This window comes from Bufo bufo, chromosome 9, assembly GCF_905171765.1.
Source record: "Bufo bufo chromosome 9, aBufBuf1.1, whole genome shotgun sequence".
NCBI lineage: Eukaryota > Metazoa > Chordata > Amphibia > Anura > Bufonidae > Bufo > Bufo bufo.
In genome coordinates, this window is record NC_053397.1 from 153004069 (window position 1) to 153076157 (window position 72089).

The 72089-nt window shown below is 45.0% G+C and overlaps 1 protein-coding gene across 1 annotated transcript; it reads left to right on the top strand.

The window, feature by feature from the left end:
- The first annotated feature begins 18162 nt into the window (after window positions 1-18162).
- On the top strand, window positions 18163-50337 carry WBP2NL (WBP2 N-terminal like). Its single transcript, XM_040407273.1, has 8 exons — window positions 18163-18288; window positions 22984-23092; window positions 26304-26439; window positions 36152-36244; window positions 36430-36636; window positions 45077-45211; window positions 45870-45946; window positions 49911-50337. Exons 1-8 carry the CDS (start codon window positions 18230-18232, stop codon window positions 49956-49958), a joined length of 864 nt encoding a protein of 287 aa, XP_040263207.1. The 5' UTR covers window positions 18163-18229; the 3' UTR covers window positions 49959-50337.
- Window positions 50338-72089: the final 21752 nt, after the last annotated feature.

The following is a 72089-nucleotide window of genomic DNA, read 5'->3' on the forward strand; positions in this document are numbered from 1 at the left end:
GAAGAGGAGAAATCTGTACTGCCCGGATCCGGGATAACCGGCCGGTAAACCTGCAACCGAATTCCCAGATCATTCTGTGGTGCCGTGTTGTACTAGGGATCCAGGGCCAAGACTATCAAGCCCTGGTGGAGCCTATCCAAATTGAAAATCATCCCTTCGTGTGAGCAGCCAAGAGCCTGGTGACTGTATCTCAAAGTGCCTGTCCGTTTGATTAATTTCAGTGATCACCCGGTTGCTCTCTCTAAGCACTGCCCTGTTGCTCAGCTTTTCCAGGTATCCTTCCAGGATGTTATTCATCTGCCTGCCACGGAGACATCTCAAACCGCACAGAGCAGCAGCGTCTCTGCCAGCGCCTCTTCAGTATCCTGGTGGGAGGAACTTCATGTGGGGAACAAATCCACCCCGAAGGATCAAATGGAGGGAGTCCTGAATCTGGTGAAAGAGAACCACCAGGCCTTTAGCAAGCACTCCACGGACTATGGAGAGGTCAGTGTAATCAAACACACCATACCCACTGGCTGTCATCCTCCTATCAAGGAGAGATACAGACCCATACCACCTACTACCTACCAGTCTGTAAAAGAGATGATACAGGAAATGAAGGACTCTAATATAATCCGGGACAGTCATAGTCCCTAGGCTGCACCCCTAGTTCTTGTTCGTAAAAAAGATGGCAGCATTAGGTTCTGTGTGGACTATAGAAAAATCAATCAAATCACCCACAAAGACGCTTATCCGTTGCCATGCATTGAAGAGTCTTTAACTGCCCTAGGGTCATCAGCCTGCTTCTCAACTCTTGACTTAACCAGTGGATACTGGCAGGTACCTATGGCCCCGGAAGACCGGGAAAAGACCGCTTTCACCACGCCTATGGGCCTGTTCGAATTCAACTACATGCCTTTCGGACTGTGTAATGCTCCAGGGACGTTCCAGCGGTTGATGGAGCGTTGTTTAGGCCATAAGAACTTTGAGACTGTACTGCTATACTTGGATGACGTCGTTATCTACTTCAAGACATATGAGGATCATTTAAAGCATCTGGCTGAAGTGTTTCAAGTCCTCATTAAATATGGCCTCAAAGTCAAGCCGTCCAAGTGCCATCTGCTGAAACCAGCGGTAAAGTACCTGGGCCATGTTGTTAGCGCAGAAGGAGTCCAGCCTGATCCCGATAAACTTGCCGCTGTCCATAATTGGCCTACTCCTACCACCATGAAGGAGGTGAGAAGTTTCCTCAGTTTTGCAGGATATTACAGACGCTTCATCCCGCATTTTGCACAGATTGCGGATCCGATCCAGGAACTCCTAAGGGGGCATCCCAAAAAGAGTCCAAAGACTCCTATCCCTGTTGAATGGAATGAAGAACGGGAGAGTGCCTTCCAGCTCCTGAAGAAGAAGCTGACAGAACTCCCTGTCCTGGGTTACCCGGATTATCAGAAGCCGTTCCACTTTTATACGGATGCCAGTAAAAGAGGCCTGGGAGCCATGTTGGCTCAGGTGCAAGACAACAAAGAGAGGGTAATTGCCTACGCCAGCAGATCCCTGAGGGGAGCTGAGAAAAACTATCAGAATTATAGTTCCTTCAAGCTGGAATTCCTTGCTTTAGTGTGGGCTGTGACTGAAAAATTCAAGGACTACCTTGCTGCCACTCCGTTTGTCGCCTTCACTGACAACAATCCCCTGGCGCATCTGAATACAGCCAAGCTAGGGGCTCTGGAGCAAAGATGGGCCTCCCGCCTTGCCAACTATGACTTTACTATAAAATACCGGGCAGGCCGCTCAAATGAGAATGCTGATGCCCTGTCTCGGCTTCCCACTACAGAAGCACTAGAGGAACCAAAGGATGCCTGGGAAGAAGTGGAAATGCCGGCGTTTTACAACAAGTTTGCTCAGCAAGATAATGTTCACACTAAAAATAACTCAGCTGCTTATCCCTCTCCACCGAACAATCCTGAGTCCAGAGGGGAACAAGACAGGTGGATTAAGCTCCAGTCAGAAAGTAGAGTCCTCGGTGAACTGCTCGACTTCCTTACTAGTGGAAGAACTCCTGAAAGAGTCCGCAGGAAGAGTGCAGACCCAGAACTATTGAAATTGTGGAGACATCGCCACCAACTCTTCCTTCAAAAGGGCCTGTTGCTAAGAAGGAGCCTGGATCCAGTGTCCTGTGATAGGGTGTACCCAGGGCTGGGACAAGGTCCACCACCAACAGAGGCTGAGCTGCCCAAGTGCGCCCCCCCCCCCCCTTGCCTGTGCCCAGGGCCGGTGCAAGGTTTTTTACCAACACAAGCGAACCTACATTTTGGCGCCCCCGAACCCCCCTCCCCCTTCAGCTCACCTGGGGGAAGGGGGGGGGGGTGCGACAAAATGTAGGTTCGTACCATAAGACGCACCTAGGTTTTAGAGGAGGACAATAGGAAACAATATTTTTCATTCCACCTCAGGTCAGACCAGCCATCTGACCCCAGCTCACAAGCACAGCCCCAATGCCTCAGATCAGACCCCCATGTCAGCCATCAGCCCTCCATGTCATATTTCTCCCCGTCCATGGCACAGACAGACTACAGACATTGTCTCCGGCCCATCATGTAACCCCCATCCTCACCCATGTCACATTTCTCCCCCTCCATTTGATTGCTCTAACACCTAAAGAAATTTTTTATTTTTTTTTAAAACCTGATGTTTCTCCAGATGATCTTATGCTAAAAGTAGTGGTAATAGAGTCTCAAAGGTCTATAGAAGCAGGTACACTATTTTTACAAACCTTTGAGACTCTATTAACACTACTATCAACATCAGGTCATTTAGAGAAACAGCATGTTTTTTTAATTATGTTTTTCCTTTAGGTGTTAAAACATAACTTTCATTTGATTGCTGTAACACCTAAAGGAAAAATATTTTTAAAAACCTGCTGTGTCTCTAGATGACCTTATGTTGACAGTAGTGTTAATAGAGCCTCAAAGGTCTGTAAAAATAGGGTAACTGCTTCTATAGACCTTTCAGACTCTATTACCACTGCTGTCAACATAAGGTCATCTTGAGAAACAGCAGGTTTTTAATTTGATTTCCTTTAGGTGTTCAAGCAATCAAATAAGTTATGTTTTAACACCTAAAGGAAAAAGATAATTTAAAAAACTTGCTCTTTCTCTAGGTGACCTTATGTTTATAGTAGTGGTAATAGAGTCTCAAGGATCTATAAAAGCAGTTACCCTATTTTTACAGACCTTTGAGACTCTATTAACACTACTATCAACAGAAGGTCATCTAAAGAAACAGCAGGCTTTAAAAAAAAATCCCTTTAGGTGTTAGAGTAAATTGCAATCAAATGAACGTTATGTGTTAAGATTAGGGTCAGAAGCAGACAAGCACTCTTGGGTATTAGTTTTTACATTCATAAAGCTCCACATTGAGCTTCCAGCAGCAGACAGATGCCAGGGCACTTCTGTGGTCACCTCACCTGGGCACATGGTCTTTGCTCAGCAGAGTCCTGCCATACATGCTGGGTAGATGCTAGAATGGATTTGTTAGAAGGAGGTCTGTGACGTCACTGGTCACATGCTCCTTCATGGTCACATGATCCACTGTGAGAACGCAGGCTTCACAACCTCCTGCTGTGTTCAGCTCCAGAGAGAAGGGGGTGTGAAAGGATGGACCAATGGCAGGGCAGCTAGCTGATACTGGCCAATCAGCAGCCTCCTGCTCCTATCTACAAGCGCAGCTTAGAGTGAACACTGGCTGGGGAGGGGATGGGAGGGGAGGGCGCCCGGCAGCAAGTAAGTGATAAAAAAAAAAAAAGAGGTTTGTTTTTCCGCCCACCCCAGGCTGCGCCCTGAGGCTGGAGCCTCCCCAGCCTCTGTGTCGGCCCGGCCCTGGGTGTACCAGATCCTTATACCCCGCCGAGACGCCGGTCTTGTATTAGAGATGTATCATAACCGGTCCGGACACTTCGGCGTGCAGAAGACTGAGGCCACCATTCGCAGAAGGTTCTATTGGATTGGGATGAGGGAAGACATTGAAAAATGGTGCCGGGAATGTACTGCCTGTGCCGTCGGGAGAAGTGAGCGCCATGACCAGAGAGCGCCTCTCCATCCTATTGTGAGTAAAGCTCCCCTGGAGCTTGTTGCCATTGATCATGTGAAGTTGGAGCCAAGTCGCTCAGGTTATACTTATGCTATGACCATTATTGATCACTTCACTAAGTTTGTTGTGGCAGTGCCCGTGAAGGACCTGACAGCCAAGACTGCGGTGGAAGCGTTCTGGAAGCATTTCCTCCTGCCCTACGGCTGCCCAGAAAGAATCCTCACCGACCAGCGGTCTGCGTTTGAATCACAGTTGTTCCAGGAGTTGTGCCTGCTACACAATTGCCAGAAGGTACGGACCACAGCCTATCATCCACAAGGTAATGGGCTCTGTGAAAAAATGAATCAAACTCTCATCGAAATGTTGAGAGCAGTACCCCCTGAGATAAGGCGTAATTGGCCTACTCTGCTGCCACATCTTATGTACACGTACAACAATACAATTCACTGCTCCACCGGGTACACGCCTTTCTATTTGATGTTCGGCCGTCAGGGGAGGCTGCCTGCCGACCACTCCCTGGACGTGCAAGTACTCGATGTCATCAACCCACTACCAAAAACTGATTGAGTGGTGGAGCATCAAAGACGTCTTCTTAATGCCAAAGAGTTTGTTCAGGAGCGCATGGAAAGTGCCCGAGAGCGGCAGCAGAGAGACTATGACCTGGCTGCTCATGCGGAACCTCTTGCCATAGGAGACGTGGTGTGGTTGAGGAATAACCACCGAACCAGCAAGCTGGACAGTAAGTGGGAGAGGACTCCCTACGTCATAACTGCTATTCCTAATGCTGAGACCCACGTTTACCAAATTTCCAGGGAAGGTAAAGGCTCCCAGATCGTACACAGGAATCGTTTAAAGCCCTGCATAGAAGGAGAAACTGCAGCAGGGGACATTGAGCCAGAGTCTCCTGAGCCATAGTCGTCGGACCAACCTGTTGATCCTATGCGGGCTGTTGAGAAGTCAACCTGTTACATGACAAGGAGCCACTTCATTGGTTCCTCACACCCTGGTTGAACTTAGTGGTACCGGCTCCAGTTCCTGCTAGTCCTCGACCCCAGGATGACCTGTCTCAGGGTGTACCAGAAAGGGCTCCAGAGCCTGTGGATCCCTCCGGCCCCCTTGAGCCAAGGCAAGAAGAGTCTCTGCCAGTAAGGAGGTCCACGCGGCCTACTAAGGGGCACCCACCTGTGAGATTCGGAGACTACGTTATTGACCACAGTAACCCTCCCCGGGAAACTCCTGTTTAACTGTCTACAAGACCCGGGTACGGACTCATGTTTTTCTTTTGAGCCTCCAGGAACTTTTGTTACTATGGCATTCTTGTCATTATGGACTATCCTGGTTACTCCTGATACGCTGTACCAGGTCAGCGCCCCCGTTCCATGTACCAACTTATGAAGAGAACGACGCCCCTTTTCACCGCACTTGTCCTTTGCCAGCAGAGCTGCCTGCCAATCTCATTGCAAATGTAGTGATTGTTGTATATGTCTGCTTTGCATTTTTGTCTTTCAGGTCACAGTTTCCAGCTGGGCGGGCCCCCTGTGTTGCGCCGAGGTCGGGCAACCTCAAAGCAGCGGGGTATGTAGTGTCCCACTACGTAAAGGTGGGCACTACTCAAGGGTCAATTGGGTCATGTTGTTCTCCACCTCCTGTGGAACATGGTCATGGTGTTTGGTATTGCATTGTAATGCATATTTTCATGTTATTTCCTGTGTACCAGGCCTGCTAGGGGTGTAGTTTCTCCTCCTAAGCTGTAGAGAGAGCTAGGGAACCCCCTAGTATATATAGTTAGGCCCAGACAGGAAAGAGTTAGTTCAGTCTAGCCCACTGGAAGTGCTGAGCAAGTGAGGCTCAGAGGTTAGTCCAGGAGAAGAAGGTTCCTCCTAAAGTTATCCTGCATCTAGCAAAGTACAGAGCAGTGCTAATCGTATCCAGCCAAGTAGAAAGCTGAAAGACAGAAGTTTATTTACAGCAATAGGATTTATACCAGAGGAAGGTTTCCCTACCCAAGGATAAAGCCAGCTATTAGGCATTCGCGCCTTGGAGAAAGTCAGACAGGATTCTGCAAAGAAAGTAAAGCCTGATCTGTGAGTTTATTCCCTCTGAGCTATCTTGCTAGGATTCTACCTGCCATTTATGTAAAGCCTGCCTGTTACCAAATCTACTTCCTATGAAACAGTTTGAAGCTTGTATATAGTTGAACTATTCAGTAAAGAGGAATTCTAGTTCACTACAATCGTGTGTACCTCCATTATTCCTCCTAACAAATCGGTGTGCCACCGTTACCCACACTGGCGTCACGAACTTTAAGGGATCTTGCCACAGGCACGCTAAACTTTCAACACCCAGGGCACCTCACCAATCACCCGGCCTGGTCCCTATATCTAGAGAGTGCCCCAGAGGATCTACGTGCCAGCCTCTTCATCACTGCTGTACGCCTGCCCAGGGTATACTACAAACTGTGAGTACTAAGAGCAACCCTCGGTCTGTTAACTGACCCCCGTTACCTCACATTCGCTCATCCTGAAGGACTGGCGTACTGCACTGACTCACTGAGTAAGACAACAGGTAAGGGCTCATGCACACGACCGTATGGCTTTTTCAGTGCTTTGCGGTCCATTTTTTACAGATCCGTTGTACCGTTTTTTGTTTCCGTTCCCTTTCCATTTTTCTGTTCCATTTTTCCATATGCCATATACATTATACAGTAATTACATAGAAAAAATTGGGCTGGGCATAACATTTTCAAAAAATGGTTCCGCACAAACGGAACGGATACGGAAGACATACGGATGCATTTCCGTATGTGTTCCGTTTTTTTTGTGGACCCATTGACTTGAATAGAGCCAAGTACCGTGATTTGCGGACAAGAATAGGACATGTTTCATCTTTTCACAGTACGGAAATACGGAAACGGAATGCACACAGAGACACTTCAGTTTTTTTTGCTGAACCATTGAAATGAATGGTTCAGTATATGTACCGCATACTGAACTAAAAAACGGCCAGTATAATGAACGCAAAATACTGTCGTGTGCATGAGCCCTAACGCTCAAGTGGCAGTAAGAATCGCAGTTAGTGTGAACTGAGTCCAATAGCAGACATGGTGGTGAGAAGTGGTATTGCAGAGAAGAGTGGAGTACAGGCAGCAGCTGATGATGATGATGATTGTCAGAGGCAGAAGCGTGGTCAGAGACAAGCCAGGGGTCAGAAGCCGGTATCAGATATGCAATGAGCAGGACACTGGGTCAGTGGGAATGCTATGCAGTGGATCAGTTTGTATGAGTAATAGTTTGTGACGCCAATTGCAGCTTGCGCAGGTACTGTAGTAGGGCCCTTTAAGATGTTATAGCTCATGTACTAGGTGAGGAATGCCAGAGGGGGATAATGTCTCTGTGTAGCAGATATGGTAGTGTCAACGGTGTCTTCTACCTTGGTACGGCTGGACTCCTGTATCCTGGCTCACATGCAATAAATTGAGTGTTGTTAATAGGAGTAATTGAGGAATGATGGAAATCCACACCGATAATAGGGTCCAACTTGACTTTACTTGGTGGTATGCAGCTTTGATCCATACAGGTACAGCAATAGTCTAGGATCCCAGCAGTAATGGCAATATGTGGCAGGAATTTATATGTATTCTGCTTCTTATACATACGCCTAGTAGAATCTGGCAGGTATCTATCTTCTGCTCTGTCTTTAGTCTGCTTGGTTTGGGCCTGACTAGCTGATGAGGTACTTAGCTTCTCCTTGTCTTTGGATCTGTACTTACAGGACTGCTCGCAGGGTATGGTGTTGTCTTCTTGGAGATCTATAGTGCTGTATATGGCTGCTTTCTTTGTCCACAGCTGAGGTAGATGACTCAAGCTGGGAAGGTTGATCTTGGGCCTCAGCCGAGGCTTGGATCCTAGGTTGGGATCCCTGTTTCTGGGAGCTCTTACTAACACAGCCTACCGCAGCAGGGGGGTGGCTCACACTAGAACTTTCCTTCCTCCCCTTGAAGTAGGATGTGGGAACATTCCACTCCTCCTCAGAAAGGGGGGGGGCTAGCCTGGAATGGTCTTTTCCAGCCTAAATATACTTAACTAGCTATGACCTGCTGCATACTGCTGCCACCTGCTGGTGTACATTGGGAATTACAGCATAAATACAAAACAGGCATAAAAAATATACATTTTGGCAAATACACAGTTAAATCACACAAGATGGTAATACACATTTACACTTAACATTATGAAGCAGGGTGGAAGACGTTTAGTGACATTCTTCAGGATGTTACAGATAGTAGCGTGGTACAGAGGATCAGGCAGGCTCAGGGTCAGAGAGGTCCAGTAGTCGATGCAGGCGGCAGGCTAACAGGCTGGGTCAAACACAGGAGATCAGAACAGAACACCTTTGCTATTACTGATAACTGTAACTCAAAGCTCAGGCAACTTCCTGGAAGAGGAAGCTGCTATTTAACCTTGTAACCCCGCCAAGCGGCCATGCTGAAAGGTAAGACGCATGCGCCCCTGGAGGCATAAATGACAGGAAACGCCCTATGGGACACCAGCATGGGATGGAGAAAGGAGGCAGCGTGGCTGGAAGCCTCGTCTGAAAGGTACGCATCTGCCATATCTGGCAGAGACAGAATCGGGCAGTAAGGCAGGAGATGCTGGGGATATGACAGGTGAGATAGCAGGAGGTATGGTAGAAGGCCTAGGCCTAACATATATACACTACTCACAAAAGGTTAGGAATATTTGGCTTTTGGGCGAAATTTATAGAAAACGTAAAAAGTTCATGCTACAGTGATATTATATTATGAAAGTAGGGCATTTAAGTAGAAGCATGGAATGTTGATTTCCTCATCTCAAACTATTTATTGAAACAAAAGCCAACAGTGGTGGGTATACCCCCACAAAAATGTCAATGTCTCAATAATGGCCTTGAGCATCAATTACAGCTTGACAATGACATCGATGAGCTGGCGCATTGTCGTCCATGAAGATGAAATTAGGCCTGCCCTGTGTTGTTCATGCGGAGGTACAATGACTGGATTATTGATGTTACCATTCACAGCCCACACTGTAACACCACTACCACCAAAGGCTCATCTGTGGCTGATGCATAGTGCTCTCCTTGACGTCTGCAACACTGTTGGCAGCCATCATTTCTGCTCATTGTGAATTGACTTTCATCAGTGAACAGTACTGAGGCCCACTGGTCCCTTGTCCAGCGTGGATGCTCCCTGGCCCATGCAAGATGATGATGCCTGTGCCCAGTGTCGGACAGGGGTACCTAGGGCCCACCAGTTAAATTTATTTTGGGGGCCCACCATATGGATACATTCAAAAATAATAAATAATTTAACAAGTTTTTTATATGAACATAGACTGGTTGAGGTGCTGTACATTGAATATATGTATGTAGTGCAGTAAGTCTACTGTGTTATGTGCCACTTATGTATAGGATGGGAGACTAGGGGCCCACCTTGCTCAAGGGCCCACCGGGGGATTCCCCTGTACCCCTGTGGGCCAGTCCGAGCCTGCCTGTGCCTGGTGGTGTGGTCAGGTACCCTTGCAGGTCGTCTAGCATGCTGACCATGCTGATATAAATGGTCTCGAATTGTCTGACGTGACACTTGGGTGCCTCTCACTTCTCTTAAATGTGCCTGGAATTGTGTGGCATTCATCATCCGCTTTCGCAGGGCATTGTTCACAATGAAGCGGTCATCAGTGTGGCCAAAGGACATCTACTTCTATGCCTTTCTGTGACTCTTCCAGTCTCTGTGGCAACCTGCAGGTGACACTCTGTGACACTCTAAGCTCAGGGCCACCTCTGTCTGAGAACATCCTGCTTGAAGCCTCGCAGTGGCAAGGTATTGTTGATCAATTGTTAGGTGTAGTCTTGGTCTCATGATGTCTAAATGGGAACAGCATGATGAGGAGGACTGTTTAAATACCAATTCTAATTGAACCAGGAAATTTATTGGGCGATTCATGGATCAAACACCTGTTGTGAATTTTGCTTCTTGATAGAGAACAGCAAAAAGTACTGAAACATTGAACAGTTGGAAAAGTTTAGAGAAGGTCACATTTCTTTTATTTAAGTATGCCCCCGTTTTCGTGTAATTTTTACTTTTATTATATGCAAATGGGCGTTGCACCTGCTCCTAGAGGCTCCGTTCGCCCACCTCATTTCAAGAGAGAAGGGCGTGGAAATGAGGTGGTTAAACTGAGCATCTAGGAGCAGGTGCAAGGCCCCCCTACTCCTAGAGGCTCATTTGCATATAATAAAAGTTAAAATTACATGAAAACGGGGGCATACTTAAATAAAAGAAATGCAGAGTTAAATTCAGGTGACATTTTCACATTTATAATGTCAGCCTGTTAAATAGCGAAAATTGGGGTGACAGAAACCCTTTAAGTTCACCTGTAAAGGTTAGAGTGCATTTTAGGTTTATCTTGAAATTTCACCCACAAGCCAAATATCCCTTTTTTTTTGAGTAGTGTATTTATTCCTGTCAGTGGCGTAGATAGAAAAGTTAGGGCCCCATAGCAAGGATCAAACCAGGCCCCCCACACAGGACAGAAGGGTTTCTGCCTAAACCCTTTCCAATGACCCTTGGGCCATTTTTCAACTGCCTTATTTGCAAAAAAATTTCCTTTAGTGGGTAGAGTCCTGACCAAGTTTTCACCTACAGAGGAGATAATCCCAACTAAGACTGGGCCCCCTCTTGCTCTGGGCCCCATAGCATTCGCATGGTCTGCTGCTATGGTAGTTACTCCCCTGATTCCTGTCTTAATTTTTCTTGTTTTGTTTATTGTTGTTTTCTCTTAAAATGACCACTAAAGCCTATTAAAAAAAAGTGTGGAAAAATCACAAAAAAACGCACGGAGCAGTTTTTTTTTCGTTTCCCATTCACTTCAAAGGGAGATGCGTGCAGATTGTGCCCCAAGATAGGGCATGCTGCTTCTTCATACCTCCCGACATTTGAAAAACACAAAGAGACAGTATGTACGGCGCAATGTTTTTCATACTAGACCACAACTTTAACTCCGCCCAAAACATAACTATACACACCCAGTTTCCTTAATGCCCCCACATAGTAATTATTCCCCCTTTGTGCCAGCAAACAGTAGTTATGCCCACATATGCCCCATAACAGTTTATATGCCCAGATATGTGCCCACTCACAGTAGTCATGCCAGATATGTGACCCCTCACAGACAGTAGTTAAGCCAGACCTCACAGTAGTTATGCCAGTTATGTGCCCCCTCACAGTAGTTATGGCCAGATATGTGCCCCCTCACAGTAGTTATGCCCAGTTATGTGCCCACTCACAGTATTTATGGACAGATATGTGCCCCCTCACTGTAGTTATGGCCAGATATGTGCCTCCTCAAGTAGTCATGGCCAGATATGTGCCCCTCCTCACAGTAGTTATGCCCAGATATGTGTCCCCTCACAGTAATTATGTGCTATAACAGATATGTGCCTCCTTCACAGGAAGGAAAAGTAACATAAATACTCACCTGGTTCCTCCGATGATTAGAGCTCAGCGGCTGGCACTCCCTAGTAGCATACGGTCACACATTGCACTGCTTTGTAGGAGCACAGCTTGATTCCACTGCTCCTCCTACATAGACCAGCAGTGCAATATGTGAGAACATCGTGCCCGGCCTCTTAATGATGAAGCAGGGAGTGGACGGTTGTCTTCTTCACCCAGGGGCGGACTGGGAACTTAAAATGACCCTGGAAAAAATACTAAAAGTGGCCCCGTTTTGTAGTTGGATCCAAATTGATGGAAGGCAAGGCCAACAATGCAATATTGTGGCACATTATCCCACCCCAACAGAGCCAAATACCACAGTCCATCACAAAATACTGCCAGCAGCACAAAATACATCCCAAAAGACTTCCACTGGCCAGCCTTCAGGAGGGCCCAGGTGGCCCAATGGGCTTCGGCCCACCAAGAAATCTCCCTGTAAGATCTATGGCCAATCCGACCCTGGCTTCACTATTACAATCAACTGTATCGGAGCCTGACCGCTGAGCGAGATGGAGGTCTGAGACAGAGCTCCTGCTGCCTAGACCCGTGCTTTCCTATAAAAAGACACCCATATCTGGACAAAAATGGTCAAGATCGGGAGATATAAGCCTAGAGACCATCAGGCAACCCCTAAACACAAAAAGGGACAGACGGAGATGGACCGTTTCATAAGAAAAAAGCTGGCGCTTTCACCAGCGTGCCTGAACAAAATGGCACCGCAGCCCTCGATACCGGACTCGGAGGAAGAGGACGGAGAGGAATATGCAGGAGCCAAGGGAGGGAGAGAGGAGGTTGACGATATACAACCTGATGATAACAACACTATCCTCACGAGATCCTTTCTTAACCCCTTAAGGACTTAGGACGTACCGGTACGGCATGGGTCCCGAATCCTTAAGGACCCATGACGTACCAGTGCGTCATGGCTTTAATTCGCGATTCCGGCGCCCCGGGGGTTAATGAGAACGGGATGCCGGCTGAAATCATTCAGCCGGCATCCCGTAACAACGCAGGGGGGGGGGGTCATTTGACCCCCCCGTATCGACGATCGCAGCAAACCGCAGGTCAATTCAGACCTGCGGTTTGCTGCGCTTTTAGCCGATTCTGACCCCCGCGGATTCTGATCAAACTTTAAAATGCCATAAATAAAATGCCATTAATAAAGCGGGTGGTGCAGGGGGGGTGTCGCAGGCAGTGCGGGAGGTGCGGGAGGCGGGCAGTGCGGCAGGCGGGATTGCGATCCCCCGCCCGCCTCCCCTTGAATAATCGTTGGTGGACAGTGGTATACCAGGGTGCCAGCACATTGCTGACACCCTGGTATAAACGGCTGACATCGGTGATGCGATGTCGGCCGTTTAACCCTTTCCATACAGCGGTCCGTGCGGACCGCTGTATGGAAAAGGTTAACAGCTCAGGGAGCTCCCTCCCTCTCCCATCAGGGGGCTGCTGTGCCTTTGCAGCCCCCCGATGGGAGAGGGAGAGAGCCCCCCGACAGCCCCGTCCTTACCCTTCCCCGCAGTTCTGACCAGTACTAAGCAGACGGGGAAGGTTCCCATGGCAACAGGACGCCGTCTCAGGCATCCTGCTGTCCATGGTGCTGAACAGATCTGTGCTAAAAGGCATAGATCTGTTCAGACAAAGTGTAAGTAAAATACAGTACAGTGCAATATATATTGTACTGTACTGTATTATACAGACATCAGACCCACTGGATCTTCAAGAACCAAGTGGGTTTGGGTAAAAAAAAAGTGAAAAAAGTTAAAAAAAAAAAAAAAAACATTTATCACTGAATAAAAAAAAATATAATAATACACTACACATATTAGGTATCGCCGCGTCCGTAACGACCTGATCTATAAAACGGTCATGTTACTTTCCCCGCACGGTGAACGCCATAAAAATCAAAGAATAAAAACTATGAGAAAATTGAAATTTTGCCCACCTTACTTCACAAAAAAGGTAATAAAAGTGATCAAAAAAGTCGCATGTACGCCAAAATAGTACCAATCAAACCGTCATCTCATCCCACAAAAATCATACCCTACCCAAGATAATCGCCCAAAAACTGAAAAAACTATGGCTCTTAGACTATGGAAACACTAAAACATGATTTTTTTTGTTTCAAAAATGAAATCATTGTGTAAAACTTAAATAAATAAAAACGAAGTATACATATTAGGTATCAACGCGTCCGTATTGACTGGCTCTATAAAAATATCACATGACCTAACCCCTCAGGTGACCACCGTAAAAAAATAAAAATAAAAACGGTGTAAAAAAAGCTATTTTTTGTCATCTTACGTCACAAAAAGTGTAATAGCAAGCGATCGAAAAGTCATATGCACCCCAAAATAGTGCCAATCAAACCGTCATCTCATCCCGCAAAAAATGAGACCCTACTTAAGATAATCGCCCAAAAACTGAAAAAACTATGGCTCTTAGACTATGGAGACACTAAAACATTTTTTTTGTTTTAAAAATGAAATCATTGTGTAAAACTTACATAAATAAAAAAAATTGTATACATATTAGGTATCACCGCGTCCGTGACAACCTGCAAAATTACCACATGATCTAACCTGTCAGATGAATGTGGTAAATAACAAAAAAAAAAAAAAACGTGCTAAAAAATCTATTTCTTGTTACCTTGCCGCACAAAAAAGTGTAATATAGAGCAACCAAAAATCATATGTACCCTAAACTAGTACCAACAAAACTGCCACCCTATCCCGTAGTTTCCAAAATGGGGTCACTTTTTTGGAGTTTCTACTCTAGGGGTGCATCAGGGGGGCTTCAAATGGGACATGGTGTCAAAAAACCAGTCCAGCAAAATCTGCCTTCCAAAAACAGTATGGCATTCCTTTCCTTCTGCGCCCTGTCGTGTGCCCGTACAGCAGTTTATGACCACATATGGGGTGTTTCTGTAAACTACAGAATCAGGGCCATAAATAATGAGTTTTGTTTGGCTGTTAACCCTTGCTTTGTAACTGGAAAAAAAATATTAAAATGGAAAATCTGCCAAAAAAGTGAAATTTTGAAATTGTATCTCTATTTTCCATTAAATCTTGTGCAACACCTAAAGGGTTAACAAAGTTTGTAAAATCAGTTTTGAATACCTTGAGGGGTGTAGTTTCTTAGATGGGGTCATTTTTTATGGAGTTTCTACTCTAGGGGTGCATCAGGGGGGCTTCAAATGGGACATGGTGTCAAAAAACCAGTCCAGCAAAATCTGGCTTCCAAAAACCATACGGCGCACCTTTCCCTCTACGCCCTGCCGTGTGCCCGTACAGCAGTTTACAGCCACATATGGGGTGTTTCTGTAAACTACAGAATCAGGGCCATAAATAATGAGTTCTGTTTGGCTGTTAACCCTTGCTTTCTAACTAGAAAAAAAATATTAAAATTGAAAATCTGCCAAAAAAGTGAAATTTTGAAATTGTATCTCTATTTTCCATTAAATCTTGTGCAACACCTAAAGGGTTAACAAAGTTTGTAAAATCCGTTTTAAATACCTTGAGGGGTGTAGTTTCTTAGATGGGTCACTTTTATGGAGTTACTACTCTAGGGGTGCATCAGGGGGGCTTCAAATGGGACATGGTGTCAAAAAACCAGTCCAGCAAAATCTGGCTTCCAAAAACCATACGGCGCACCTTTCCCTCTACTCCCTACTGTGTGCCCGTACAGTAGTTTACGGCCACATATGGGGTGTTTCTGTAAACAGCAGAGTCAGGGCAATAAAGATACAGTCTTGTTTGGCTGTTAACCCTTGCTTTGTTAGTGTAAAAAATGGGTTAAAATGGAAAATTAGGCAGAAAAATGAAATTCTCAAATTTCATCCCCAATTGCCAATAACTCTTGTGCAACATCTAAAGGGTTAACGAAGTTTGTAAAATCAGTTTTGAATACCTTGAGGGGTGTAGTTTATAGAATGGGGTCATTTTTGGTCGGTTTCTATTATGTAAGCCTCGCAAAGTGACTTCAGACCTGTAGTGGTCCCTAAAAATTGGGTTTTTGTAAATTTCTGAAAAATTTCAAGATTTGCTTCTAAACTTCTAAGCCTTGTAACATCCCCAAAAAATTAAATATCATTCCCAAAATGCTACATACATGAAGTAGACATATGGGGAATGTAAAGTCATCACAATTTTGGGGGGTATTACTATGTATTACAGAAGTAGAGAAACTGAAACTTTGAAATTTGCTATTTTTTCTAAATTTCTGGTAAATATGGTATTTTTTTATGTAAAAAAATTTACTTTTTTGACCCAATTTTAGCAGTGTCATGAAGTACAATATGTGACGAAAAAACAATCTCAGAACGGCCTGGATAAGTCAAAGCGTTTTAAAGTTATCAGCACTTAAAGTGACACTGGTCAGATTTGCAAAAAGTCCTTAAGGTGAAATAGGGCTGAGTCCTTAAGGGGTTAAAGACTCTCTTGCTCAAGCACTGGCGCCTTTATTACAAGAGGTGAGAGATATGAGGGAGGATGTGAAGTCCCTTGGCCACAGAGTGGAATCCTTGGAAGGGAACCAGAACCTACTAACTGATCGGGCGTCTGCAGTATCCAATCTCCTGGAAGTTCAAACGAACTCACTTAATAACGCTTTACTGCTGATAGAAGACCAGGAGAATCGGGGCAGAAGAAAAAACATCAGATTAAAAGGTTTACCAGAAACAGTAGAAGCAGCTGAATTACAAGCCGTTGCAGCACAGCTCTTCACAGACATACTTGGAGAAGATAAAGCGCAAGATATTACCATTGAAAGGATCCATAGATCCCTGCGCCCTGTTCCAAAGAAGGCGAGCCGCCGCGTGATGTAATATGCGGCTTACTTAGTTTTAGAAGCACTGCAGCCTTACTCCAAGCGATGAGAGAGAGAAAGGAGCTACGTTATGAAGGTACAAGAATTTTTATGTATCAAGACATCGCTCCATCCACGCTGAACAAAAGAAGAATTTTGAAGCCCTTAACAGACTATCTAAGAGACCAAAGAATACTATACAATCAGCTGTATCTGCATCCTATGGACACAGAGACTGCTGAGATCGGGACACACCTCAGCTGATCTGGGACCGTCCAACCGGATCTGGGACAGTTGGGAGGATTTAGTTTATTATTGCACATTTCATTTTCAGGTCAAAAATAGGGACAATTAAGGAGCAAAGCAGGACAGAGGAATTTGGGTCAAAAAGGTATGCCTCTCTTTACACCTGGAAAAAACTTCCAATTGAAATGAATGGGGACGTTTTTTTAGAGCAGACTAGCAGAAGGCCTCGGCTTCGCACGGGTATATTTCATTTAATGTTTGTGTGTGTCGTTAAAAGATATCGACGGTATCCCCGCCACTTTAAAATGGGACCTCCACAGCAGCCCAACCCCTTAACTTTGACCTTCACAGCAGCCCGCCCCTTTAACAGCGAGTTCCAGAGCACCCCACTCCCTTAACAGTGACCTCCTCAGGGGCCCGACCCCTTAACAGTGACCTCCACAGTACCCTGCTGCCTTAACAGTGACCTCCACAGCAGTTGCCCCCTTAACAGTGACCTCCACAGTGTCCGCCCCTTTAACAGTGACCTCCACAGCGCCCTGCCCCTTTAATGCTAGGGCTATACGACGACATGTGTCGCGCACCATTTTGTCTCAACAATTTTTATAATGATAGTCTATGGTGTCACACAGCGACATGTGACATGCTGTGACTGCGACACGACAGTGACCGTGTGTATGGCAGTTGGGATATGAAGAGAAAGACTTGCAGGCTTGTATTGGCTAATGCAGGTCATATTTGGGGAATATCTCAGGAGCGGTACGTCCTAGAGAGCCGAGACCCTACAAGATTTCTTTCCAGGTAGCAAGGGATGTGTATACCAGGTTTCATTGAAATCGATGGTTGCGTTTTGAGTGATCGCGGAACATACATACATACACACATATATACGACCTTCTTTATACAGTACAGACCAAAAGTTTGGACACACCTTCTCATTCAAAGAGTTTTCTTTATTTTCATGACTATGAAGGCATCAAAACTATGAATTAACACATGTGGAATTATATACATAACAAACAAGTGTGAAACAACTGAAAATATGTCATATTCTAGGTTCTTCAAAGTAGCCACCTTTTGCTTTGATTACTGCTTTGCACACTCTTGGCATTCTCTTGATGCCTTCATAGTCCTGAAAATAAAGAAAACTCTTTGAATGAGAAGGTGTGTCCAAACTTTTGGTCTGTACTGTATATATATATATAATTTTTTTTTTATTTTTTTAATGCAGAACCGCTCCAAAACACTTTGTGGGAACTGGCCCTTATTTACGGTACTTGCTGCAGCCAGGATGCACCAACAGCAAATCTGTTCTAGACACAATCACACCTTGTGTGTAGGCTCCGGGCAGTGCGCAGACCAAACCTGCGCAGTAACGTCCATACTGCAGGCAGCGCCCTCTGCTGGACATTGCCCTCCGCGCAGCTGACGCAAGATAATCAGATGCTGTCCGCCCCAGTCAGCTGACACGTGACTCACCACGTTACACAACATGTGGTGACGTCACGGCCCCGCCCCTCCACTGACTTCCTCGTTCGGCTCGGTAGTTCCGACTAGAGAAGCGGCCCCGGGAACATGGCGCTGAATAAGAACCACTCTGAGAACGGCGGCGTGATCGTCAACCATGGCGAGAGGTCAGTGGCCTCGGTTTACGTTTATAGAGTGCGACATCGCCTGTGTGAACGTCTGTGGAACTACAGTTCCCAGCAAGCCATCTGTCGGTTGTGGTACCCATCATTTGTGGCAGCAGTTGATGTGATGATGATAATGGTAGTGATGGTTGTCACTTCTGGTAATCTAGTGGGTAGGGGACATGTCCACTGGAAGTGCTTAGAATACAGGTCACTGAGGCCGTCTTCCCATCTGTCAGGAGCCATCGCTGCCCCGGACACTATAGTGCAGCACGTTGGGCGCCATAGGTGACCATCATGTGAGGGTCTATGGCCGGTATATGGTCACATACGTCTGGATCTCTCTCTGCATATTGCAGCGATACTTCGCCTTTAAAAGAGTTATCAACGATTTATTAAAATCCAAACCACACTACAAGGGTTTAAAGGGTTTCTATCACTTCGTATGACATATTTAGGTGTCAGACACTAGCGATCCGCTAGTGTCTGCTCTAACAAACCATCCTAATATGATAGGTTTTGGGGCAGCCGTTTTGCTAAAATAACAACTTATATCTATATGCTAATGAGCCTCTAGGTGCTATGGGGGCGTCATTAGCACCTAGAGGCTCCGTCTACCTTCATAAACTGCCGCCGCCCAGCGCGTCCCTCCAGCCCGCCCATCTCCTGCTGAATGCAATCCTCCCCGTGCGCGTCTCTGTTCTGCGCATGCGCAGTGAATGTCTGACCGCTTCCCTGCTCAGACATCTCCACTGCGCCTGCGCCGATGACATCATAGTGCTCCGAGGAACAGGCGCAGTGGAGATGTCTGAGCAGGGAAGCGGTCAGACATTCACTGCGCATGCGCAGAGCAGAGACGCGCACGGAGAGGATCGCATTCAGCAGGAGATGGGCGGGCTGGAGGGACGCGCTGGGCGGCGACAGTTTATGAAGGTAGACGGAGCCTCTAGGTGCTAATGACGCCCCCATAGCACCTAGAGGCTCATTAGCATATAGATATAAGTTGTTATTTTAGCAAAACGGCTGCCCCAAAACCTATCATATTAGGATGGTTTGTTAGAGCAGACACTAGCGGATCGCTAGTGTCTGACACCTAAATATGTCATACGAAGTTATAGAAACCCTTTAAATAAAAGAAGTGATATACTGTCTCCGGGGTGCTGGGATACAGCTGAGGGCAGTGACTGGCTGCAGTGGTCACGTGCCGGAACCAGGATCAGAGAGTGGCACCGGAGAAACGGGGGAGTATATTGTGTTGTTTATTTGAAGACATTGTCCACGGTTTTTAATTGTTTCAGATAACCCCGTTATTCCTGCAGTTGGGACAAAGCTTAGAAGGGTTAAGGTGCATTTAGACCCGCCGAGCAAACAGGCAATTATCAGGAAGAGACTGTTCCTTCCCGATGACTGCCTGCTCGTCAGAGATCAGCTCCACGGTTTGGGGACGAAGGTTTCCTAATGCCATCCTCATACAGATTAAGACTACTTTCACACCAGCGTTTGTACTGGATCTGGCAGGGTTCAACAAAAACGCTTCCGTTACTGATAATACAACCATCTGCATCCGTTCTGAACGGATCCGGTTGTATTATCTGTAACATACCCAAGACGGATCCGTCATGAACTCCATTGGAAGTCAATGGGTGACGGATCAGTTTTCTATTGTGTCAGAGAAAACGGATCCGTCCCCATTGACTTGCAAACGGAAAGCAAACTACAACATGAGCGAGTTGAGTGCGTGTGGCAGTGTGAGTTCCCGTTCTGACCTCTGCTCCTCTGACAGCATTATGTCGGTGTAATTCAATAGATTCCCGTTCTCCAAGGGACACACAGCATTATAACTGGGGATGAGCGAATCGACTTCGGTACCACTTGTAACCGAGCTCAAGTTCTGGAAATGTTTTTTTTTACAGTAGAAATCAATTTATGAGGTTATTGCGAGAAGTAATAACTTGGGCTCATAGCAGCCAATACATTCTAATACTGTACAGAGCACTCCCTCCGTACAGTATTGAAACTAAGTTTTATGCGAATCGACTTCGGATGTTTCATCCGAAGTTGATTCGCTCATCCCTAATTATAACACTGTGCGATCCCGAGCAGAGGTCAGAACAGGACTTCTCATTGACACACGCTGCAGGTTTCTCACATTGAACTCTCTCGTCTGTGTCTGGCCTTAGAGTCCTATTAATGGACCCAAAGCAGCGCCATAATGACTATATAGTAAGTCCATAATTTAAAGAACTTTCACAGTGCAAACTACCTGCGAGATGAACGCTCATTTGACCCCCATACAATTTGTACTCTGCACATTCGGATTACACAGGTAGATGTGGTGCAGCGGCATAAAAGATCCGATCTGCTGGCCAACGTTTGCTTGTTTGTTGGCTGATCAGTGGGGTGTTGAGAGGGGCTGATGGTTGAACAAATGTTCTTACAAACATAGAGGTATAAGGCTGGTTTCAGACGAGCGAGTGTCACGCTCTGGACTCGCAGGGCAGTACCCGTCCTGTCCTCTCAGCGCTGCCAGGGTCGCATAGCATTATATTGGTTTCTGATGCTATGTAACCCTTAGGCCCCTTTCACACGGGCGAGTATTCCGCGCGGATGCGATGCGTGAGGTGAACGCATTGCACCCGCACTGAATCCGGACCCATTCATTTCTATGGGGCTGTGCACATGAGCGGTGATTTTAACGCATCACTTGTGCATTGCGTGAAAATCGCAGCATGCTCTTCTTTGTGCGTTTTTCACGGAACGCAGGCCCCATAGAAATGAATGGGGTTGCGTGAAAATCGCAAGCATCCGCAAGCAAGTTCGGATGCGGTGCGATTTTCACGCACGGTTGCTAGGTGACGATCGGGATGGGGATCCGATCATTATAATTTCCCCTTATAACATGGTTATAAGGGAAAATAATAGCATTCTGAATACAGAATGCATAGTAAAATAGGGCTGGAGGGGTTAAAAAAAATAATAATTTAACTCACCTTAATCCACTTGTTCGCGCAGCCCGGCTTCTCTTCTGTCTTCATCTGTGAGCAATAGGACCATGGTGATGGATCATGTGATGAACACAGTGATGTCATCAAAGGTCCTATTGCTCACAGATGAAGACAGAAAAGATGTCGGCTGCGCGAACAAGTCGATTAAAGAGGACCTTTCACTAGAATAAAACATCTAAACTAAGTATACAGACATGGAGAGCGGCGCCCAGGGATCTCCCTGCACTTACTGTTATACCTGGGCGCCGCTCCGTTCGCCCGGTATAGCCTCCGGTATCTTCATAGTTAGGCTCCACCCAGGGGAACCTGTCGGCGTCTCCTTTTCCCAGGCTGTAGCGCTGGCCAATCGCAGCGCTCAGCTCATAGCCTGGGAGGCTTTTTTTTTCTCTCAGGCTATGAGCTGAGCGCTGCGATTGGCCAGCGCTACAGCATGGGAGAATGAGACGCCGGCAGGTTCCCCTGGGTGGAGCCGAACATATGAAGATACCGGAGCCTATACCGGGAGAACGGAGCGGCGCCCAGGGATAACAGTAAGTGCAGGGAGATCCCTGGGCGCCGCTCTACATGTCTGTATAGTTAGTTTAGATGTTTTATTCTAGTGAAAGGTCCTCTTTAAGGTGAGTTAAAAAAATGTTAATTTTTTTTTTAACCCCTCCAGCCCTATTGTACTATGCATTCTGTATTCAGAATGCTTTTATTTTCCCTTATAGCCATGTTATAAGGTAAAATAATACAATCTACACTACAACTAACCCAAACCTGAACTTCTGTAAAGAAGTTCGGGTCTGGGTACCACAGTCGGTTTTTTATCACGCACGTGCAAAACACATTGCACCCGCGCGATAAAAACTGAACATCGGAACGGCAATTGCGTTCCTACTCACGCGGGTTTGCCGCAATGCATCGGGACGCATCCGGACCTAATCCGGACACGCTCGTGTGAAAGAGGCCTTACAGGTCTGGAATGTATTGGATGACACTGACAGCATTATGTCAGTGTTATCCAATACATTCCAGAACCGTAAGGGTTACATAGCATCAGAAACCAATATAACGCTATGCGACCCCAGCAGTGCTGGAAGTTCAGGCCGGGTGCTGCTCTGCGAATCTGGAGTGTGACGCTCGCTAGTCTGAAAGGGGCCTGATATAGTGGAACCTGCATTCCCTGAATTGATTGGAGGCCAGCATGGCACCAGCGGAGGTAGTATTTCGTTTAGGTTCCTCTCCTGAAGAGATTGTCTTGACGCTGGTGGACAGGCGCATATAATTTAGTACAAAATGTATTTGCCAAGAATCTCCCATTTATAACGTAGCATTAGCGCTAGTACATTCTGTCCAGGGAGTGTGACACTACTGCATTTACTGTGTTACTTGTGTTTGCTGTTGCATGGTTTGTTTTTGCTTACATAGATTTCCTCATCGGGCATGTAAGTGGCTACAGAACAACAGAACCAGAGACCAAACATCCAGTTTGATGTATTTTTCTCCCAAATTCGGACATCTGTCAGCCCCATACATGTACAACCGACACTGGTGCGGTCTGCCGGCTGATCTGTTTGGATCTGGCCCCGGCTCAGTGTCACCTGACAGAAGGGAAATGAAGAATGTGATTATTAGGTCACTGAGAGATTAGGAGAAAATGTTCCAGCGCTTTCTTGACAAATCCTGTTTACTGATGTCCGCTTGCTTCTAGCATACTGAAGATGTGTAAAGATGTGGAGCTCTCCTTCAGTGACATGGCCCACAAGACCGAAGCCTTTAAAGGCACAAAGAAGGGGATCCTGTACCTCACCCCCTACAGGGTAAGTCTGGGGCCATAAATGGAGGTGATTGTAGCTCTAATTTCCAGGCAGTTTTACAGTTTTGAATTTGGCTACTTTCACATTAGCGTTTACGCTGTCCGGTTCTGAGATCCGGCAGAGGATCTCAAAGCAACAGCAATATTACAGCCGGCTGACCTTCCATTCAGAACGCATCCGGTTGTATTATATCGAAAATGAAGAAACCGCATCTGAAGAAACCATTTCCGGCATCATCGACTTAATAAACCGGAAGGGAATTCATTGTGGTGCACGCCGTTCAGGTTTGTTCAGAGTTTTGTCCTCTTTGACAATGAACGGGGATAAAACTGAAGCGTTTTCCTCCGGTTTTGAGATCCTCCGCCGGCTCTCAAAACCTGAAAGGAAATCACCTATGTGAAAGCCTTAAAGAGTTTACAAAATAATAAATGAACATATTACTCACCAGTTCAAGGGGTTGGACAGTTTATATTACTAGCTGGGCAGGCAGCATTATTACACTATGGGTACTGATGAAACTAGCGCATGCAACCCTCCGTCAGGTATTCATATCAGACATGAGAGTCAACAGGTCAATAATGCGTATTACTAGCTGCCTGCATGTTCTGTTACCAGCACACTGTTGTCCACGAGTCAAGGTATAATTGCAGGATTACTGCAACTGTGCCACAAGCTTCATATTTAACGTGGACAAATACTGGGCTTGTGACTTCTGCATCTCATGGGTGATGCAGTGGAGCCTCTTTTGGTCTGTATCAGCACTTTTGATTAATCATAGCTTTTATCAAATATACTTGGTGGTAAGTTCTCAAAAGTTCCTTAAAGGGATTTTCGGGGATTACTATGATTTGTAACAGATATGCTCATGTACATGTGTTAAAGGGGTTGTCTCACTTCAGCAAATGACATTCATCATGTAGAGAAAGTTAAAGGGGTTATCCCATGTAATGACGTTTCATACAACTTACCAAATACGTACATGTTGTAATCCATCCCTCCTCCTTTCCTCTCTATTTGCTTTTCTTCCTCTGAGTTGTGTACATGTGGTTGCCAATGGTCATGGCCACAGTAGTGATACTGCCGAGGTGGCCGCGCTTGCGCAGTGTCCTCCTCTGTCGTCTTGTAGGCTGGACGGCCAGTTTCATGGGATTGCGTATATCCGCGGATGCGCAGTCAAGCTCTTGCCTCCCTTCGTATGTTTATTCCTCTTGCATGACCGCACATGACAGGGTGAATGGGTTTGACTGCGCATTTCTCCAGCCGTAAAGTCAGGTCTCTCTGTATCGTGCGCCTCTGTCACTTGCGCCTCAGACGGGAGCGTGCACACACATAAAGGCGTCAGGGGATTATGTCAGCAGAGCGCTGATTCGGCTGTCAATAGGAAGGTCAACTGAGCAGTTATTTTCAAGACGAGAGAGCAGCCACGGCGCGTAAAACAGAAAGTGGGATAACCCCTTCAATACAAGGCACTTACAAGTGTATTGTGATTGTCCATATTGCCTCCTTTGCTGGCTGGATTAATTTTTCTATCACATTATACACTACTCATTTCCATGGTTACGACCAGCCTGCAATCCATCAGTGGTGGTCGTGCTTGCACATTATAGGAAAAAGCCCCAGCTTCTCTGGTGGCCGGGACCATGGGAGCTCACACAGACTGTGCTTTTTCCTATAGTGTGCAAGCATGGCCACCACCGATCAATTGCAGGGTGGTCGTAACCATGGAAACAAGTTGTGTATAATGTGATGGAAAAATGAATCAGGCCAGCAACGGAGGCAATATAAATAATAATGATACGTTAGTAAGTGACTTGTATTAACTTTCTCTTTATAATGTCATTTGCTAAAATGAGACCACCCCTTTAACACATGTACAGTACAGACCAAAAGTTTGGACACACCTTCTCATTCAAAGAGTTTTCTTTATTTTCATGACTATGAAGGCATCAAAACTATGAATTAACACATGTGGAATTATATACATAACAAACAAGTGTGAAACAACTGAAAATATGTCATATTCTAGGTTCTTCAAAGTAGCCACCTTTTGCTTTGATTACTGCTTTGCACACTCTTGGCATTCTCTTGATGAGCTTCAAGAGGTAGTCCCCTGAAATGGTCTTCCAACAGTCTTGAAGGAGTTCCCAGAGATGCTTAGCACTTGTTGGCCCTTTTGCCTATACTCTGCGGTCCAGCTCACCCCAAACCATCTCGATTGGGTTCAGGTCCGGTGACTGTGGAGGCCAGGTCATCTGGCGCAGCACCCCATCACTCTCCTTCATCGTCAAATAGCCCTTACTTTCAAAGTTTTCCCAATTTTTCGGCTGACTGACTGACCTTCATATCTTAAAGTAATGATGGCCACTCGTTTTTCTTTACTTAGCTGCTTTTTTCTTGCCATAATACAAATTCTAACAGTCTATTCAGTAGGACTATCAGCTGTGTATCCACCTGACTACTCCTCAACGCCACTGATGGTCCCAACCCCATTTAGAAGGCAAGAAATCCCACTTATTAAACCTGACAGGGCACACCTGTGAAGTGAAAACCATTTCAGGGGACTACCTCTTGAAGCTCATCAAGAGAATGCCAAGAGTGTGCAAAGCAGTAATCAAAGCAAAAGGTGGCTACTTTTGAAGAACCTAGAATATGACATATTTTCAGTTGTTTCACACTTGTTTGTTATGTATATAATTCCATATGTGTTAATTCATAGTTTTGATGCCTTCATAGTCATGAAAATAAAGAAAACTCTTTGAATGAGAAGGTGTGTCCAAACTTTTGGTCTGTACTGTACATCCTCCCCATGCTTTTTTTTCATTTGGACCCTCCTGACCATTTCCACCATGTAAGCATGTGTTGTTTCCATCCTGTATGTAGCACTTCCCATTGTTGTATCCAACCAAACCCATGACGCACTTCTCTTTTCTCTGCCTCAGTGCCAGTACCACCCTAACAATGCCCATCTAGCTTATAGCTCCTCCCACCCAAATAGTTACATAGACACTCCCCTATCATTGCCCCTGTTCCATGGACATAACATCACAGAAAAAGCGACATGGTCATGTGACCACAGCCCAAAAGAGATGCTATGAGCAATAAAGGTAAAATAAATACAAAATTACACCTACTTTCATAAATTATTATTTTGAAGGATAGAAAACCCCTGTAATGTCAGTTTTTTTGATCATGTCATTGCTTTTTTCTATTTTAGATGATCTTTCTAAGTAAGGGGAAGGATGCTATGATGTCCTTTATGATGCCTTTCTATCTGGTAAAAGGGTGCTCCATAGAACAACCTGTGTTCTCAGCAAACTACATAAAAGGCACTGTAACCTCTGAACCTAATGGTAGGTTATAGATGTTATGAGAATTATCTGTTCAATTCTGGTCCATGTTGCAAGTCTAGTCAAGAAGGCCCTTAGGCCACATTCACGCGACAATGAAAAATGCCCATGTGATGGACATTTTTGTAACGGCTGTCTGGCAGCCTTTTTCTGAGCCCATTAAAGTCAGTTGGACATGTTACTATCAGCCATCGATAAATAGGACAATTCCTATTTTGGCTGTTTTCACTGGTAGACAGACCCAATAAAAAATCAGTGGGCCCGTTTACCTGTCTAATGGCCATTAAAAACAGGTACACTGTGATAAAAAGTGTCTTTCAGGGTTAAGTAATGTCTTAATCACTTCCATATCATCATTACATTCGCACACAAAGTTTTATTCGATTCCAGCAACTAGTTCTCAGTGCGTTATTTTTCAATGTAATTCAAAACCTAGACCAGGCCCCGCATATATAGGGCTCTGTCAGCATGATCAACACTATTAAACGAGACATACTACCTGGTAGGGCTCATCATACTGATTAAAACAATCAATACCTTTCTTTTGTCTGCCATAAATCTGCAGATATCTGTGTTCTTATCCATATGCAATTGAGCAAGTTGGAGCACCAGGGAGTGGGGCTGAATCCTTTGAGCACTGCTCTGTAACACCCCCTGTGCTCTGCACACTCCCCCCTCCACTTGATTGACAGGGCAAGACATCAGCATGCTGAGGGCAGATCTGTGTCCTAGCATGTACATATCATGTAATCTATGTACTACAGCTTCATTACACTGAGATCTGATCATAAAGCTAATCTACATGTTACTGCTTTATTCTAAGCATAGAAAAACCAGCATTCTCTTTGTGGTAATCCTTTAGCTTAATGGTAAGTGCTTAGTTTTGCATGTAGCTAAGTTTGAATCTTGGGAGAGACTTTCTGATTCTTTTTCTTTAGATATTTTTTCTTTTCTTCCACATCTAACACATAATAAAAATCTACGGTATATACTTATCATATTGAGAATAATGTTTTTTATGCCTAAAAGGCAAAAAAATATTGCTGGTTTCTTTATAATCATATATTGTGCCTGTGAATAAACCAGTAATAGGTTTTAGGTTTGCAAACAAAGTGTAGCCTCTTACAGGTTAGGCTACTTTCACATTAGCGTTTTTCTTTTCCGGCATAGAGTTCCGTCACAGGGGCTCTATACCGGAAAAGAACTGATCAGGCATATCCCCTTGCATTCTGAATGGAGAGTAATCCGTTCAGGATGTCTTCAGTTCAGTCATTTTGACTGATCAGGCAATGCTACGGTTTTATCTCCGGCGAAAAAAACTGAAGACTTGCCTGAATGCCGGATCCGGCATTTTTTTCCATAGGAATGTATTAGTGCCGGATCCAGCATTCAAAATACCGGAATGCCGGATCCGTCCTACCGGCCTGCGCATGCACAGACCTTTAAAAATGAGAAGAAAAAAAAATACCGGATCCGTTTTGCCTGATGACACCGGAAAAACGGATCCGGTATTGCAATGCATTTTTCTGACTGATCAGGATCCTTAGGAGAGAGAAAAAAGTAACAAGAAGAAATTTATATAAATCTCTCATAGGGCTTGAACTTAGGATCTGTACATACGAGGGTGTGCACTTAGCACTACGCTATAGCCTTTTCACATAAGTAGGCTGTTTTTTCTGTTCTTAGAAGCTGATACATATATTAGTGGTGTCTATAATCATATATTGTGTTTATGAATAAAGTAGTAGTAGTATGTATATTAGTTTTCTGAGCAGATCTCTATATGGTGACGCTACAGTAAGCAGTGTAAATGATATGCACATGCTAGGAGACTGCTCTATGACACTGCTCTGCCCTCGGCATGCTGATGTAAGCCCTGTCAATCGAGGAGGAGAAGTGTGCAGAGCACGGAGGTGTCACCCCATGTGCTCTGGAGGAGGTAGGTATAAGAAGCCAGCGGTGATCAACCCTCCTCTGCCATGTAAGTGCTCAGTTCATGCTTAGTGTCGGGCAGCAGGTCACAGATTCTAAGCTCAAAAGTTATGGTGTCTGTCTTATCCCTCCCACTGGGATCACGATGTAAACTGTGTGTTCCATGGGGTATGCACAGTTTACTGCTGATACAGCTCAAGCATAGGGAATGGGGTCGGCTGTCTCTTACAAGCACTGTTCTCTCCTCACTGTTTACTTGCTTGCCATTGCAGTGTCGAGCAGGTGTAATTACAACTCCACCGTCCATATTCACTTCCATGGGACGGCTCTGTCCTGTTCACTTGAATCGTACAAAAATTTGCAACACCAAATCCGCAGCTATTCAGTCATGTGTGAACCAGGTCTAAGACTACATTGATACAACAGTGGAAAAAAAAAAAATGTTTTCCATGGTATTTTTAATCAGTGTGTGCATCCATTTTCTTGCAGTGTTTCTGTTTTTAATGGCCGTTTTTCATCCTTTTTTCACGGAAGTTAAAAACAACCATTAAAAACATGAATTTTATAAATTTAAATTAAATGTTATTTCCGCCCTTCAGTGCTGCTCCTGGTCCCTGCATAGCCACTGCTGATTTTCCCCGTGCGAGGATGAAAACATCCGGTATCGGGGGGAGCAGCCAATGGCAGGCGGGGACGAGCCTCCCTAACATCGTGGGTGATGCTAGAGAAGCTGGTCTGCTGTCTCTTCCTCATTTACGGCTTCCTCGCTTTTTTTATTTTTTTATTACAACAAAGCCTGGTACAAACCAGCTATTTTTTTTTGAGAGAGAGAACGCACTAGGACTGTATAGAGTCAATACAGACATTCCAGATGATGCATTTGTCTGATCATGTACTTTCAGGTATGTTAGTGTCAATTACTAACAAAGGCTTGACCTTTGTTCCTATGACCCGATTCAGTTGTTGTTACTGGATTAGAGGCTTTAACCTATTTGCCAGAAAATTGCAATGATGTAACCTATATGCACCTACTAAGAGTAGGAAATATTGAGAGTTGGGTTTTGAGCCTGAAGAGATGGACCTCGATGTCTTTTTAGTCTCGGGAAGGGAAACTGAGAGACAACCACATATGGGACTCATCACAGAGTCCAGATGAAGGTTCGCCGAAACGCGCGTCAGGGTTGGCGCCATCCTGAAGGAGGCACAGCATGGGTAATATACTCTGCCGTTATAATTGATTGTACTGACATGATTGCACTTGCACTTTATCTTCTTTGTCATAATGTGGAGCAGTGTCGTTTGTTGCCAGTGTGCTCTCCTCTGGTGATGTCGCCTTGTCCCTCTACTTGTTTTGTTTGTCTTATGATGTATTGTCTTTTCAATCATGTTTAATAAATTGGTATGGTATTTTCATGAGGTCTGGCAGCTTCTTTATAGGTTTGTAGTTGATTTGTGCCATAGGCATGTGTCTAGTTAGACATAACCATTGATTAATTTCTTCCTCAAGTCAGTCGTTAAAGAACTTTAAGAAATGTAGGAAGGTTATAGGCATCAACAGGGAAAAATGGATGCTGTGGTATATTAATATTTAGATAAAAACAGTAATTTGGTGGTCAAAGCCTCTGACTAGAGATGAGCGAATCGACTTCAGATGAAACATCCAAAGTCGATTCGCATAAAACTTCGTTCTAATACTGTACAGAGCAGGAGCTCCGTACAGTATTAGAATGTATTGGCTCCAATGAGCCGAAGTTATTGCTTCGCAAAGTCTCGCGAGACTTCGCACTATAACTTCATAAATTAATTTGTACTGTAATAAAACATTTCCCGAACTCTGGTTCGGTTCCAAATGGAACACACACAGATTGCAACTTTCTATGGATTTCCTAAGGTCATAAAGGTCTTGAACCAATGAAAAGTAGACTGATAGTATCAGGGGTGGACAATGTAACCCAGAATATTGGGATCTATGTATACATAGAATTTTGAGAGAATTTGTGTTCTCCCTCCCTTCATATACACTCAACACTAGTGACCTTTTGAGTAAATTGGATAACGTTTTTCTGGAAAAATATGTGGTTAGCAATTATAGATGTGGAAGCATTATATTCCGCTATTCTGCATCAGGTGGGCCTTTGGGAGGTTGACCACTTTCTTGCAAGTAGATCCGGTTTAATGAGGGGACACAATTTAGTTTAGGCTTATCTTTACGCATATTATTTTTTTTCTCTTTGACATCAAGTTCTTTCCACTTGCTCAGGGGTACTCGGTTGGGGAGCCTGTGTTCCCCCCCACGTATGCTAATCCTAACCCTGGGCTGGTGGTAGGACAAAGTGCTGTTCTGATACATAGATGACATTTTCATTATTTGGTCTGGGACCAGAGAAACCTATTGTTGACCTGTCACCTTGGACATGTTGGAGCATGTTATAGAGCAGTAGTAGCTTAAAAGATTGTATAGTTTTATAGGAAAAGATTCAGTAAAACTTGTAATTTATTAAAGGGGTTATGCTCTGGGGAGGGGGGGCCTGCTAACATGACTAGCAATACAGGCTAGCAGCACTGAGAAACAGTTTCCCTCCTCCTGAGCCTGTGCGTCCACGCTCCCAAGGCTGCTAATGAATCATTAGCAGCCTTGGTCAGCTCAGCGGACCGATAGCAACCTTTGCACAGCATTGTGGCAGATCCTTAGGACATACAGTCATGGCGGCAAATGTTGGCACCCCTGAAACCTTTCAAGAAAATGAAGTATTTCTCACAGAAAAGTATTGCAGTAACACATGTTTTGCTATACACATGTTTATTCCCTTTGTGTGTATTGGAAGAAAACCAAAAAAGGGAGGAATAAAAGCAAATTGGACATAATGTCACACCAAGCTCCAAAAATGGTCTGGACAAAATGATTGGCACCCTTAACTTAATATTTGGTTGCACACCCTTTGGAAAAAATAACTGAAATCAGTTGCTTCCTATAACCATCAATAAGCTTCTGACACCTCTCACCCGGAATTTTGGACCACTCTTCCTTAGCAAACTGCTCCAGGTCTCTTATTGGAAGGGCGCCTTTTCCCAGCAGCAATTTTAAGATCTCTCCACAGGGATTCAATGGGATTTAGATCTGGACTCATTGCTGGCCACTTCAGAACTCTCCAGCGCTTTGTTGCCATCCATTTCTGGGTGCTTTTTGACATATGTTTGGGGTCATTGTCCTGCTGGAAGACCCAAGATCTCGGGTGCAAACCCAGCTTTCTTCCACTGGGCTCCACAGTGCGACCCAAAATCCGTTGGTAATCCTCAGATTTCATAATGCTTTGCACACATTCAAGGCACCCAGTGCCAGAGGCAGCAAAACAACCCCAAAACATAAATGAACCTCCACCATATTTCACTGTAGGTACGTTGTTCTTTTCTTTGTAGGCCTCATTCTGTTTTCGGTAAACAGTAGAATGATGTGCTTCACCAAAAAGCTCTACCTTGGTCTCATCTGTCCACAAGACGTTTTCCCAGAAGGATTTTGGCTAATTACTAAAGTTAATTTTTGCAAAATGTAGTCTTGCTTTCTTATGTCTGTGTCAGCAGTGGGGTCCTCCTGGGTCTCCTGCCTTAGCGTTTCATTTCATTTAAAGGGACACTGACAGGCCCAAAAAGCATATTTAGGTATATATATGACAGTACAGGTCTTATAAAGTGTATTAGAATCATCTAAGTATCCCCCCTGTCCACCTTTATAAATACAGTAAAATGAAGTTTTATAACCTGCTTGAATCGTCTTCAATCTGCCCAAGGGGCGGCGTTTCACCTCCACTTGCGCCCAGCCAGCCTCCCCCAACTGCCGTTTGAAGCGCCGCCCAGCTCATCAATATTCACTTTGCTGGGCGGCTACTCTGAAGCGCTGCTCTGAACTGTGCCCGGCGCATGCGCATAAAGCAGAGGCTGCTTCGGCCTCTGAGATGCAGACTGTGCGCAGGCGCGATGCGATCCCGGCCAGTGAGGGTGCCGGGCGCATGCGCTGAAGATGAGCCGGAGGGTGATGCCCATAGGATTGTATTGGGCATGCACCGGATCTTGCGTCGGGGACACTAGTAGCCGCCCAGCGAAGTGAATATTGATGAGCTGGGCGGCGCTTCAAACGGCAGTTGGGGCGAGGCTGGCTGGGCGCAAGTTGAGATGAAACGCCGCCCCTTGGGCAGATTGAAGACGGTTCAAGCAGGTTATAAAACTTCATTTTACTGTATTTATAAGGTGGACAGGGGGGATACTTAGATGATTCTAATACACTTTATAAGACCTGTACTGTTATATATATATATATATATATATATATATACACCTAAATATGCTTTTTGGGCCTGTCAGTGTCCCTTTAATGTCGACGGATACTCCGCGCTGACACTGATGCTCCCTGAGCCTGCAGGACAGCTTGAATATCTTTGGAACTTGTTTGGGGCTGCTTATCCGGACTATCCTGTGTTGACACATTTCATCAATTTTTCTCTTCCGTCCACGCCCAGGGAGATTAGCTACAGTGCCATGGGTTGCAAACTTCTTGATAATGTTGCGCACTGTGGACAAAGGCAAGTCTAGATCTCTGGAGATGGACTTGTAACCTTAAGATTGTTGATATTTTTCCACAATTTTGGTTCTCAAGTCCTCAGACAGTTCTTTCTCCTCTTTCTGTTGTCCATGCTTAGTGTGGCGCACACAGACACACAATGCAAAGACTAAGTGAACTTCTCTCCTTTTTCTGTTTTCATGTGTGATTATTTTATATTGCCCACACCTGTTACTTGCCTCAGGTGAGTTTAAAGGAGCCTCACAAGCTTGAAACACTCTTATTTATCCACAATTTTGAAAGGGTGCCAATAATTTTGTCCAGCCCATTTTTGGAGTTTGGTGTGACATTATGTCCAATTAGCTTTTTTTCCTCCCCTTTTTGGTTTTGTTCCAATACAACCAAAGGGAGTAAACTTGTATAGCAAAACATGTGTTTCTGCAATACTTTTCTGTGAGAAATACTTCATTTTCTTGAATGATTTCAAGGGTGCCAACATTTACGGCCATGACTGTATCAGGTGGTGCTTCAGATACATGCAATGCAAGGTGACCGGGGCGGGAGCTAATGCACATGTGCAGGAGACTATGCGCACTTGCTCCGGCTATCCTGGCCACCAGAAGGGCTGTTTTTGTTTCCTTTCAGAGCGCAAGCACGGCTACTGCTGATGTATTGCAATGGTGGCCATAACCCCTAGAGATGAGCAGTGCATAAAAACAAGGATAATTCTGAGAAGTAAGAACAGGAGGCAATATTGTAACAGAATGTTGGTAAGTTACTTGTATTAGGTTATTACACAACATAAATGTCACTTCATGAGATGAGACAACCCCTTTAATTTAAATTTCTGCTTTTTCTGGGCTTTGACGTTAAGGAGGTGGCCCTATCGGTGATTGACGGCTATCTCTGTATCAGTCGTAGAGGGAAGGCTGCCAGTCACTGATAGGACCGACTCCTGGGCTTTAAAGCTGTTAGGGAAATATCCCTTCACCTATAATTGTTGGAATCCAAATGAAAAAGGATTCGAGTGCTCAGGAAACTGACGCGGACATTGGATGTGGTTGTATCAGATTTCTCTTTATTCAAAGGACAGGCTCACAATAATATAGGCTTGAAACAGAAAAAAAAACATGACATTTGCGGTTATAAGATATAAATCATAAGACCATACGTATGTTTCCATTCCTCTCTCCTCTTCCCCACACTTCCTGAGACTCGGACTGATGGCTCTGCTAGAGAGCAAACTGGGGGGGTGGATGCACACATGAGCTGACCTTTTCATGCCTTGTTTTAGATTAACCCTGTAAGCTCCATTTAGGACCTGACCTAAATCTCCCATATACACAAGATGGAGGATATGTTTATACAAAATGGATTCTCATCCCTCACAAAGCCCAGAATGAGCTAGAATTTTAATTAATAAATTACAAGTTGAACAGAATCTTTTCCTATTAAACTATATATCAATCTGCTCATCAATCTTCTGCTCTATAACCGTAGCTTCCGTTGCATTTTTGTGGTGATATGTTCCCTTTAATTATAATAGTGTGGGTCTTAGGTTTACCTATAAAACTAACCAGAAATTCTTGGCGTTCCTAGATTTGCGTATTTACTGGGATCCCGATAATAGTTTACAAACTACCTTATTTTGTAAGCAAACAGCAAGTACTTTCTTCCTTCAGTGAGTTTTCAGCATACCAATACACTTGTTCACTTCTGTCTACCAAACATAATGGAGGATGTGTATTTGTGCCTTCATATTATTCAGGACATTTGATACTAAGTCGAAATATACATTCTGTCAGAAGAGCAGCCAACCAGAATGTACCGTATCGGGTATAGCTGGATACTGCCGGATGTATCCTGGAACATGGCCATATGGCCTTGGACCACATTATAGTCAATGACACAGGACCGCGTGACTAACTCCTATATGGTTTCCTTTGAGTTGAACCATCCACTCATAGGTACAAATAGAGCATCAGATTTTCCAAATATGCTCCTCCCACAACAGCTCAAGCGCAGGTGGGAGTCAGGCACATCAAACCAGTATATTCATCTGAAATTCCTCCAAATATGTCGCTTCAATTGCTGTCCTCTAGAGCATAAAACACTCCAATAGTGAAGAACCGCTCTTTACTTCTTTAAAAAATCCTTTTAATATACTCACAAGGGTAAGTTAGTATAAAACCGGTAAAAGAATTCACAGCAATGTGCTCCAGCTCCTGAATTGTTTTTAGTAGTTCATGCTCCGATGCTCTCCTTTGGCATTTTTTGGAGATCCGGTGACGTACTGTGCACTCCATGGGGCTGCCAGGAAGCTCGGTGACGTCACCGGCACTGATGGGCGGGATTTAGCGCTAACCAGTAAAACGGCCAGGGCAGCAGTAAAGACCGCCCATTAGGGTTGGTGACCTCACCGAACACACTGCCGGGCGGAAGCTTCCTCCCGGGAGTTTGTTATGATAACTGCGATTTAGCGCAGGGCAAGGGAGCGCATCGGAGCATGAGATGCTCCGATGCTAGCCTCGGGGGGGCTGCCTGGGTGAAAATAAGGGTATAGCTCTGAACCCGGACAACCCCTTTAAGGCAACTAACCACATTAAAGAAGTTGTCCAGTTAAAACAATTTATGCCTTATCCACAGGATAGGGGGTATGTCTGATCAGTGGGGGCCCCACCACTGGGGCCCTGCCAATCACAGGGGCTTGTGCTCCTCCGGCAGTCATGCAGGGGTGCTGCCATTCCATTCAGCTCTATGGGGCTGCTGCAGGTATCCAACGTGCTTGCATGGACCTCTATCCTCATGATTGGCGGGGGCCCTTGCAGTCAGACAGTTATTCCCTATTCATTGGAGAGCGGATAAGTTGTCTTAATGGGACAAGCCCTTCGGATTGCAGATTCCAGTGATTGTAATCCCTCTGCATAATGGTGCTGGGACGGCCAGTTGTTTGCTATCATTTGGATAAGGGTTAATATGTAGTATTTCTGGGTCTCCATCTACAGTAGGTCACTGCAGTTGCATAATGTTATCGTCAGCATGACACAGCATCTCCCCTTCCCATTGAACTAATACCATTACACATCGTATATTGTGCCTATAAATCAGGACAGGGATAGATGACATCCAAGTGATAAACGTCTGGCACCCAAACATAGTAAGCATCTCACATGTTTGAGAAGTGGATTATGCCAGATTCAATTTGCCCTCATTTTTTTTTTGTCATTCCAGGTGGTTGGGAAGGACAGGCCTCATTTAAGCTTACCTTTAACAGTGGCGGAGCCATTGAATTTGGGCAACAAATGTTTAAGCTGGCAACCAATGGTAAGTTTCTTCTTTGAATTTTTGTATGAAATGCTGAAAAGCCATTGATTATTTTTTACCATCTCTTACTACTATTTGACTTATTTCTGGTACTGATACCTGTGCAGTTTGTCTCCTTATTAGTTAATATTAGTGAATGATTTGGTCCTTTTTTTATGTATATCTTTGAAATCTTTTTGTCTTAGCTTCTAGACCACCACAACAGCCTAATCCGGGTTATGGATACACACCTGCTCCTGTACCAGGAGTTTATGTTCCTGGAGGATACCCACCTGCCCCAGGAGGATATGCTCCAGCCCCTCCTGCAGGACCCTACCCCTATGTTCCCCCAACTATGAATGGATATGCTCCAGCACCTCAGCCCATGGGTTATCCGTACGCTGCACCAACAGGTATTGATAAGAATACAGACACATTAACAAAATTAAAGTGAAGCATGGCATATGTTCATTTAGGAGCTCTGACAAAATTATTTTAGATTCTAATTGTTGGTTTCCTGGGATATACTGAAAAATAAAGGTAAAACACATCAATGTATTTGATAAATATTCCAGTTACTATGAAGTTGACACGATACCAGAATTTTGATTCCATTTCGATACCAAGAAAAAGTAAGATACTCAGTACCATTTGATACAACGCAAAAAATACCCACACATTAACCTCATGTTTCTGGGCAATATGAGGTTAAATTGTGAGTATTTTTGTAATTTATCCTTCTGTATGTTGTAGGATAAAAGACCTGTGGTGGCGTCGTCGCCATGTGACCAGTAACAAGTGAATGACATCATCACAGGTCCTTTAACCTGTGAGCATCCAGCACCGCGAGGACTGTGGTGAGTTTCTCTTTCCCCTGCCCTCCTATTCTCTGCCCTCTCTGATACTCCCCCATTGGGCCACTTTGCTTTTTCATGGGTGGCATTGGTTGGCCGTGCCACAGTAAGGAGTGACATTTTCCCTTATTCACCGCTGTGCGTCCGCTTATGAGAACATGATGTGCGCTGTACTTTGCACTCGCCATGTTCTCTAATAGTTACTGATACTAAGCTGTGCAATGGTGCAGCTTAGTATAAAAAAAAATGCTAATCCCGGTGTCGAACTGAACCGGCTTTCAGAGTATCAAAAAAGTATTGAGACTTCGATACCTGGTTCTACCCTACCCTGAAATCTATTCTCAAATAGACATGAGGGTTTACAAGTACTATGTTGTTTTAGGTGACACAGCTCTTCCAAATAATGTTTAGTATTAGCCTCCACTAGGATATATTAGACTGCATATGATACACAATCAAAAATGAGTCTTCATCCTCCTTTATTACGTTATGTTATGACTGTCTGCATCGGACCGTCAATCCATCAGATTGGCTCCTGACATTCCCAGTTTTAAAGGTAATGTGTCATCAGAAAATAACCTATTGTTTAAAGAGGACCTTTCACTAGAATAGAAAATCTATACTAAGTATACAGACATGGAGAGCGGCGCCCAGGGATCCCCCTGCACTTATTATCCCTGGGCGCCGCTCCGTTCTCCCGGTATAGGCTCCGGTATCTTCATATGTTCGGCTCCACCCAGGGGAACCTGCCGGCGTCTTTCTCCCAGGCTGTAGCGCTGGCCAATCGCAGCGCTCAGCTCATAGCCTGAGAGAAAAAAAACCTCTCAGGCTATAAGCTGAGCGCTGCGATTGGCCAGCGCTACAGCATGGGAGAAGGAGACACCGGCAGGCTCAACTGGGTGGAGCCTAACATATGAAGATACCGGAGGCTATAACCGGAGAACGGAGCGGCGCCCGGGTATAACAGTAAGTGCAGGGGGATCGCTGGGCGCCGCTCTCCATGTCTGTATACTTAGTATAGATTTTCTATTCTAGTGAAAGGTCCTCTTTAAATCCCCTTTTTATGTTTAACATATTTGTAAAGAATTTTTTATGTCGTTATGTTTAATTTTCCATGTCACTATCTACATTTAAACAAAAACTAAAAAATCCTGCACTAAGCCTAATAATAGGTGCCGCTTCTTGGTCTGTACAGATCACTTTACTGCAGTTACCCGCTCATCTATACACAGAGGTGATATCATTACAAGCAGGATTAGAATGACAGATCAGACAGGATCCACCAGTCACAATAGATGATTGTCAGAGATGATCTATTATTTCCTTGTACAATGACCTCTGCACAGGTCACACAGAATGCCTAGAAAGCTCACCCATAGAAGTCAATAGGGTCCCCTCTTGACCATTGTGTCTATAGCCCATGGGGCTGCCGTAAAGCAATTTTCTTTATGCTCTCTAAATGCTGTTAAGAACAGCTCAGACAAGATGGCCGCCCTCATAATCATGTTCAGAAAAAATAAAAAAAAACTGCAATCAGAAAATAAAAAGGAGATGTCTTACTATCTGGTTTTAATTAGCAGAAAAACATTTAGGTGACACATTTCCTTTTAGCTGTGAAAAGTCACTTTTTCAAGGAGGCTTATGTCACGTAACCATAATCCGTGGCTCGTAACAACCTGATCTAGTAACCAATATATCTTCTCTATCCCACTTTGTATCAGCAGATTTATTTACAGGAGGCTAGTCCCCTGAGTGAAGTGAACACCTTAAGGCCCCATACACATTATTGTATTATCTGCTGAACCCCCGAGAACAGCGGGTTCGGGTGACAGCCTAATGCTCTTCCCCAGCAGATGTGTCAGAAGGGTCTGTCCCCATTGAATACACCTACACGTTCAGCCGATCCGAACATGTTTGTGTATGGCCGAGCGATCTTATAGAATGTGTTTGGCTGCCTTTATAGCTGTTGTGCCTCTCCATTGTAAGCTGTTATGGTGAGGACCTGTCCTTCTGCCTTATGTTTGTTCATTCGCTTTAATCACTTGTTATTTTTCATAAGTAATAAAGATTCCAGTTTTCTCTATCACTAATAAACTGAGTAAAAATAGGCAGATGTCCCCTCCATACCGGGTTATTTATTCAGTTTTACCTCTGATATGCAGCAATCTGAAATAGACAAAGGAAGCAGGACAATATAAAAGTGCCTGTATGGATGATATTTTTATGTTGGCACCTGGGTAACCCATTTACGGTAATTCGTCCCTATAAATCTGCAGTTGGAAAGAACTTGTAATGTCACACAACCTGCAGAGACGTTTATCTTGTGTGAATTAGTTAACAGATGTATATGTGATGTTTCAATAATCCCTTAGTAGGGCTAAAATAATAACATGTTCAAAAATGTAAAGGAGAAAAACACAAAAAACTTTTTGCAGTTAAAATGCTTTAGGCTACTTGCACAAAATAGTTTTTGCTGGATCCATCATGGATCAGCAAAAACTCTTCCGTCACGATGATACAACCGTCTGCATCCGTTCTGAACAGATCCGGTTGTATTATCTTTAAAATGGCCAAGATGGATCCGTCATGAACACCATTGAAAGTGGGGCCGGATCAGTTTTCTATTGTGTCAGAGAAAACGGATCCGTCCCCATTGATTTACATTGTGTGTCATGACGAATCCCTCTTGCTCCGCACCACATCGCGGACAGAAAATCGCTGCGTGCAGTGTTATTCTGTCCGCGATGGGAGCGCAACCAAACGGAACGGAATGCATTTTGGAGCATTCCGTTTCGTTCAGTTTTGTCCCCATTGACAATGAATGGGGACAAAACTGAAGCATTTTCCCCCACTATTGTGTTCTTATGATGGATCTCAATAGCGGAAAGGGAAAGCGCACATGTGAAAGTAGCCTTATGTTGAAAAAAATACTAATTGGTATCACATTACTTACTGTGACTTGTGATAAAAATGCCAATGATGGTCACACGCCTTCCCAAAAATGGAACCAAAGGAAAAAATGAAAACTTATATTGCAAAAAAACAAACCCACAAAGCTCCATCTATGGGGAAAAAAAGTTATGGCTTTGTTTGGAGAAGCAAAAGCAAATTAGTTTTTTATTTTTTACTAAAGCATAAAGAATGTGTACATTTCCCTTTGCTGTTACTGACCCATAGAATGACGCTGTTATTTATGCTGCACAGTGAATGGCACAAATGTACAATAGAGAATAATCAGTACATTGTATCTTATCCCACAGAGCTATATCAGTGGAAAAATTAAAAAGTTATGACTCTTGGAATGCGACAACAGGAAAAGAAAAAAAGCATGGCCTTTAAATTGTCCAAGTTAATATAAAGCTATTCAAAGGCAGTGAAAGTGTTAAATTAGCAAAAGAAGTTATGCTAACCGGTTCTTACCCCTTCAACTACAGCACGCCACAGCTTTGGCCGGGCTTTGTCTACATGGTTGCAGCAGTGATGTGCCCGGATACCACAATTGCTGGCCTCAGTGGTCTTGTGACATATACCTCTGTGGCCAGTGATTGGGTTCAGCTGTCGTGTGGTACATCATGGCTGCTGCTTCAGAGAGGATCAGGACAGTGATGCTGGAGCAGAGGGGTTTTGAACCACTGAGTAGAACTTTTGCTGCCTTTGACAAGTAGTTTCTCTGAACTCGGGATAAGCCATTTCTATCAGATCAGGGGGGGTCTTCCCCCAACGATCAGCTGTTCTGCAGTAGCTCCCCCATTGTGTTGTGGAAGTGAATGGGAGCAGTGCTGCAGGTGGCAGCCCTGTCCACTCCACAATGGACGGGTCTGTGGAGTTCTGAGCTACTGCAGAACAGCTGATGTGCAGGGGTCAGACTCCTGTCAATTAGACAGTGGGGATCTACCTTCAGAATAAGTAAAATCCCAGAAAGCCCCTTATAAGAGAATGTCATCAGAAAATTACCATTTTTTAAGTCATTTTTTTAAAACATATTTTAAATAATTTTTGGTGGTTATTTTATATTGAAAAAACATAACCATTTTTTGCACTGGCCACTAAGCCTGATAAAAGGCACCACTTCTCGGTCTGTACAGATTACTTTACTGCAGTTATCTGCTTATCATTAAAGTTAGGATTGGAATGGCAGATATCACTTATCTAAATAGGAAACACAGGATCCAGCATTCACAATAGGTGATATCAAGCGTATCTACTCGACCCTGACCTCTGCATAGGTCACAGTATGCTTAGAAAAGTCCTCCTGTCCATAGAGGCTGCTGTAAGGCAGTTCTAAATGCTGTTTGCAGCAACTGGGGCAGGATGGCTACCCCCATAATCATGTTCGGGAAATAGAATGAAAAAAATCTACAATAAAAACTGATTAGAAAAAGGATGTATGTCAGTCTCTGGTTTTAAAGGGGTTGTCCGAGTTCTATAAATATATGCCCATCTGCCTTATAACCTAGCTAATAATACTTTTGTAATTACAATTTTTCTTCTATAGTACCGGGATTCTGCAGGGCCGATGCGGGTCATGTGACCCGCGACCTCATCCACCAGGCTCCTGTGATGACGCCTCGTGTACAGGCTTATCCCTGCCTGAGGGAGGGGCCCTGCTCTGTACACGAAACGCCAGAGCCTTGTATCTGGCTGCGCCGGCTCCTGTGCGGGATCGCGCATGTGCGATCCTTACCAGTGTCGTCAGCCTTGTGAAACGAACATCGCCCTTATCCACTGAAGTGCCCGCCCCCTCCCTCTGCGATTGGCAGCCGGCCGGCTCCTGCCACCAGTGCAGGCAGCCGTGTAAAAACACCAGAGCCCTGACCCACTTCGGACCCCAAAGTCACCTGTAGTACACTGAGTTGTTCCAATGTAGGAGAATGATAAGCAGTAGAGCTGTGTTTTGTTAGATGTAGGACAGATGAAATGTAGCAGGGATGTAGCAGTGCTAAATTTGTCAAATGTAGTAGCTTTCGGATCTTTACATGTGGTGCAGAGATGTAGCAGAGTGGACTTTGTCAAATGAGTTTGTCAGCTGAGCTTGTCAAATGTAATGTAGGAGAGATGAGATGTAGTGGACCTGAGTTAGTCAAATGTAGTGGAATTCAGTTCTTTACACCTAGTGCTGAGTTCTACACATGTAGCAGTGCTTGGTTTGTCAGGTGTAGCGGAGATGTAACAAGGCAGAGGCCCTCAAATGGGACAATGCTGGAGTTTTATTTCAGAGTAGCGGAGCAAAATTTGTCACCTGTAGTAAAATGAGTTCTTCCAATGTAGGAGATTGATATGCAGTAGAGCTGGGTCAAATGTAGCAGAATTCAGTTTTTCTGGTGTAGCAGAGCTCAGTGTATATACATGAGATATATTCATTTACCGATCTATATCACTATATATAATACATACCATCTATATATATGTATATAGAGATATATATTTACCGCTCTATATATCTATATACATTTATATAGATTATGTGTGTGTGTGTATGTGTATGTGTGTATGTATATATATATATATATATATATATATAATATTATATACCAAAAAATAGATGAGCAGCACACACACTTCTCTTTCAATAGGTGCAATTCCTTGGAGCAGACCACGGACTCGATCCAATTGGCTTGACAAAGGCTCTATAGATAGATATATATGATATAGATTGGTAAATAAATATCTCTATTAGGGATCGACCGATTATCGGTTTTACCGATATTATCAGCCGATATTCAGGATTTTGAAAGTTATCGGCATCTATTTTGCCGATATACCGATAACGAATCGGGAACACAGATCGCGCTGCTGTCAGCACTCTGTGTTCCCTCAGCAGCACAGGGGAGAAGGAAGCAGTGTCTCCCTCCCCCCCTGTGCTGCTGCTGCCACCAATGGGAGGAGAGGGGACAAGAGGAGGGGCGGGGCTGTGGCCACTGTGCCACCAATGAAGATACCTCTCTCATTAATTCATATACAGGAGGCGGGAGCTGGGAGCAGAATCACATAGCCGGCTCCCGACCTCCTATGCCAACATCTTGTATTGAAAAGCTGGACTCACTGACATCACGCTGGACTCAAATCAGCGCATGTGGCATCTTTGTGTGTATATTATGAGGTAACCATCTGTCACACCAGTAAGTGAATACATCTAAGGCACTTTTTAGTAGTTAATGATTGTAAAAAATTAGTTAGATTATAATCAAATATCCACATGACAGGTTCCCTTTAACTGCCGCAGATCGCAGCTACCACTCATAGAGGTCGGGAGCCGGCTATGTGATTCTGCAGCCAGCTCCCGCCTCCTGTATATGAATGAATGAGAGGGTTATCTTCATTGGTGGTGCAGTGCGCCCCCCACCCAAGCCCCCCCCAGTATTAATCATTGGTGGCAGTGGCCACAGGATCCCCTCTTCCTCAGTGGCAGTTCCCATCGGAGCCCCAGCAGTGTAAGCCTGGGGTTCCGATCGTTTACCATGGCAGCCAGGACGCTATTGAAGCCCTGGCTGCCATAGTCGGCTCCCTGCTGCCCTGTGCACAGAGCAGCAGGGAGAGTGTAAAGTCCTATTCACCAATAACAATAAACATATTCATTTTCAGCAGATTTTTGTAGGATTTTATAATTTTCTTTCAAAAATGAAAATTCACCGAATATCTGTATAAATTATCGTCCTGAAAGTTCCCAGATTATCGGAATCTGTTCTAAAAAATCAATATCGGTCGATCCCTAATCTCTATAAATATATATATGTAACAAAACAAAAAAACTGCAGGATTGAAAAACGTGGTACACTACACTTTCCCATCCTGCAGAGTCCTAAAAAAAAAAAAGTACTTTATTTTTATGGCACTCCATGGTGCTGGATGTCACAGTATGGCATCTGTTGTGTATGTTGATCGTATGACAAAAACCCAGCCTTACGTACCCAATCAGCACTTCCGTTATTTTTGTTGTTGGAGCAGATTAGATGAAAAGAACAACAGAAATAAATAGCGCTGGTGTGAATGGGGCCTAAGAGGTGGGTATTTATGCAGGGAACCATTACTTTACCACTTGGCTATAATAGCCCGTCTGTATTCACTACATACTGCACCACATACATGCATGTGATGTGTGTTGGGGAAGCGTGTGATGTGTGTGGGGCAGCGTGTGATGTGTGTGGGGCAGCGTGTGATGTGTGTGTGGGGCAGCGTGTGATGTGTGTGTGTGTGGGGCAGCGTGTGATGTGTGTGTGTGGGGCAGCGTGTGATGTGTGTGTGTGTGGGGCAGCGTGTGATGTGTGTGGGGCAGCGTGTGATGTGTGTGTGTGTGGGGCAGCGTGTGATGTGTGTGTGTGGGGCAGCGTGTGATGTGTGTGTGTGGGGCAGCGTGTGATGTGTGTGTGGGGCAGCGTGTGATGTGTGTGTGGGGCAGCGTGTGATGTGTGTGTGGGGCAGCGTGTGATGTGTGTAGCGCAGGGTGTGATGTGTACGTGTATTGATGTATGTAGTGTAGCTCTTCTGCCTGTATGAACTAGGAGATGATCATGTGACGGTGTTTGCATGCGAGGTTAGGAGGGGGAGGGGAAGGGCAGATTATTCACACCCACCAATATCCATGAGGCAGAGTTCAGGCACTATTGTTACTCGCCCCCACAGCTGTGCTGCAGCTTGTAAACAAAGCATGAATAACAGAACTATGCAAAGGTGTAAGTATGGGTTTGTTTTTTGGTTTTTTTCAAGAAATCAAGCTTACCTAATGTGTATGTATGTCCTGATGAGTTTTATAAGGTTTTTTCTTTGTTTTTTGTTTTTTTTCATTACTCAGATAACCCCTATAACTGGCAGGAAAAAAATATTCTGTGACACATTTTAAAGCCCAAACAGGCCTGGGTGTTAATGATTTTCATATCACTTCTATAAAGCCACACGGTTTGTCTTCATTAGTTGAAATGGCTTAGTGTAATGTACTTTTTACTTCACCTACTATAGCATCACTTTAAAAATGACAGAATTTCTTTTTGTTCCTTTATTATAGGTCCTGGTATGTATCCACCACCACCTGAGATGAATCCTATGTATATGGCACCTCCACCACCTTATCCAGGACCACCTTATTCTGGAGCCCCAGCCCCTACTGTTCCCTCCACATGGACAGAATCTGGCATGCCAGGTAAGAATGGCTTGTGAAGAATATGTTTTAAAACTAAATAGAGGTACTGATGGCACAGATGGTCGGGCATAAGGCTATAAGGATGTTTTGCTCCGGATGCCAACTCTTGTACTTTAGATCAGATCCTTTTAAGAGGCTTCTAGATATTACAATTATTATCATTCAAATGGACTCTTGCTGGTCTTTATTTTAGATGGATCCATTGTTATAACCATGTTATACTAGCTGCAGGACCCTCAGCTTATTGTCCTGGACTAGAAATGTATAAATGATTGATTTATTATTGGTTTATTTGGTCTTTATTTTTAGCCATTTTATTTTTTCCTGATTTATAGATATATTTATTAATAGATTTAATATACTATATTCAATATATGCCTAGAGGATCTCATTTTTGTTTTACCTACTCGGAGTTTTGTCTGTGGGCACCAGGCAGGTGAGAGTACTCTGCAGATTTTGATTGCATTATATCCATATTTTATCAAGTGAGCAAACAAATTACAAACTGTTCTTCTCTGCAGTTTACTGTGTTTCTTTGAAGTTTTTATGCTTCTGGTTGTAGTTCTTTACAATGCAGACTTATCTCATGTTAAAAAATTGGGAAACAATTCTACATGGAACAGTAAGAATTTGGTGAATTGTACTGTTATATTCTTAGGAGGGGACAAAGCTGCAGAAGCTGCATCCAGTGCATACTACAACCCTGCAAATCCTCACAATGTCTACATGCCCATGGTAAGTACTTCAATTGCATTTATACTTACTGTATTGTAAGTATCTGTTTAGCTCCTTGTTGACTATACATCTTGAGTATAAGGATCCGCTTTCACACACCTTTTTTATATATTCTTGTGATGTATCAAAGTATTGGTTATTGGCTATTTGTAGTCGAGGCATAACTGTAATTTTTGCTTTGAAAATAAACTAAAATATTAAAAATATTTATCCCTTAAAGTGAATGGCATAACTGGAAAAAAAAAAAAAAAAAAAAAAAAATATATATATATATATATATATATATATATATATATATATATATAATTTGCCATTTTTTCATCATTTTATTTCCCAAAAAAACTTACCGTAATAAGTGATGTAAAAGTCATACACTCCCCAAAATGTTATTAGCAAAAACTACAGATCGTTAGAAAGTACAACTTGGCCCGCAAAAGACAAGCCCTAATATGGCTATGTGAACGGAAAAATAAAAGTCATGGCTCTGGGAAGGCAAGGAGCAAAAAACGAAAAGGCATAAACTTAAAAATCGCTGCGTCAAGAAGGAGTTTAACTGCCTGTGGTGATTCGCTCTGGTAGTTAGGACTAGCGGATGCAGTATAGAGGCAAAGTACACAGTTGAATCAAACAGCGGTGTTTATTCACACATTGGTGTGTAACAAAATGCAGATAAGGTGTATCACAAAACGCAGGTGGCTTGGTGTTTGTTCACACACAAGGAAAGTCCATAAACAATAAAAGTCACCTTTTCTCCTGGGTGTTAATTCACACCCTGTTAGCAGTTCAGCCTCATCTAGTCCATAGGCGGCCTGTTCACCTTTAGAGGGGCCTGGGTCCTCCAGCCCGGCTCAAACCCCAAATCCCAGCACAGCCCTCAGTTCACTGCACACAGACTCCTGAGCTCCATTGTCAGAGGGAGGTAAATCTAACACACCTGGCAGTGCTGGCTGGTTTTTATGCCTGGCAAAACCCGGCCTGGAACATGGGGAGTGGTCACCCACCCAGCACTTTGACTACTCCCAGTAAGAGCCGTCCCAGATCAGCTATGACAGCCATGCTAAATCTCAAGGTGTCAGTTAGCAATATCTGCTGCTGACACATAAAATACCGTCTCTTATTTCACCGAGGCCAGGAACCTCAGTGACGCATACCTTCCATCCACGATGATTCCAGGTACCTTTTTACATGCCCATAGATATTCAATGAAACCAAGCGATGAGAACAAAAGATCTTTCGTCTGACTATCGGACAAAGACATTAAACACAGCCAACTTCTTTTCCAATGATAATGATTGGCCATCGGCCAGCTAAAATGGTCGTTCATTGTTAAATTTGAACGAACAAATGTTCGTTTTGGTTTGAATTTTTTTTTTTTATCAGCTTTAAGGTGGCTAGAATGGGCGATTTCAGCCATTCCATTATCTTATGAAACACTAGCGGGAACTATCGCAATGGCCAATGGCATACTGTTGTCTAGTAAAAATTTAATTCTCTATGCTGTAAAAGTTTGGCCATTCATCTGCCGAAACTTCACTGTTCTATTCAGCCAATCACTTGCCATTGTGCTCAAGCACTAGGGAGTCCTTTTTTAGAAAAAAAAAAAAATGATTCCCTGGTCATCCAGATTAATTGGTGGGATCATTCATGCGAAGGATCCCATGGACGACTGATCGGCTACTATGCGACCGGTTATTATCTGAAATGTTCAGATGTTGTCCTCTCTTTTAGGAGAGACAGCAAGTGTCCTGATAACTCAAGCTGAGTGACTCTTTCTTCGTGTCACTATGGGTACTGAACAGATTCAGTCAGCTCCTGTGAGCAGGCCAAACAGGACTAACACTTTCTTACTGGCAGGGTAAGCAGGGCTCGTACATGGCGTTATTCTTGTCATTATTTCTCTTCCATGTCATTGAGGTCAAGACCATGAGTATAGCTGTTGCCACTTGGAGGTGGACACTAAGTAAAACATGTTGGCTTCTCCCATCAGCTATACCTTTTCTGCAGGGGCTAAACCCAAACTGTTTAGTCCCTGTAGTAGGCAGACATAATTGTTTTCAGGTTTGCTACCATTATCTGTAACCTGTAAAATATTGTCTTTTATTACTAAATGTTGAAAATATAGTGCTTCTCGTCATAAATGGAACAATATGGTTCCCGACTGATGGCAGTGTTCATGCCCAACATGGTATTGGGGGTCCCTTCAAACTACTGGAGCTTGCTCCCTAGGGTCAGTAATCCCTAGCCTATAAGGAACTGTGCAGGGAGATCCCTAGGATGTTTGGCCACTATCGGAGCACTTGTCCACTTTAATCTGTCTCCCCCTCCTCCTCTAATAGTGTTCAAACATCCTAGGGATCTTACTGCACAGCTTCTTATAAACCTAGGTAGCAAGCCATATGAGTTTGAAGGGACACACAATACTGGACTAGGCAAGAACACTGCCATCGGTCCTGAGCTATTTTGTTTTCTCTGTCAAGAGAAGTACTATGTTTCAAGAGACTAGTAATATAGGTTAGATTTCTAAGTATATACATATTCCAAACTTGTGAGGTTACAGTGTTATAATGGTTTGTTGAAGCCAGGTGGCATCCATTAGACTCGCCTATGATTTCTCTACTATTCATATTTCAATGATTATTATTATTATTTTTTATATGGGAATACAGGTGGTAGCAGCTTCCTGTTACGCCAATCATTAGGAGGGAGAACAAGCAGGTCATCAAGCCTGCTGATTGTTCCCTTACTCTGGAGGCAGGGAGCGGCAGATCACCAAATATGCTGTCAACCACTGTTGATCACTTACTTTTTCCTGCCCGGGTAGACAGCATAGCAGGGCATGCTTCTAATGGGTTAGTCCCGAACAACAGCTCCACTGGCTTTCTTTCTGGCAAAGCTCAAAGTTGGTAGGAAAGGTTTAGACCTACTTCACCTACTCCAGTCTCTGCTGCAGATTGCTCACACCACTTCCTGGCTCCGCAACTCTTGTTCCTGCCATTCCACAAAAGCACCTGCTCCTATCTGCCTTTGCATCCTCAGTATCTTGTTTTAGGGTCCATCTCTGAGGCAGATAGGGTACTGTTTGGCCTAAGGTTTCCTTCTAAGCTGTTTTGTGAGTATTGGATTTGGGTTTCAGCTGAATGGGAAAGGGCACATTCCTTATCCAAGATGGTACAGACCAATAGGACCATCCTAGAGATATTTGGACACATTCCTTTTAGATCTCATGATGGTCCCTTGAATATCAAGGACTTATCTACTGCCTCCCATCATGATCAGCTGCATAAACGGCACAGAATTTCCCATTCTCACCCTTGCTCCTCTTCTGCGTCATCCATCTAACCCCCCCTTCCCCCTTTCCTCCCAGGAGTTTTTCTCAGATTTATCTTCCAGGGACAGAAACTGACAAGGTGCTATATCCAATAGAGCCTGATCTAGACGAGGAGCAGACATCCAAACTCTCCTCAGATTGAGACCTTTATAGGTTAAGGAGATTAAAGCCTCTTCTGATCAAGAAAGGTTTTCATTTTGGTGCCTCCATGGCTCACCAGAATTCTTCCTGGATCATAAAGATTTTGATGTATATCCCTGTATGAAGGGTATAGCTCATGGGAGGAGCGAACACATTTTTACTTGGTGTCTGCCTCCTAGTGGCAGCAGCTATACCTGTGGACAGAAGAGCTAAGGATTTAGTCAGGACATGAACTTTTCTGTGTTCTAGGCCTTTTGCTGCTTTTGGCTTACATACTGGTGCAAAATACTAACCAAAATACTGCGGTTTGAAAATGTCTTTACTCCAGGATCCTACTTCAGATTATCTAAACCTGTATGCCGTAAAATGTTTACCTTATTCTGATTTCATCTGGCAGGTTCACTTTAAGAGTGTGATCATAAACATGATTTGTTATATTTCTTACTGATCTTATGAAAATTTACACAGTATTTCTTTCCTTTTTAAAATTTTTAGGAGCGGCCTCCTCCATATGCGCCTACAGATGACAAGAAAACAAATTAGAATGGCATGTTCCTTCTGGACTGCTTCTATGTCTTTATATTTAGGCCCACTTTGTACTTTCAAGTCTGTTCCCTAATTCTCAGTTCCCTGTGGCCAGCCTTGTAAGAAAACTGTGGCAGGTATCAATGAATGATTCCAATATTGGTATCCATTCTAAAGAGAGTATTAACCTATTTCTAACTGTAAGATTTGTGACATGGATACTAATAAGGTATGTTTACTTCAGTGATCTCAGTCAGGTGCCCCAAAAAGCTGTCAAATGCAACATCAAGGTTTGCCTTCATCTTGCATTTAGGTTGTATAGCATGAGGACTTCACATCTTTTTTTTTTATTTTCTCAGTTTATTTTTTTTGTTAGAGATGAAACACATAAGTTGTCCAGGATTCGAAAAGCATGGCTGCATTCTTCCAGAACCAGCATCCTTTGTGTCCTTTGGTGTCTGGTAGTGCAACTTGGCTCCATTGGAGTGGGTGAGGTTAAGCTGCAATACCTCACATAATCTGTGGATAGGGATGGCCCTAGTTTTGGAACAGAGCAGTGATGTCTTTCGAATCCTAGACAACCCCTTTAAAGGGAGTCTGTCACCACATTTGGGCATATTAGACTGATCAAATAGCGTTATATGTGCCACCCAGAACTTAAAAACGGTACCTTTGTTGTATGTAACAGAGTTTTCTTTTAGCCGAAAATGAACTTTTAACATTTATGTAAATGAGCCCTCTCAAGTGCCCAGGGCGGCATCTCAATCCTCGGAGCCCCAGGCAGCACCTCCTCAACGGCTCATAACCCCGCCCTCCGTGTGCCTCTGCCCGCCCGTTTACTCCCCTCCTCTGTCCTTTACCACTGCAGCTGCGCGGTCAAATTCGTAGCGGGCGCATGCGCAATGTGATGCCCATTCCTGGCATGGCATCGCAATACCTACTGCGCATGCGCCCGCTTCGAATTTGACTGCGCAGCTGCAGTGGAAAAGGACAGAGGAGGGGAGTAAACGGGCGGGCAGAGGCACACGGAGGGCGGGGTTATGAGCCGTTGAGGAGGTGCTGCCTGGGGCTCCGAGGATTGAGACGCCGCCCTGGGCACTTGAGAGGGCTCATTAACATAATGTTAAAAGTTCATTTTCGGCTAAAAGAAAACTCCGTTACATACAACAAAGGTACAGTTTTTAAGTTCTGGGTGGCACATATAACGCTATTTGATCAGTCTAATATGCCCAAATGTGGTGACAGACTCCCTTTAAAGCAAGAGAAGGCTGTTTGGGTGATAAACTGCACATAAAATTATAAGTTAAGATACAGAACACCGAATCATCATATTCTTGTTAACACAGAACATGTAATAAAGATAGATTTGTACATATATAGAAAAATGTATAGGTTAAGCAATATTTTATTCATTTTCCTCTTTAATAAAAAAATATATATATATTTGTCTGCTTGTTAATATGAGACATGGGATGTTGCATCTTCTTACTGGGGCGTGTGATTCATCTAAACGTGTTATGTTTGGCACATTATAGACTTTTACTGTATATATCTAGGCTTACATTCACATAGGATGTGTGTGTATTCTGTGGGGCAGTGTTCTATGTGTGAAATATTGCCTCAGTCTTAAGATGGATTTTAAGCATTAGGCTGCGTTTACAGTTGCGTTGCGAATCCTGCAAGCTATTCCGTTAGCCCGTTCCAGCATAGATCCCGGCTGTTGGCCAGACAAAAACCGCTGCACGCAGCAATATTTGTCCAGCCAATATCTGACATTTATGCTGGAAAAGCGTCCGGAACACTGCAGAATTCCATTATAGTCCATGGTGATCCGGTGGTACACGGTCGTATCCAGCAATTCCAGACATGGTGAGCTCCAGTCCAGTAGCCTGAATCCTCAGCCAGATCAGGCTACCAGAATTCAAATGTAACTGTGAATGGGACCTTATGCATTTAATGAAGTGGCGACTTACATGGTGTGACAGTGTTAGTGCAATGTATGTTTTGGATCCCCCGCTCGTCAACCACAACCTAGTCTTCTGTCATTTTTATATTTTCTTTTTTTTTTTCTTCACATAGCCTTTATTTAAAAAAAATAAAAAATGAATGGCGTGTTTGCATATTATTTTCTGACCTTTGTGGTTGGAACATTTTTGCGAGTTTTTAACGTACAGTTCAATGGACCTAAAACATAATCACAAGCTTTCTAATATACTTACTTCTCCGACTCTGCCATAGTCAGTGTTCGGACACTCTTTGCAATCCTGTATGACAACATCCCTGCTTGATGACCATAGGGAGGTCACATGACATCACTGTAGAGGGCTTTTTTGCAAGCTGCAGCAACATTTCATCTACGGCACCGGTAGCTAGGAAGCCGGTGATGAAATGGAACCAAATTGGAAAACAAGAATATTTGGGAAGTGTCATTTTTTATTTTAGGATGATTGGAAAGTAGTTTCAATGCTTGGCATGACTCTTGAACCACAGTTGTTTGCTGGCTGTGTTGGCAAGCAGCCTATGGCTCAAGGCTGTGAACGTCTAATAGTTGATCAAAACATCAGAATTTTATATGGCCTCAGTGTTAATACTGCTTCAGCCGTAGTTCATTCATGATGTGCATTTGCTTAGAATCTTTAAGGCCCCATTCAATAGATATTGGGCACCGGCCGTGTGAACTCCGTGGTGCACATACGGACCCATTGACTTAAATGGGTCCAAGTTCCGCAAGATACGATCGAATATAGGATATGTCCTATCTTTTGCAGAACAGAGGCACGGATTGGAAGCACTACGAAGCTCTTCCGTGGGCTTTCGGGTCAGTGCTTCTTTACCACAAAAGATAGGACATGTCCTATCTTTTGCCGTATCTTGCGGATCACAGACCCATTCAAGTTAATGGGTCCGCACCACAGAGTGCACACGGCTGTTGCCCGCGCATTGTGTTATTTGCAGACCTTACGTTGTCTGAATGAGCCCTCAAAGGGAATCTGTCACTAATTTTATGCTGTCTTCATAGCTTGAATGCATGTGGATGAGTTCTTATATTAATGAGCTCCCAACTCTTCACCCACTGCTGATTGCATTTGGAAAAACTGTCATTTGGAAAAACTGTCAATCAGTGGCAGGCGGGTAGGAATAGCCGGGAGCGCCTAATGCATGAGGACTCGTATCACTTCGTTTCACATAATTAGCTGTCAGACACTAGTGTCTGCTCTGCCAAACCATCCTAATATAATTGCTTTTGGGGCAGCCGTTTTGCTAAAAAAAAGAACTTTTATTAATATGCTAATGAGCCTCTAGGTGCTATGGGGGCGTCATTAGCACCTAGAGGCTCCGTCTACCTTCACAAACTGCCGCCGCCCAGCGCGTCCCCCCAGCCCGCCCATCTCCTCCTGAATGCAATCCTCCCTGTGAGCGCCTGTATTCGGCGCATGCGCAGTGAATGTCTGACCGCTTCCCTGCTCGGACATCTCCACTGCGCCTGCGCGATGACGTCATAGTGCTCCGAGGAACAGGCGCAGTGGAGATGTCTGAGCAGGGAAGCGGTCAGACATTCACTGCGCATGCGCCGAATACAGGCGCTCACAGGAGGAGATGGGTGGGCTGGAGGGAGTTTGTGAAGGTAGACGGAGCTTCTAGGTGCTAATGACGCCCCCATAGCACCTAGAGGCTCATTAGCATATTAATAAAAGTTCTTTTTTTTTAGCAAAACGGCTGCCCCAAAAGCAATTATATTAGGATGGTTTGGCAGAGCAGACGCTAGCGGATCGCTAGTGTCTGACAGCTAATTATGTGAAACGAAGTGATAGAAACCCTTTAAACAACACAATGTAACTCCAAGTCAATCACACTTTTGTGAAATCAAACTGTCCACTTAGGAAGCAACACTGAGTGACAATCAATTTCACATGCTGTTGTGCAAATGGGATAGAGAACAGGTGGAAATTATAGGCAATTAGCAAGACACCCCCAATAAAGGAGTGGTTCTGCAGGTGGTGAACACAGACCACTTCTCAGTTCCTATGCTTCCTGGCTGATGTTTTGGTCACTTTTGAATGCTGGCGGGGCTTTCACGCTAGTGGTAGCATGAGACGGAGTCTACAACCCACCCAAGTTGCTCAGGTAGTTCAGCTTATCCAGGATGGCACATCAATGCGAGCTGTGGCAAGAAGGTTTGCTGCGTCTGTCAGCGTAGTGTCCAAAGCATGGAGGCGCTACCAGGAGACAGGCCAGTACATCAAGAGACATGGCGGAGGCCGTAGGAGGGCAACAACCCAGCAGCAGGACCGCTACCTCCGCCTTTGTGCAAGGAGGAACAGGAGGAGCACTGCCAGAGCCCTGCAAAATGACCTCCAGCAGGCCACAAATGTGCATGTGTCTGCTCAAACGGTCAGAAACAGACTCTATGAGGGCCCGACGTCCACAGGTGGGGGTTGTGCTTACAGCCCAACACTGTGCAGGACGTTTGGCATTTGCCAGAGAACATCAAGATTGGCAAATTCGCCACTGGCGCCCTGTGCTCTTCACAGAGGAAAGCAGGTTCACACTGAGCACATGTGACAGACGTGACAGAGTCTTGAGCCGCCGTGGAGAACGTTCTGCCTGCAACATCCAGCATGACCGGTTTGGAATTGGGTCAGTAATGGTGTGGGGTGGCATTTCTTTGGAGGGCCGCACAGCCCTCCACGTGCTCGCCAGAGGTAGCCTGACTGCCATTAGGTACCGAGATGAGATCCTCAGATCCCTTGTGAGACCATATGCTGGTGCGGTTGGCCCTGGATTCCTCCTAATGCAAGACAATGCTAGACCTCATGTGGCTGGAGTGTGGCAGCAGTTCCTGCAAGACGAAGGCATTGATGCTATGGAGTGGCCCGCCCGTTCCCCAGACCTGAATCCAATTGAGCACATCAGGGACATCATGTCTCGCTCTATCCACCAACAGACTGTCCAGGAGTTGGCAGATGCTTTAGTCCAGGTCTGGGAGGAGATCCCTCAGGAGACCGTCCGCCATTTCATCAGGAGCATGCACAGGCGTTGTAGGGAGGTCATACAGGCACGTGGAGGCCACACACACTACTGAGCCTCATTTTGACTTGTTTTAAGGACATTACATCAAAGTTGGATCAGCCTGTAGTGTGTTTTTCCACTTTAATTTTGAGTGTGACTCCAAATCCAGACCTCCATGGGTTGAAAAATTAGATTTCTATTTTTGTGTGATTTTGTTGTCAGCACATTCAACTATGTAAAGAACAAAGTATTTCAGAAGAATATTTAATTCAGATCTAGGATGTGTTGTTTTTGTGTTCCCTTAATTTTTTGGAGCAGTGTATTTACAAAAATGATCACTAGCACATCATTAACAGATTCAACAGTGATCATTGTGATGGGAATACCCATTTAACCCATTAAGGACTTATGACATACAGGTACGGCATGTTTCCCGAGTCCTTAAGGACCCATGACGTACCGGTACGTCATAATTTTAAAACTAGATTGCGGCGGGGGTTAATAGGAACAGGATGTCCGCTGAAATCATTCAGCGGGCATCCTGTCACAACGCCGCCGGTTGCAGCAACGGCGATCGCAGCAAACCGCAGGTCAATTCAGACCTGCGGTTTGCTGCGTTTCCGGTCTATCGGGTCTCCGGTGACCCGATGAACCAGAAAAGGACGGTGATCGGTGGTGTGATTACACACCACCAATCACAGTCCGAGCATTTGGGGGCGGCGGTGCTGTCCTTGGTGCTGATTGGTGCGGGGAGAGAGGCGGGAGATTCAAACTCTCGGCGCTCCTATCTCCCCTCCTCTTCGTGCTGCTGCTCCTGCACTGTGAGGACCGTTCTGCACCAGCTCTTGTGACCCCCCCTCCTGCACCCATAACCCTCCTGCACCCATCACCCTCCAGGTAGGTTAGGGTGAGTGAGGGAGAGGCACGATTAGGCAGGGATAGAAGGGAGAGTTAGTTAGGGGGAAAAAAAAAAAACTTTGACTGATTCAGTGTTTCTGGTGGTTGGGGTCCACAGCACTTAGCTGTGAGACCCTAGACCCATCCAGGAGTGCTGCCACTTGCCACTCTGGGTGTTAGCGGGAAACTCGTGTGGGACTTTATGCACCCACTGCTAGATAAGGGTTGCCACTTGTACGTGGATAACTTTTATACTAGCATTCCCTTGTTCAGGTCCCTTGCCGCCAGATCCACGTCTGCTTGTGGGACCGTGCGGAAAAATCAGCGCGGCCTCCCTGCCCACCCTCTCCAGGTACCTATCCCCAGGGGTGAGACCCGTGCCCTTACCAGTGGAAACCTGTTGCTGGTCAGGTATAAGGACAAGAGGGATGTCCTTATACTGTCCACAATCCACGGTAACAGCACCCATTTTAAAATGTAGATATTAGGTATCGCCGCGTCCGTAAGAATCTGCCCTATAAAAATAACATTTGACCAAACCCCTCGGATGAACAGCATTAAAAAATATTAAATAAAAACTGTGCCAAAACACCAATTTTTTGGCAAAATTTTCATTTGAATCCTTTTTTACCGGTAATAAAGCAAGGGTTAACAGCCAAACAAAACTAGTTGCAGAAACACCCCATATGTGGTCGTAAATGGCTATATAGCTACACGGCAGGGCATAGAACGAAGAGAACGCCATATGGTTTCTGGAAGGCAGATTTTGATGGACTGGTTTATTTACACCATGTCCCATTAGAAGCCCCCCTGATGTAGCCTAGACTAGAAACTCAAAAGAAGTGACCCCATCTAAGAAACTACACCCCTGCTGGACCGTCATGAAAGACAACTTCGGGCGGAGAAGAATCAGGGTGACTGAGAGGTTCTTGATACATGCTGACATTGTATTTTCCTGAATGTTAACTGCCGGTTGTGTAGGTTTACACAGTTGGTTGTTGGCGTCTGTACTCAGCCCCTTCCAGCGTTAAGTGAATGGTTGGAGCTCAGATGCCCCCCAAAAAATAAAGAATGCGTGGAGTTTCTTACATTGCTAATATTACCCATAGCAATAATAACTGAGGTTTGATGCAGGATGTTGTCCATACTGTTCATATCACTACTTTTCACTGTTTAACAGTTTATTTTTCAAGTTGTTAATTTTTCGCCCTGCCAAGCAGTGTGAGGGTTAAAGGAATTTGCTCTACCAGTAGGTAGTGTAACTGCCCACAGGCCTTAGTAGTAAGGTGTATTGGTGGGATCTGTTGGAAAGAGTAAATCCCGGTGTTATTTAGATAAGGAGAGGGATGTTTTCTAGGTTGGGGATATGGGGGGGAGTAATGTTCCTGGGTCCGGATACTTATCTCAAAGGGGAATGGAATGTATAGAATATATGTTGCTGTATCCGTTTCAGCTATGGTGTCAGCTAGGTAATTATGGCTAGCCCTGTGAATTTTTTGAGCTAGAACGTTCGAGGGGTTAAGGATGCCGTTAAAAGAAAGGCGATAATGGAAAGTGTTAAAGCATACCACCCTACGGTTTGCTGCCTACATGAGACACTCCTTCTTGCGGAGCAATCCCACTTGCTTACCCCTAGGTGGGCGAGTCATTGTTATCATGCTACTTATTCCTCCTATGCAAGGGGAGTAAGTATACTGATCCATAGACAGCTAGCTTTTAGTTGCATAGATAAGAGGATTGATAGAGGGACGCTATGTCTTCCTTTATGGTAAACTTTTTAATGTCCCATGCGTAATATGTGGGGTATACATACCACCGCCATACTCCCCGCTTGTACTTAAAAAGCTGTTGGCTTTCCTGTCTGATTATCCTGATACTCCAGCACTGATAGTGGGGGACTTTAACAACGTAATATGCCCTACGTGGGATAGATTGTCCACTGCTGTGTCGCAATCGGGGGGGCTGCTTACCCCCTTTGGGAGACTTCTGGAAGAGGCATCCCTGATGGATTTTTGGAGGCTGCACAATTCGCAGGTACGTCAGTACTCTTGCTGCTCTAGCACGTACCAAACATTGTCCAGAATAGATCTGACTCTTGGGAATGAGGCAATGGGTTGCCGTATCTGCGATGTCCGATATTTAACTAGGCAATTATCGGATCACTCTCCCGTATTAGTGTCTGCTAATTTTCTATCCCCCCAGAACCGGAGAGAGACCATTATGGAAATTCAACCCATTTTGGCTGTCGGTTATTCCCACAGTCTCAAATATTAGTGACATGTTAAAAGAGTTCTTTGCCCTTAATCTCCCGGGAGCTTCGTCGCTGTTAGTATGGGATACCATGAAAGCCTTTTTGAGGGGAATACTTATCGTGGAGGTTAATAAAAAGCGTAACGAATCCAGAGTGACGGTAAAAACACTAGAACAACATATGATTGAGGCAGAAACACAATATGTCTTGCAGCCCACGGGAGGGTACAGAGCCCAATGGCAGGAAGCACAACGTAAACTGAATGATAAACTTCTTCTCAAAGCAAAAAATAAACGGTTTTTCCAGAAACAATCGTATTTTGAGGAGGGGAAGAAGACGGGTAGATTATTAGCTTTGCTCTCCAGAGCGCAGCAGCCCACTGCGTATATCGCAGCCCTCCGAGACGGCGGGGGGGTTGTGTGTACAGCTCCAGACAAATTGTTAGATATTATGCATACGTTCTATTCATCCTTATATGAATCCAAAAGTACTGCAGAAGATCCTGAGATTGCACACTTCTTGGAGGGGCTCCAGCTCCCTACGGGCTCTGATCAAGTGTCAATTCTGGATGGTCCCATAACAATCAAGGAATTAGAAACGGCCCTGAGTGATATGTCTAATACTAAGGCCCCTGGGAGTGATGGCCTGCCTGACGAAGTTTATAAAACATTCGCCCCTATCTTACTTCCTCAGTTGCTGGAAGTGTTTAAGGAGGCACAGCGTCAGAATAAGTTACCGCTTAGTATGACTGAGGCAATCATAGTTGTCATTCCCAAGCAGGGCAAAGATCCCCTAATGGCAGAATCGTATAGACCTATATCTCTTCTCCAGACAGACGTGAAGTTATTAGCAAAGGTCTTGGCGAATAGGCTTAATACAGTAATAACGTTGCTTATACATTCAGACCAGGCAGGTTTCATGCCAAATATGTCGACTGCAGTTAACATCAGACGTTTATTCTTAAATATACAGGCAGGGAGGTATCGCGGGTTGAATGTGGCGGTCGCGTCTCTTGACGCGGCCAAAGCATTCGACAGCGTGGAATGGAAATACCTATGGGCGGTACTTAGGAAAATGGGCTTCGAAGCAACCTTTGTTCAGTGGGTCCAACTATTATATAGCACTCCTACAACAAAAATTAGGGTGAATGGGGCTCTCTCCCGATCTTTCCATCTGCACAGAGGGGCGAGGCAGGGGTGCCCTTTGTCCCCTTTACTCTTTGCAATAGCAATTGAGCCTCTGGCAATGGCACTCAGGGAAGCGAAGGCAGTTCAGGGCTTTAGGTATAATGGGCTGGTTGAAAAAGTAGCTCTTTATGCTGATGACATGCTCTTGTTCCTAGATAAATGGAGCTCCTCTCTTCCAGCGGCCATGAGTATCATTAATGGATTCCCTTACGTCCTAACCAGTGGCACAAATGGGGTATTCTGCCCCTGTGGACTGGTTAGGACAGGTGGAAGTTTAATGAACAAATAAAAAAACACCGGCATGCACACGCCCTCCCTGCCCCCAATAAAGAGGGGTGTGACCCTCCAAAGGATGTGTTTTTTTCTGTCCTGCGGACAGGACGGGGCGGGTGGTGCACTCCTCCATCCCTCGGTGGAGAGAGTGTTGTTTTTTTCCCCCCTTTCTATTCTATTTTTGAATCCCATAAGGGTTTACATGTTCCCTTGGGAACTGCTCCGCTCCTCCGATGCGGCGGAGGGGGTCCTCCGGTTATGCCGCTGGTTACCTCCCTTGCAGAGAGCCCTGCTACTGTGGGGCTTACCTCCTTTTCCGTGCTGGAGCGGCGGTGGCTGCGTCCCACATGTCCTGCTGGGCGCCGCCATCCTGCGGAAGTGACGTCAGGTGACGTCACTTCCGGGTTTTCGCTCCGGCCGATCGGGCATCGGCCGGAGGTGTATTTTCATATTATAGGGCCGTGGGAGGCCTTTTAATGTTTTCAGGGCCCTCTCTAGGTCCACAATATAAAGTTATTTCTTTTTGTTCGTCTTTTAGTTCAAAGATATAAACTCAGAGGCTTACCCCGCCCCCTTGTGGGCGGGGCTTTCTCTTTTGGCGCCAACAACCCTATTTAAACTGGATGAAGCTCCAGGTTCAGTCTCCTGGAGCGCAGCTTGCTGTCAACCTTGAGTGTGGTTTGGTGCTAGAGTGTTGTTACCTCTGTGCTGAAAATTCTTCTTTGTGCTGTTTATATTGAGCTTGCTAGGATCTTCTGGGTAAAGATCCTAAAGCTTGCGATTAAGCCTTGTCTTCTTGAATTTTGCTAAATTCATCTCTCATTTTAATTTTCAGCCATGTCGTCTACCGGTGACGGTGAGCGAGAGCCCGGCAGGAAGTCCGCGGGCAAGAGGCGCCACCTGCAGTGCCATGACTGTCAGATTGTCCTGGAGGACTCTTACGATTTCTCCCGGTGCCCATCCTGCAGGGCCAAGACCCTCCCCCCGCTGGAGCCATCTGTCCAAGACGTGGTCGACTGGGTGAAGGGGTACATGGAGTCCAACATGTCCCAGGTCAACGCCTCCATACAAGAATTGAAGAGTGCCCTGGTCTCCAAGCGTCATCGTCCCTCCTCCCCCCATCGTGCTATGGAGGTCTCAGGGGCTCAGGAGGCGAGAGAGGGTTCAGCCTCTTCCTCCTCGGATGAGGAGGATGGTTTCGCATATTTTTTCCCGCTGGAGAAGGCCCAGCGACTATTAAAATCCGTCCGGTCAGGGGACCAGGACGTTGATCCGGGGGAAGCCTCATCCTCTGCCTCTAGGGGGCCTAGGGCCTTTAAAGCGGATGATTCTCTCCTATCTCTGATGAAAACAGAGTGGAGAAAGCCAGAGAAAGGTCCAGTGTTGACCAAAAGGTTCAAGGCGGTGTTCCCGGTTAAAGAGGATCAGGTATCGTCCTGGGGGCCTGTCCCTAAAGTGGACATGGCTATAGCAAAGTTATCCAGAAGGACCCTGATCCCTTCAGACGACGGGTCAAGTTTCCTTGACCCAATGGACCGGAAGGCGGACTGCGCCCTTAGGCGCACTTACTCCTCGGCCTCCGCTTCCGCCTCTGTCGCAATTTCCTCGTCCGAAGTGGCGAATTTTCTAAGATCTAGATTTTCGCAAATCCAGTCTGACCTGGACCAAGGGGTCTCTAGGGACGACATTCTGGCCTCATGCAAGACGGCCAGCCTAGCCATTGACTTCTTGTGTGACGCAGCTCCACAACAACTGAAGTTGGCATCCAAGACCATGGCTCTTTCAACCGCGGGCAGGCGTCCGCTTTGGTTGAAACCTTGGAAGGCCGATACGGCCTCAAAACATAACCTCTGTGCCATGGCATATGAACCCGGCAAACTCTTTGGTGCAGAGCTTGACCACATAATGGAGGGGCTGTCGGACAAGAAGGGCAAGTCCCTTCCCCAGCAGTCCTTTCGTGGTCGGGGCAGGGGTATAGTTCCAGAGCGGAACCGCAACCCAGACCCCAGAGGAATTGGGGTTCCCATAGAGGAGGAAGATCCTCTCGGGGTTCTAGACCCCCCAAGAAGTCCTCGGCGCTCTGATTGCGGGCCTCCTCGAGGCTCTTGGTATTTAGCCGGCCTGACTGGAGATCTCGGGCTCCCTTCTCCCCACATTCCCGTAGGCGGCCGCCTACAGCACTTTCTACCTTGTTGGCAGGATCATATCCAGGACAGTTGGGTCCTGCGTGTAATTTCGCATGGCTACCTTGTAGACTTGAGCAGTTTGCCTCTGGACAAGTTTGTTCAGACAAGGCTTCTTCCCAGCAACAAACAGAAGATTCTAGAAAGCTACGTGCTAGAATACTTCCAGAAGGGGGCCTTAGAGGAGGTTCCTCTCCAAGAGAGGGGAACAGGTATCTACTCCCCAGTTTTCCTGGTACCCAAGAATACCGGAGGTTGGAGGATGATTATAGATCTGAGGTTCTTCAACCGTTTCATAAAACAAAAGAAGTTCCGTATGGAAACTATCCAGTCAGTGACCAATCTTCTTATGCCGGGAGATTTCTTGGCAACCTTAGACCTCAAGGATGCTTATCTCCATATTCCCATCCATCCTGGGTCCAGAAGATTCTTAAGGATCGCGGTAAACATTGGGGGGGTCCTAAAACATTTTCAGTTTGTGGCCCTCCCATTTGGAATTTCTTCAGCCCCACACACTTTCACCAAAGTAGTGGTCTCTGTGGTGGCCGCTCTAAGGCTTCAGGGCCTGAGCATAGTTCCATACCTGGACGACTGGCTCCTCAGAGCTCCTTCCCAAGCGATCCTGTCCCAACACATCCAACAGGCTGTTACATTCCTACATCAGTTAGGATGGATAATCAATTGGGACAAATCCCAACTTCAACCAGCCACCTCGGTAAGGTTCCTGGGGTTCATGGTGGATTCAATCAGGATGACAATTCATCTCACTCCCGAAAGAAGGCAATCCGTGCAACAAACAGCCCGTTCTCTCTCTGTGCCAAAACAGGTAACGATTCGAACGTGGATGAGGATGTTGGGACGAATGTCTTCAACCGCAGAGGCGGTACCTTGGGCATTATGGCACCTACGTCCGCTTCAGTCGGAGGTATTAGCCAAGTGGAATCACAGTCCGGTGGGACTCCATTCCGTGCTCTCCCTGCCTCACAAAGTCCGATCCTCTCTGAGGTGGTGGTCCCACCTCACGGACGGCAAGTCCCTCATCCAACCCTCTTGGATCATACTTACTTCAGACGCATCCCTAGTAGGCTGGGGTGCGCATCTTCAGGACAAGACAGTCCAGGGAACTTGGACACCTCAGGAGAGGTTATTGTCATCGAATCTCCTGGAGATCAGAGCAATCAGACTAGCTCTTCTTCATTTTGCTCCCATCATTCGAGGGAAAGCAGTAAAGGTACAGTCAGACAGCATGACCGCTGTACTGTATATCAACAAGCAGGGAGGCACGAGGTCACAAAGTCTCCTGAGAGAGATAGGTGTGATTTTGGATTGGGCAGAACTGAACCTCACCCACTTATCAGCCGTTCACATTCGCGGAGTTCACAATGTGATTGCGGATCGTCTGAGCCGAGGTCTTCCAACCGGAGAATGGTCACTCCATCCAGAGGTCTTCAAGGAGATAACGCTCAGGTGGGGCATGCCAGAGATCTCATGGCAACGAGGTTCAACACCAAGGTGGAGAAGTATTGCTCCCTTTACAGGGAGGACAACCCGGTGGCAATAGATGCACTGTCAATCCCATGGAGGTTCAGGCTGGCCTACATCTTCCCTCCAATTTCCTTGATACCAAGGGTCTTGATGAAGATCAGGCAGGACCAAGCGTCAGTTATCGCCATTATCCCATACTGGCCGAAAAGAGCTTGGTTTACCCAACTCTTACAGATGAGTCGGGGTCAATTTCTGAGGCTTCCCCCAGAGAGAGTACTGGTGTCGGGGGGCACCCAGGTCTCCTCAAATCTTCAAATGTTCAACCTGACGGCCTGCAGGTTGATCAGTCCCTTCCAGGGATAGAAGGGCTATCGGGGTCTGTCTTGAGAACCCTGGAGCACTCCAGATCAGAAGCTACTAATAAAGCCTACTCCAGAATCTGGAAGATCTTTTCATCCTGGTGTACAAGACATCAGCAAAGATCCGCTAAAGCTTCCATCCCGATGATCCTCCAATTTCTTCAGGACGGTCTGGACAGGGGGCTATCACCAGCTACCCTTAAAGTGCAGATTTCAGCTATCTCTGCTTGTCTCAACAGAGCTATTTCTCAAGACCCCCTTATCAAGAGATTCCTGAAGGGAGCCTCAAGATTAAAGCCTACAGTAATCAGACCTATCCCGGCCTGGGATTTGTCGGTCGTGCTCAGGGGGTTATCATCTCCCCCCTTTGAGCCCCTAGAGGAGGCGGGATTCAGGTTCCTGACCTGGAAGATCACCTTCTTGTTAGCTGTTACCTCTGCAAAGCGAGTTGGGGAACTCCAGGCTTTTTCTGCCTTTGAGCCATATACAAAGTTCCTACAGGATCGGGTACTTCTAAAATTTTTACCTACCTTCATCCCAAAGGTTCCTTCCTTTGACAATATTAATCAGGTGATCTCCCTACCAACTTTGGCTCCACCCCCCTCCTCTGAGGAAAGAGGGCTCCATACCCTCGATATTGCGAGATGTCTTAGGATTTACCTGGAACGCTCCAAGGTATTTAGGAAGGATGAAAACCTCCTTATCCTTTTTTCCGGTACCCATAAGGGGAGGAAAGCCTCTAAGCCCTCCATCAGTCGTTGGATTAAAGAGGCAATTCGGGAGTCTTATATGTCTCAGGGTTCGGAGCCCCCTGAATTTGTAAGTGCCCACTCTACTCGAGCAGTGGCCACTTCTTTTGCAGAGAGAAGCTCGATCCCATTGGATGTGATCTGTAAGTCAGCTTCTTGGAGTTCTCACTCCACTTTTATCTCACACTATAGAGTGGATACCAGAATACATAGTTATTCCTCATTTGGCCGGACAGTGTTATCTTCCGCCAGGCATGAGGACCCTCCCATGGGGGTTTCTACTTGCTAAATCCCCATTTGTGCCACTGGTTAGGACGTAAGGGAATCGTTAATTTCTAACGATAATTTGTTTTCCCTTAGTCCTAACAGTGGCACACAAATTTCCCCCCCTATGTTATTATGATTATGTTTGTCTACTTGTAATTACACATCCTTTGGAGGGTCACACCCCTCTTTATTGGGGGCAGGGAGGGCGTGTGCATGCCAGTGTTTTTTTATTTGTTCATTAAACTTCCACCTGTCCTAACCAGTCCACAGGGGCAGAATACCCCATTTGTGCCACTGTTAGGACTAAGGGAAAACAAATTATCGTTAGAAATTAACGATTTAGTGGCCTCTCAGGGTTGAACATTAACTGGTCCAAGTCTGTACTGATGTTGTCAGAAGATAGAGGGGAAAGTCACTGCCAGACGGAGGGCCTGCAACTAGTCACTTCTTTCAAATATCTGGGCGTCCAGGTTACTGTTGATGTCAGGGATTATGAAAGACTGAATCTAACTCCGTTGCTGCAGAGATTCCGACAGAAGGTACAGGTTTGGACCAAATTACCACTCGGTAATAGGGAGGGTTAATCTTATAAAAATGATACTGATGCCACAACTCCTTTACTTGTTGCATAATGCACCTATATGGGTTCCTGCCCGATTTTTTCGTCACAGTTAATGCCATATTCAGGGATTTCATCTGGAAGAGAGGGGTTCCACGTATAAAACTGGCTACGCTTTGTCGACCAAAAACTGATGGGGGACTTGGGGCTCCGGACCCGTGGATTTATTACTTAGCCGCCCAACTGCAGCATCTGCGCGGGTGGGGGATGGAGGAAGACATTAATAAGTCGGGGCGAATTGCGCAGACTCTAGTAGGGGGGAAGAACTTACTGACTGCGTTAGAGGATGGATCCCTAGATAAAGCGGGGAATGACATTCCGATACTTCGGGTAATCCACAAAGTCTGGTGGAAGGCGAGGAAAGTAGCAGAGATAAAAGGGTACACGAAGTTTACTCTAATATGGCCCAATCTCAGGTATGCAGAACTCCATAAAATACCTACTATCCAGACGTGGGGGCAATTCGGACTTTCCCACATGCATCAACTTTTTGAAGGGGAGACTTTAAAAGAATATGCTCAATTACAACGTGAGTTTCAGCTTCCGCATTCCCAATTCTACATGTATTTACAGCTTAGGCATGCCATGAACGCGCAAGGTAAAGTGGAAAGGATTAAACCGGCCTCTAAACATACGATCATAGATTTGGCAAGTTCTAAGGGTACCACTAGCGGGGTTATATCGTTGCATTATAGCAGTCTAATGGAAACGCTTTTTAAAAAGCAGCCTCTCCGATTGTATGACAAATGGCGGGATGATATTACTGAATTAACGGAAGAGCATGGGAACAAAGTGCTAGAAGGATTCACGGATATAGCGGTGGGTGAAGCACAAAGAATGTCGCAACTGTTATTACTACATAGGGTCTATAGGACACCTGCTCTATTAAGGAGAATGGGGTACAGATCGGAGGACTTATGTCCCAGATGTGGTGCACCCAATGCTACGTTGATACACCTTATGTGGAACTGTCCTAGGCTGAGAAGGTACTGGAGGGAGGTTGTGGATATGATACAAAAAGTGTATGAAACTCAAATTGGGGTTTACGCCAGGGTGTGTGTACTTGGCTGTGTTGACAGTTATTCAATATCTTCTGAACATAAATTGGCGATTATTCGTATACTATATCAGGCAAGAAAGGTGATCGCGTATCATTGGATAGATCATGACCCTTCTAAGGTTCATGAGCTCGTTAATAAGGTTCATACCCTGCTGCAAATGGAGAGCTTTGTATATCAACAGAGGAATAACCTTAAAAAGTTTGAAAAGGTTTGGGGCAGGTGGAAACAGTATTATAACACTGAGGATTGAGCTGGAGGGTGTGGTTGCCTTGGAGTAGGATTTCTGTATCATGACGCCCCGATATCACGCGGGCTTCTGGGCGTTATTTTTCAGAAATATAGGAGACCGTAGTTCAGGGTAACAAGTGGGATGCTGAGGTTTCTGGGCGAAGGGGAGTCTCCTTATGGGAGGCCGTTCTGATACATGTGATTCACTATATATTCTTTTGATACCGTTGTAATATGCTGTCATGAGAGTCGATTGTATGATTTGATGGATATGCCATACCATTGTAAAATATGTATTTGAACGCAATGAATTGTTGATTTTTGTTTCTGCTCTTCCGGATCAGACTTTTCACCTGAGAGACTGTCGATATTTCTCCAAAGAGCTATGGGACTTCTGGGACCAAGGAAGGGGGGGGGGGATGTTCTGTATTTTTTCTGTTGTTGGAAAAAAAATAAAAATAAGAATCTTTCAATAAAAATAACCTGATTTAAAAAAAAAAGAAACTACACCCCTCAAGGTATTCAAAAGTTACTTTACAAACTTTGTTAACCCTTTAGGTGTTCCACAAAACTTAATGGTGAATGTAGAAACAATTTTAGAATTTAAATTTTTTTGTTACCTTGCCTCAAAAAAGTGTAATATAGAGCAACCAAAAATCATATTTACCCTAAAATAGTCCCAAAACAACAACCACCTTATCCTGTAGTTTTCTAGATGGGGTCACTTTTATGGAGTTTCTACTGTAGGGATGCAACAGGGGACTTGAAAGGGTACATGGTGTAAATAAACCAGTACAGCAAAATCTGCCGTCCAAAACCCATATGGCGTTCCCCTCCTTCTATGTCCTCCCATTTTTTCTGATCAGGATCCTGATCAGTCTGAAAAATGCCTGATAAGTCAGAAAAATGCATTGCAATACCGGATCCGTTTTTCCAGTGTCATCAGGCAAAACGGATCCGGTATTTATTTTTTTCAAATTTTTAAAGGTCTGCGCATGCGCAGACCGGAAGGACGGATCCGGGATTCCGGTATTTTGAATGACAGATCCGGCACTAATACAAACCGGATTCCAAAAAAGTTGGGACACTAAACAAATTGTGAATAAAAACTGAATGCAATGATGTGGAGATGGCAAATGTCAAAATTTTATTTGTAATAGAACGTAGATGACAGATCAAACGTTTAATCCGAGTAAATGTATCATTTTAAAGGTAAAATACGTTGATTCCAATTTTCACGGTGTCAACAAATCCCCAAAAAGTTGGGACAAGTAGCAATAAGAGGCTGGAAAAAGTAAATTTGAGTATAACGAAGAGCTGGAAGACCAATTAACACTAATTAGGTCAATTGGCAACATGATTGGGTGTAAAAAGAGCTTCTCAGAGTGTCTCTCAGAAGCCAAGATGGGTAGAGGATGACCAATTCCCACAATGTTGCGCAGAAAGATAGTGGAGCAATATCAGAAAGGTGTTACCCAGCGAAAAATTGCAAAGACTTTGCATCTATTATCATCAACTGTGCATAACATCATCCGAAGATTCAGAGAATCTGGAACAATCTCTGTGCGTAAGGGTCAAGGCCGTAAAACCATACTGGATGCCCGTGATCTCCGGGCCCTTAAACGACACTGCACCACAAACAGGAATGCTACTGTAAAGGAAATCACAGAATGGGCTCAGGAATACTTCCAGAAACCATTGTCAGTGAACACAATCCACCGTGCCATCCGCCGTTGCCAGCTGAAACTCTACAGTGCAAAGAAGAAGCCATTTCTAAGCAAGATCCACAAGCTCAGGCGTTTTCACTGGGCCAGGGATCATTTAAAATGGAGTGTGGCAAAATGGAAGACTGTTCTGTGGTCAGACGAGTCACGATTCAAAGTTCTTTTTGGAAATCTGGGACGCCATGTCATCCGGACCAAAGAGGACAAGGACAACCCAAGTTGTTATCAACGCTCAGTTCAGAAGCCTGCATCTCTGATGGTATGGGGTTGCATGAGTGCGTGTGGCATGGGCAGCTTGCATGTCTGGAAAGGCACCATCAATGCAGAAAAATATATTCAGGTTCTAGAACAACATATGCTCCCATCCAGACGTCATCTCTTTCAGGGAAGACCCTGCATTTTTCAACAAGATAATGCCAGACCACATTCTGCATCAATCACAACATCATGGCTGCGTAGGAGAAGGATCCGGGTACTGAAATGGCCAGTCTGCAGTCCAGATCTTTCACCTATAGAGAACATTTGGCGCATCATAAAGAGCAACAAAGAAGGCCCAAGACGATTGAACAGTTAGAGGCCTGTATTAGACAAGAATGGGAGAGCATTCCCATTTCTAAACTTGAGAAACTGGTCTCCTCGGTCCCCAGACGGGGAGATGCCACACAGTGGTGAAAATGGCCTTGTCCCAACTTTTTGGGGGATTTGTTCACACCATGAAATTCTGATTCAACATATTTTTCCCTTAAAATGGTACATTTTCTCAGTTTAAACTTTTGTTCCGTGATTTATGTTCTATTCTGAATAAAATATTAGAAGTTGGCACCTCCACATCATTGCATTCAGTTTTTATTCACGATTTGTATAGTGTCCCAACTTTTTTGGAATCCGGTTTGTACAAGAAAGGAAAATTTTGACAAATATACAATCCTACAGAGGACAACGTATGACATGTGCTATGCTAGGGAGGACAACGTATGACATGTGCTATGCTAGGGAGGACAGCAAGGATCACACATGTATAGATTGGCTACTTACCCAAACTCTGGCGACTCTGGCCTTTGGTTTTCTCCCATATTCTGGCAGACAGCTCCTGGGTTATCTCCACCCAGGCTGCTTCCTTTTTGTACCGGTCGTGGTACTCCCCCGACCTGGTATCCCAAATGCAGGGCCTCTCCTGCACGAGTACAATGAGCCTCTTCACGTCCATGGACTTTGGTGTCTTTGGCATGGTTTAAAAGGTCCACAAGTTCAGGAGACTCACAAACCAACTCCCGCCAACTATCTTGTCCCTCCCCGACACATGACCACCGGGCTTGCATTGCCATTTGCCAGACAAAAGTCACATCCAGTATCGCGATACTTCCAATGCCAAGTAAATATCTATAGATGAAAAAGGTGCCAGCAATAAAGATGGCTATCGCGTTTATTATGCACATGGAAATACAAAGAATATCAAACATGGCGTCGACCGGTCACGTGATCGCAGAAAGATTATCAAATGGCAAATTTCTAAATGCAAGTCCCACTGCCCAGAAACCAGAGACAGTAAATACTGACAAATGATATGATAAACAGAAGACTACTGCAAAGCCATAGTCTCACATCCATATATCATGTCACCAAGTCACATGATCGCTGTGTCCATATATATATATATATATATATATATATGCAGACAAAGGATAACAGGCAAACGGTCTGCAATGGTCACACATCAGTATATCATATGACCAGGGTCGGACTGACCATTCGGGCACTCGGGCATGGACCGAGGGCCCGCGGCCACTAGGGGGACCATGCAAGGCCCTGTCAGAGCGCTCCTCAAACATGTATAATATGAGGCAAGTAAGGGGGGGGGCGCGGTGCTGTTTCCATAGCGAAGCAGGGAGCGCTCTCCGTTCCCTGCTTCACTGTTCTTCTGAGTGCTCCCCCTGCGGGCCACACATCACGCTGCTGGCTGTGGGAGGAGCGTTGAGGGCCCGGGAATCGGCCTCCAGCACAGCCAGTGTAGGAGTGAGTGTGAGTGTGAGTGTAGGAGTGTGTCATCAGGAAAAAAGGTAAGTATGTTTTTTTTTTTTTTTTTTTTTTTTTTTTTTATAAAGCTGCAGACTGGGGACAACAACTACTGTGAGGGGGTTGTGGGCATAACTAATTTGAGGGGGCACATATCTGGCGAAATTACTATGAGGGGGCACATGTCTGGCATAACCACTGTGAGGGGGCACATATCTGGCCATAACCACTGTGAGGGGACACATATCTGGCCATAGCTACTGTGAGGGGGCACATATCTGGCCATAAACACTGTGAGGGGGCACATAACCTAGCATAACTACTGTGAAGAGTCACATAATCTGGCATAACTACTGTGAGGGGGCACATAAACTGATATAACTACTGTGAGGGGCACATATCTCGCATAACTACTCTGAGGGAGGCACATATCTGGTTATATCTACTGTGAGGGGCACATAATCTGGCATAACTACTGTGAGGGGCACATATATGGGCATAACTACTGTGAGGAGGCACATAATCTGGCATAACTACCGTTAGGGGTCACATATCTGGGCATATCTACTGTGAGGGGGCACATATGTGGGCATATCTACTGTGAGGGGAACATCTCTGGGCATATCTACTGTGAGGGGGCACATATGTGGGCATATCTACTGTGAGGGGAACATATCTGGGCATATCTACTGTGAGGGGGCACATATCTGGGCATATCTACTGTGAGGGGCACATATCTGGGCATATCTACTGTAAGGGGCACATATCTGGGCATAACTACTGTGAGGAGGCACATAATCTGACATAACCACTGTGAGGGGGCACATATCTGGGCATATTTACTGCGAGAGGCACATAATCTAGCATAACTACTGTGAAAAGGCACATAATGTGGTATAACTACTGTGAGGAGGCACATAATCTTGCTTAACTACTGTGAGGCGTACATATCTGGGCATAACTACTGTGAGGGAGGCACATATTTGGGCATAACTACTGCGAGGGGCACATAATCTGGCATAACTACTGTCAGGAGGCACATAATCTGGCATAACTACTGTTATGGGGCACATATCTGGGCATATCTACTGTGAGGGGTACATAATCTGGGGACTGAGAGGCATGTGTGGGGGTGGGCTGAGAGGCATAATGGGGGCTGAGAGGCGCATAATGGGGGCGCGGGACTGTGCCCGCTTGCAGAGGAAACTGAAGATCTCATACCTTCAACTGAACCACTGGGACCATTTACAAGAACTCTGCACACGATCACAACACAGGCAAGTAGCCATCGTGCATTTTTGCCTGAATAAATGTGCCGGAAAGTAATATATCAACAAACACCAATAAAAAATTGGTATATTTTGCCAACATCGGCAAACAATAACCGAACAGCCCTGTGTTAATGTTACGTGACCTATTACCATTTAGCACTAAGTAGTCAGCGCGGGTCTAGCATTTTATCTCTTCTATATCAAAATAAAGATGTAGTTTTAATTTGTACATATATTGGGTTGGGACTCCTAAATGGGATTTTGTTGAAATTATCCCGAGGGTCCCATCTATGGCCTTCGATTTTATTTTAACCATAAAGTTTAGGAAGTGTTGGATCCACAGGCATGCTGTAATGTCATTCATTGGAAGCTGTCTGGCACAAGGAAAGGTATGGAGTGGGCTCGGCATGCATGTTGGTACCTGCATCCCTTGTAAGTAATAGAGGCCATTATGGCACCAAAAATGGTTAAAGGCAGAGTGGACCCAGCATGCATGTGGATCCAACACTTCCTGAACTTTATGGCGGCCATTATGGCGCATAACAGGTAGTATTTAGTGTTAGGACCTGTCT

What these genes read in the sequence shown, in the direction of transcription:
- WBP2NL (XM_040407273.1), top strand. Translation starts at nt 18,230, where the DNA reads ATGGCGCTGAATAAGAACCACTCTGAGAACGGCGGCGTGATCGTCAAC. An exon ending in ATCGTCAACCATGGCGAGAG is followed by an intron (nt 18,289 to 22,983) that starts GTCAGTGGCCTC and finishes GCTTGCTTCTAG; the next exon opens with CATACTGAAGATGTGTAAAG. An exon ending in ACAATGTCTACATGCCCATG is followed by an intron (nt 45,947 to 49,910) that starts GTAAGTACTTCA and finishes TAAAATTTTTAG; the next exon opens with GAGCGGCCTCCTCCATATGC.